The sequence below is a fragment of the Rattus rattus genome, chromosome 1, assembly GCF_011064425.1.
Source record: "Rattus rattus isolate New Zealand chromosome 1, Rrattus_CSIRO_v1, whole genome shotgun sequence".
NCBI lineage: Eukaryota > Metazoa > Chordata > Mammalia > Rodentia > Muridae > Rattus > Rattus rattus.
In genome coordinates this window covers 217,832,548-217,904,636 of record NC_046154.1, presented here as the reverse complement: position 1 = coordinate 217,904,636, position 72,089 = coordinate 217,832,548, and the positions used below count along the sequence as shown (strand labels likewise).

Genomic DNA, 72,089 nt, shown 5'->3' with positions numbered 1-72,089 from the left:
TTTTATTTTTGTCTCTTGTAAGTGCTGGAAAGTGTTCTGCCAGCAATTTATAATAATAATAATAATAATAATAATAATAATAATAATAATAATAACAATAATAATAATAATCAGAAGAAGAAGAAGAAGAAGAAGAAATATATATTTCTTGCTCTTTTTTCTATCTCTGCTAGAAAAATCTGTATATGGAAGCTTTCCTACAACTCACATACAGGACATTATGTTGCTAAGTGTATTCTGAACACTCTGACAGAAGTGAGCTGAATATTTAAGTACTCCCAAAAGTCAATGCATGATTTAGGAAATTATGTATATTAGAATGCTATGCTGCAATGTGATACATTAGGTCCCAGTGAAGCTGCGGTTCCTAATTCAGATGGTATTAGGTTTCTCTGCTTAAATTTTATTACAGTGTAGATCATTGATATCAAGTAAATCAAGCCAACCATGGAACCATTGCTAATAAGAGAAAAATATTTTAATGTATCAAGGAACCACTCTATGAAGTTTTACACAAAACATATTTCTCACTTCAGCGACACTTACTGGAGTTTTTATTAATTTATGTTTTCCAAAGGCTTTTGCAAGCACCATTGTTTCCAGTCTCTGAAGGTTTGTGATAACAGCATCAACCTGAACCTTTCACTACAAAAAATGGTTTAAGGAGAAGGAGACACCACTTTACCACATTAGAATTGAAAGGTGATAATTTGGTTTGCAACCCCTTGTAGAGTACTTTCTACTCTCAAACGAGCCAAGCTATGTCACTGAACCTTTTTGTAAACACTTTTTCTGTTTTCCTCCTAATTAAAAACGCTGCCTCCCATACCTCCAGCTTCTTCCTCAGAGCCAAAAAGAATCAACACCTCCACTCCTCTCAAGCCATTTGTTCTGCTAGTTCTGCTAGAACTCTTTGCTTAAAAGCTTTTCATACTAGGACTTACTATAATTCTTCTCCTGTCGCACAATCTTGGCTTCCTTGTAACACAAAGATTCAGTCCATTGCTTTTTATTAATTGCATTTCTTTGTTGATGATTTCATACCAGCGTCTAACACAGTCTGACTATATTTGCCCATGCCTTTCTTATGCCCTCCTACCCTATCAACTCTTCCTTCCTCCATGCAACTTCTTTCCTCGTGTTTGTGTCTATTTGTTTTTACATTATAAATTACATATTTTTATTTATGGGAGTGAGAAAAAACACACGTTCCCTGAAGACCATATAGAGAGCAGAGGGAAACATGTGGGAGAGAGTTCTCTCCTTCGCCATGTGAATACCCATTGGTAGAACTTGGTGAGCCTTGGCAGCAAGTGCCTTTATGCATGGAGAAATCTCACTAGTCTATAGTTTTGTTTTGTGATCTGCTGGGTTTAACCCAAGTCATTTGTGTAACCATGGGTTTGGAATGATCCAGTGGTTCCTGGTAGGCTCACCAGTGGGTACACAGCCAAAGATAATGACTCTTCCTTCCCAAGAAGTCAGCAGTAGCCAGTATGTCAGTAGGCAAGGATAAGGCCCCATGAGCCCTGCCTCTGTCTGTGACCAACTATCAAAAGGCTATAATGGCTATTCCCAGTTGTTACCCTGACTATATCTGGAATAAACTACATTCCAGATATGGATGGCACATCCGTGACCCAGATCTTCAGGTATGTCATTAATCTGGACCATACCTTCTGCTGGAGGTCTACATAAGGACAATGGAAGAAAGAAGTATTCTTCTTCATCTTACTTGCACTTGCCAGCACATCTATTAGACTCTTATTTTCAGGATTCCAGCTTATACAGAAAACCAGCTGAACCACTTAGCCTCTTAGGACTAAGCAACTTCTAGATTCTTGGATCTCCTGTTCATAGCTGGCCATTATTGGATTAGCTGGACTATAGCCTCTAAGTCATCCCAGTAAGTTAGTTCCATGTGTGTGTGTGTGTGTGTGTGTGTGTGTGTGTGTGTGTGTGTGTGTGTGTGTGTGTGTGTACTCATTATATAAATTCTGTGATTCCCTGGTTACAGTCGCAATGACTATTTCATACCCGGAAGATAGCGTTTCACAGTCCTTCTCCCTAACTGCAAGCCCTTTACATTCTTTCACTGTGTTCCAAGCCCTTAGAAGAGATGGTCCAGATGTCCTGTTTACAGCTATACACTTAACATTCATGCATTCTCAGCACCTTAGCAATCAAGCGTCTCTTCATTTACCACTAGTGGTTCATTGCAAAGAAAAGCATCTCTGATGTATGGTAGATACTCATTATATTCTTAAAGCATATGCCCAAAGGCCTGTAGCCAGTTTTTCACATGCCCCAAATTAGCTATATCTTATCCCTTCTTCCCTCAAACACAATATAGTTAATTAGGGCTAGCCATTCTTATGGTCACTCTAACACACTGTAAGCATACTTTTATCACCTTATATGTCTAATTGGAGGTAACCATATCTATTCATCATGTCATATGAAGTTGAAACTTCTGGGTTCTTCGGAAAGTTAGTTATGTCAAATGATGTTTTGCTGCAGCACATGGATAAAAAGATGTATTGATATAGCAAACAAGTAAAAGGACCCGTGATAAAGAAGTATAAATATGACCCTACAGACAGTGGGAGACAAGCACTGAGCATTGGTTTGGTTTGCTCCATCTCATTACTCTTCTCTAACAACACACAGGCATTGGTTCGCCTTACATAGCATTGTTGGACTCAATTTGTGGTAACACCACCATTGAGAGAAACTCATCTAAGAGCTGTTTGTGAGATTCCTGTGGCACCTTGCTACTTCACCTCAGATTGGTCGGCAAGCCTTGCACAGTTCCTTCAGGACTGAACTCCAGCTGCTGGTTCATGTGAGATGTCGGCCTGCCTTGATGGCTGGACTGCAGCTGCTGAATTGCATTTGGTGTTTGCTACAGGACTGAACTGCTAAGGAAGAAGATCAAGCCTCCCACCCCAAAGAGCAGGTCCACTTCTCCAATATCCTGATAACTTTTCTCTTCTACTACCTCTGCTGAGTGGTGGAGTAGAGGAAAAGTTGAACCCTATCCAGCTCAAGGAGAGGCCCCAAGACCTGACACTATTACTGAGGCTATGGGCCTTTGACAAAAAGAGACCTGTCGTGACTGCCCTCCAAAAGACACAACAAGCAGCTGAAAGAGTCAGATGAAGATATGTGCACACGACCAATGAACAAAAGCCTCTGACCCCTCTGGTTAGAGAAAAGCTGGAGGAAGCTGAGTAGGAGGGCATCCTTGTAGGAGGACCAGCAGAGATCTGGTACCCGAGGTCTCTCAGACACTGGATTATCAACCAGGCAGCATACACCAGCTGAGAAGAGGCCTCCAACACATATACAGCAGAGGACTCCCAGGTCTGGGTTCAGTCAGAGAAGATGCACCTAATCCTCAAGAGACTGGAGGCCCCAGGGAGTTTGGAGGTCTGGTGGGGTGGGTGAGGTGGGGACATTTTTATGGAGACTTGGGGGGGGATATGGGATGTGGAACAATGTGGGGGGGTGGACCGGAAGAGGAATAAAATCTGGAGTATAAAATTAAATAAATAATTAAAAAAATTTTTAAAAGTAGATTGCAAAAAATTTATGTCTACAGTCACGTTTCTTTTCCTAGACGTCATAAAGTTGTTTTAGGCATCTTTTCCCTTTTAATGTAGTTTTAGCCCAGTTGTTGCTCTGACAAGCAGTTGTACAAAACTGTAATGTGACAGGATTTGTTTCCATGACAATAAAGTTTTGTTTTCTTCATTAGGGAATTTTTGCTACAATACTTGTGGGAACTGGCTTAACTATTTTCTAGTTACGTATAAATCTGGAAGTATATAGTTAGCACAATGAGAGACAAGAGAGTCTCCCCTCAGCCACCCTTCAATAAGATAACTCTACAGTATATTTTATATAGCTACTCAAATTGCTCTACACTACAGATCATTCTATGTAATTCAGTGAATATATACTACATTTTTGTATAAAGTTTAGGGCAGAGGTTTTCAACCTTACTAATGCTGTAATTCTTTCTGTTGTCTATCTCATGCTCTCGACAACACATAAAACTATTTCCATTGCTACATCATAATTGTAATTTTACTACTGGTATAAATGATACTGTAAATATCTGTGTCTCCCAATAGTCTTAGGTGACCCCCACTTTTTGGTTTGACTCACCCAACATGCACAAGCTCACAGGTCGGGAACTGCTGGGTATGTTTTTGTTGTGCCCATTTTCACATTGGCAAATGTACATAAATTTTTGAGGCGTTTCAGAAGCAATTTATCAGTTCTCAAATCAGCGTGTATGCTTTCCAGGATATTGGAGCCATTCTATAGTATTTGGACAATTTAAAATAAACATTATTAGAAGACAGATACTAAGAAAACAAATCAAATGTAAAATTGTGTGCACTAGTCTGTTCTGTTCAGGATCTTAACTTAAAGAAATGGGAAAACTTGATTTACTCTTTCAAGTTAAATAGCTTCTCTTTTGGTTTTTAGGAATATATTATGGAAACGAGTCAAAAATTAAATTATCACATTACAAATATAAAACATGAAAAGCCTGGTTTGCTGACATGGTCTTTAAATTTGCCTCAAGATGATTTCCAACTGAAAACACTCCTTTAAATATCGGTAGAAAACCAGAGGTCAGCCAAACGTCTTAACAATGGTAAATTATGCTTTAAATGCAGTCCTGAAATCTCTCATTTTTATCTTCTAATCTTAATTCAGAGAAGATGGAAAACACGAGGTTTCAGTCCCCAAAGAAACATCAACTCTTCACGTGGCTGATTTGGGATAAATGGTCCTGCATGTGTGCCCCACGAGCTGAGTTAATGTCACTGTGAGGACTGAGTTTCACCCCTCTGGTTCGCTCTAATATTTCCAGAGTATTAGTTTAGTATTTTAAAGGAGTGCTGGAAGACAGCTCATGAAACTGTAAGGGCAGAGGGCTGCCATTTGTCTGAAAGGGAAAAAATCCAACATCTGACAACAATTCTCGATCATCTCTTACTTGGATGAGTGATATAACTAGTTATAGCCATGGCTTTTCTTCACACACAAATCGAGTATTTCATAAGAGGCTGACTTGATTCCTTGTTCTTCAAGAAAGTAAAACTTACACTTGATATCTTGATTTGTCTTAAACTCAATAATACATCTGGATTCAGCAACTGAGTCCTTTCTTTAGACACCAGAGTTTCTTTGAAACAAAAAAGGGTTTTCTCTGAGTAACCAAATGTGTTTAATGGTCTGCAGCAGTCCTCTTAGCATTATCCTTTTTATAAGCAGTCTGGTTGTTGTTGTTAATATTGTTGTTGTCATTATCATGTCTTTATGCATGTGTTCACATGTGTGGAAGAGTACTTTCATGCCATGGTATGTTTGTGAAAGTCAGAAGACAATATTTGGGAAATGGCTTTTCCCTTCTACTGTGGAATCCAACTTAGGCCAAGATTTTCTGGTTCGTGTGACAAGTGCTTTTACCTACTAAGCCATCTTGCTGGCCTTTGACCTTATTCTTCTCTCTCAATAATACTATTGGTTGTAGACAAAAGTTTGCTCAAATAATATTCTGTGTGCCACTTTTAAATTATGTTAAAAGAAACAAGTATAATTTAAGATTTATGAGTTTGTCTACATATTCCCTCCTCCTAAAATAACCACAATTTTATTCTCACATGTTTTTAAGAATGGATAATCTTCGTGTTTATTTTTTCCATCACATAACCTAAAATTCATACCAACCAACACTCATCTTCCAAATTTAGCTAAAATTTCATCACCTCCTTGAAGCCTTCCTTTAATTCCGTAACTATCTGCTACACATCTTTCCTCCCAATGCTGTGCAGATTGTACCAATGTATAATGACAAATTTACTTGTCTGAGAAAGCCTGATGTTTAAACACAAACAAAATTGTTTCCATTGCTTACCTTTGTGTATTTAACACTAATATAGGATAGCAGACATCTTTAAAATAAATGAATGTCATTGATACCAGTTTTCTGTATGTATCACAGGTAAAGAATTATGTAGCAAACAATAAAAAGTAATCGTTTTGGCATCCAAACTGTATATTTTATAATATCCAAACTTCTTGTTCTCTGGCTATACAAACTGAATGGTAATAACATCAGTTTCATAATACTATTATAAGAAGCAATAATAACACCCCTGTCATCTAATTCTATAAATATTATTAAAATAGTTATTATTTTCAAATATTCTCATTCACTGCAGCCTACCATAAAGAAGAAAGATGCTAAAAATTTTCACTATAATTCTCATTTAGTAATCCAACAAATGTATTAAATTGTTGGCAATTCCACAATGCTTAAGTAACAACAAACAATTAATAGCAACAGAAATCACTTAACTAATGTAATGGTACACACTAATGTTAAATAAGATAGATTGTGCCTAACTATAGTAACTAACAAATACCAAAACTTCAGATACTAACAGATAAGTTTGTTTCTGACATTTAAAATATGCTCTGGAGACAATGATCATCTTAAAGTCCGTATAGATTCTAAGGACATCTATATGATCCTTAGCTTTCTTCAACACACCAGTCTATTTCCTGCTGCAGATAATGTGGGACCCTAGGTGGTGTGCTTTGGTTATTAAGGTCTGGATTATCTGACACATGACACTTCTGAAACCATTGAAAACAATGAAAACATTGGCTAATGTGCATCATATAGCTCTACCCAACTTCAAGAAAACTACAAAATATTAGGGACCCATGAGGCTATTCTGTAAAAAGTGAATATTCTTCTATAACTAATGAATATGGAGTATTCAAATGGTGATGTGTATGTCTCAGATACTCCAGTCTAGGTTTTTCACATAGAATACAGTAGGCCAAGTTAGTGGGAGCATTATCACACACAGTATTCGTATCACCTTAGAATTAAAAATTGAATAAGTCTTTTTTTAATCTGAAATTGAAACTGATTTTTTAAATTTGCCCACCTTACTCAAAAGCTGTATGGTCAGAAATGACTAAAATCTTTTTGTTAATTTGAGGCAGATTATTATTATCCTCACCTAAGAGCATTTAAAATCATATTTAAAGTTTTCTGGCCAATGTCGGAGGCCCATATCAAATTTGATCTGCACCACCAAACATGTTGTAGAAAGACCTTTGTAACTTATTACCAAGATTGTCTAAATTTCTCCTTTCCATATCCATATGATTAGGTGGTTCCATTTTTAAATGCCAGGGTAGCTTCTTCCTCATAAAATCACCATACGGTGACTCTATTTTGTTACTTCTAAGGTAATATGGCTACACGTTAATGAAAACATGCCATCAATGATCCTTCTAAATGTTCTCTTTCTGAGGATTTTCCCCCAGAAATCTGTAAACTCTGATGATGCTATTGCTTAATCATTCTTAGAAAATGTAGCAATGTGTTCTTGGGTGTATCCTTTTGTGGCAAATGATGTTTTCATCAAGGTAGATTAAGACTTCTAGAACCAAACAAAAGTTTATATTGAGCTAACCAATATACATGGTCAATCTTAAAAAAAAATAAATGAACACTCTGGGCTAAAAATGAAGTGGGTGTTTCCAATAACTGAAATTGATCAACTTTTGAGATTCCCCAGCAACCACTTAAAAGCAGCTTGCTTTAAGAGAGGCGTATCAAAGGTAGTGTTAAACAAAGGTCGTGTACCCAGAACAAGATTATTGCTTCCTTAAAGGATTCATACGCAACTAAACATGTAAATTCTCTATGTTGAAAAGTGACCTTCTATCAAGCAATGGGTGACTCATGGCAATTCATAATAAAGTACTGAAAATACAATTCCACATGATTTATTACTCAAATGCTCTTGAAAATAACTTTTCTCCCAAAGCATGGTTAGCTTTTAGTGAACTTTTCAACTGTGTCTAAGAAAAGAAATATCTAATACTTTGTTTTTCTATCTCCAGCACAAATACATGAGTATGAGATATATGTATATAAATTTATAGCTATATCATGTTATTTGCAAAATGCTTTTAAAAGTCTAAATATTTACACTTAGCATTTTAAAGATTACATGAAACATGAAAATAGAGAAAAGGAATGTTTTAGTAAAAAAATTAGTCAAATCAAATATTATTTCACATTAAAATGCAAAGATTTGTAAAACAATTTACAATTAAAAGTAAGCAGGAATAAATTGGTGCATTTGTCTTAGAGTTTCTACTGCTGTGAAGAAAAACTATGACCACATCAACACGATTAAAGGAGAACATTTCACTGGGGCTGGCTTACAGTTTCAGAGATTCAGTCCATTGTTGTCACAGAGGACAGCATGGTGTCATGCAGGAAGACCTAGTGCTGGAAGAGCTGAGTCTCCTGTATCTGGATCCACAGGCAGCAGGGAAAGACAGAGACATACTTCCTCCAACAAGACCATACTTCCTCATAGTGCTACCTGCTACTGATGAAGCATTCAAACACATGAGCCTAAGGCAGCCATTCCTATTCGAACCACTACAATATTTGAACCAGTCAAGTTCAGCTCTATTTCCAAGCCTAGACAATGTATGAGACACTAAATTGAAGAAAGTAATGGTTAAATTTGGCTCATGCTTTGAGGGTATAGTCCAATATGGCTGGGATGGCACGACAATAAGATGTGAGCCAGGTGGCCACATGGCACCCACGGTCAGAAAGTGAACAGGCATGAATGTTTATCTCCCTTCCGTTTCCCTTTGTTTAAATTGTTGTTATTCTGTGTATATGGGTATTTTGCCTGCATGTATATCTGTGCACCATGTGCACGCCTAGTGCTCATCCAGGCCAGAAGAACACATTGTACGTACAGACCTGGGACTGCAGTTACAGACAGACATTGAGACACCATGTGAGTATTAGTAATTGAAACAGGGTCTTCTAGAAGAGCAGCCACCAGTCATAACCACTGTGTCATCTGTCTAGCCCTTTTTTCTCTTCAGTCTGGAATTCACACTCAGGTACTATGTCTTCTCTCACTCAATTAAGCATCCTGGAAATGCCTTTCTTAATGGTTACAGAGGCATGTTCCCCAGGTAACTCTAAATCTAGGCAGATTATCATCATACATTCCCACTAATCTTGTTCTCTTTCCCCCCAACTCCCAATTTTTCTCTTTTGTTTTTTGTTTTAATTCCCATTTCCTTTTTACTTTATAGAGCACACAGTATTTTTATATGGAAAATATAAATATACACGTAAGAAGACATGTTTAAGAACACCAGAAATTTAAGTTTTAAATACAATCTTTAAACATTTATCTAAAATGTTTAAACTTTACATGCCCTGACTTAATAACTCTAATTTTAACAATTCATCTAAAAAATTGTAGTGGGCCAAACCATGCCCTCCTTCCCCTCATAATGACATGTTTACATCTTAACTTCTAGAAGTTGTACTGTCTTATAAGGTATCAGGGTATTTTAAGATGTAAAGGATCTTGAGATGATCTAATCAAAGTAGATTGTCTAAGACAATCTATTAGGCCTTAAACCCAATAATAAATGCCCTTATGTGCCTGAGGCAGAGGGAGCAGTTATAGTCAGAGGAGGAGGACACTAGGTAAAGGAGAATATAAATGCTGAAGCAATGTGGCCATCAGGCAGAGTATCAACAGCCACCAAGCTTGAAATACAAGATAACCATATATTTCTGTGAGTTCTCAGGTGCAAGTTGCTCTCCCAGACTTTCAGAATTCAGTCTCCAAAACTATGGGGAAACATAGTTCTTTTATTTATATCCATAACATTTTAAGTTCATATTTTACGAAATTCACAGGAAAGTAATGTGGCATTTGCATAAAATCAATAGATATAAGTCCAATTTCACTTATAACAAAAAATCAAAAACAACATGCTTGTAAAAGAGAGATTGTTATCAATTATAACACTATAAAAGGCTATAAATCATACAGCAGGACAAAATATTCAAAATATGTTAAATGAAAATGCATTCTATAAAATACTTAATACTTAATACACACACATATATTAGTGTGCAAGAAATATACAACAAAAATATAACCTGAGTATAAAATGTAGCTGACATGAAATTATCATGACAGTTCTGCAAGAAACAATTAGAATGTAATTGTTTGGTTATTATGCACCCCTGTAATCCCATCACAAGAAAATCTATATGCACCAAGTGCAGCTGGATCAAGACAAAATGTTATTTGTGCTGCAGTCATTAGACCAGGAGATACAAGGCTACCTAAATACTATGGAGGATGAATGATTCCACACCAGTCCCTAATATCTGACAGTGACCTGCAAGACTTGGAGTTTCCAGTCATGCTCAGGTGCAAGCATCCCTTCCTATGCCCCCATTCCTTTATGGAATGTGTACTGTCCTCCATTACCTGTTAAAGTTATGCAACTTGGTTTTTGGTTTTACAGATGCTCACGGAGACCACCTGGAATCTCAGAACAGTGTGGACACTGTTTGAATGAAAAAATGAAGACATGACTCTTTCTAGGTATGGTGGAAGAAAAGGCTTATTGTAAATTTGAGGGAGAAAACAGCCAGAAGCATTTAGAAGGGTCCTCCATGCCATGGGGGATGGGAAGGTTGGCAGGTGGTGAGAGAGGAAGAGAGAGGAACCAGAGACCATGAGGGAGCCAGGAGACCAATAGCACCAACAGGACATGGAGTCTAAATGGTTGAGTTACATAGGGATTGGAAGATGGTTGAAGGGAAGCAGAAGCCCGGTCCCTGGGAGGGAGAAAGTTAGGGCAGGGGTGAGGGAGAGGAGTGCTTGGAAAGCCACAGTATTGAGTGAGACTTGTCCTGGGTTTCTCTGAGAGCTAACACTGCAGCCTTGTGTTGAGAGTAAGGGCTAAGAATAGTACTTCCTGATGAAATTGGGGCATCACTGTCTCTGCCCAGGAAGTCTAGAATGGTGGTCAAAGAAGAGGACGGGAGGAGTGCAGGTTGGAAGACATCAATTTCGATCACTGCCCTGGTGCTGACAGACCCCTTGGGGCTGGAGAACTGCAGGCCACTTTAGAGCCATCTGGCATTTCACAGGCAGCCTTGCAGTAGCCTGCAGTTGAGTGAAATCTAACTACTAATGACTATGGGGGCTTCAGGAATTGGAGTGAGTACATCTGACAACACGACATGGCCACTAGCTGGACAGGAGGCAGGCAGAAGTAGAAATGGTTTGATTTGCCTGTGAACCCTCAACACCCACACTCACTGCTCAGAGGTTCAGAATCTCTTCAGGGATTCAAGGCAGTCTCTTTGCAGTGAGCATCTATAAAACCAAAAACCAAGCTTTGTAACCCCAACATGTAATAGCATATCATTAGCATTATCATTCCAAAACTGGAATGAGCCCCCCCCAAACACAGATGTTTGGCAGATGTGCAGCTTGGTCTTCAAGCAGGTCTTCCAACACTGGAACAGGGGCTGTCCCTGACCCTGCTGCCTGACTGTGGATCCTATCCCCCCAACTCAGCTGCCTTGTCTGGCCTTAGTGACTTGAAGTGTGTGCATGTGAGGGTTGGGAGGATGATACCTAGGAGGGGCCTCTCCCTACGCAGAGGTGAAGAGGAGAACTGCAATCTAAATGTATAGTGAATAAATAAATAAATAAATAAATAAATAAATAAATAAATAGGAAAAGTGAAAAATATAATAAAATCTTAAAAAATAAAAAAAAGTAAAAAAGCAATGAGAGCACAGGAAGGGATGATTTCAACAAAGCATGACTGGAAATTCCAAATCTTCCAGGACTCTGATTGGCATTACAGGTTGATTGAGAAGTCAATAGTTTACATTCGTGTTATATGTTGTTCTTTGGTTGTAATTTCATAGATATTAACCTCCAAGACGTATGAACACTTGGTCACTGGGGTAGTTTAAATGAAAATGGCCCCATAGGTTCCTAGGGACAGGCACTGATGGGAGATCTGGCCTCGTTGGAGGAAGAATGTCACTAGGGAGTAGTGTTTGAGGTCTCAGTATCTCGAAAGAGGCCTATTGGTTCACAGTCTTTTCCTGCATCCTGCCAGTCCATCTGTAAAACTCACAGCTCCTTCTCCAGCACCAAGTCTGCCTGCACACTGCCATGCTTCCCACCATAGCGATAATGAGCTAAAACTATGAAACTGGAAGCCAACCCCAATTACATGTTTCCCTTTGTAAGAGTTGCCTTGGTCATGGTGTCTCTTCACAACAATAGAAACCCTAATTAAGACAGTCCCCCAGTGGTGGTGGTGTTAATGGCATGTTGTGGGACTCTTAGGAGATGGAAGTTCATCAGTGATGGTGGCCTCGACTAACTGCCTGGCTAGCTGTGCCTCCACAGAAGTTCTAATGTTAAGAATAGTGTTTGCCTTGGGGTTTTATTGCCCTGAACAGATACCATGGCCAAGGCAACTCATATAAGGACAACATTTAATTGGGACTGCCTTACAGGTTCAGAAGTTCAGTCCATTATCATCAAGCTGGGAGCATGGCAACATCTCCAGGCAGGCATGGTTCAGGGGAGCTGAGAGTTCTACGTCTTCATCTGAAGGCTGCTAGCAGAAGACTGACCTCCAGACATCTAGGATGAGGGTCTTAAAGACCCTCAGTGACTTTAATGCACCTATTCCAACAAGGCCACACCTCCAAATAGTACCACTCTGTGGGCCAAGCATATTTAAACCATCACAGTGTTGAAAAATAAAAATACTATTCTGTGTATACAAGGAAATGGTTTATTAAACAGGGCTCACAGGAGCTAACAGAGCCTGAAGCTACAAACCCAGACCCTGTATAGGTCTGAGCAAGGCCTTCTGCATCTACTTTCTGTTGGTGTAACTTCATGTTCCTGTGGGATAGCCAATGGTGGGGCAGTCTTTGTCTCTGACTTTTTTTACCTACATTTCAGACCCTTTTCCTCCTACTGGATTGCCTCATTCAGCCTTGATATTAGGGTTTGTGCTTAGTTTTATTGCAAGAAAATGGAAAAGGAGTGGATCTGAGGGAGAGGGAAGATGGTGGAAGGAGTGGGAGGAGGGGAAACTACAGTGGGTATGTAACATATAAAAGAATGAAAGAAAAAATAGTTTATAGTAATAATTTGTAACTGTTTTATGAAAATTATAGTTTGTAAGCCATTCAAATTATTATAGCAATTTAATTCATTATTGGAAACATTTCATATATAATGCAAATATATACAGTTATGAAATAAGTTAGGAGACAACAACAACATTACATGCAATGTTGCAGAAACATTTCATATAGCTGCATTATTGGCTCATTACTTCTGCAACACTGCAAAGAGCTACAGTAGATTTGATGTTGGTCCTGTTATTTCCCCTTGGAAAGAATCAATTCTGGCCTGCTCTATCTCTCATTACTGCGATGACGGCTGTATCCAGATGCTAAACACTCAAGGGGCACTCCATTGCAGCGTTAAAGAATGAACACTTCATCCCCCAAGAATGTAACATTCCGAGAAAAAACAGCCCTCCTTCTGACACTAATAAAATTGTGAAGGTGTGTGATAAATCAAAGATCAAAAGGAAAGGCTTGAAATTGTTAAAGGTATATGGCCCCTCACAGGGAGTCTCTGTTTTTCTCTTTCCAATACATAAAATCACACATAACTGTAATAACGAAGCTTGTAGACACATGAACACAATGTGAAAGTGTTTAAATGGAAATCAAACAATTGTTGTAATGCTCTTACAAACGATTCCTTCCTCCTTCCTCCTTCCTTCCTTCCTTCCTTCCTTTCTTCCTTCCTTCCTTCCTTCCTTCCTTCTTCCTTCCTTCCTTCCTTCGAGAACTGCTCAGGAACAAGCCAAGGGTCTAACATACACTTTTCCATTAAGCTACATTTCTAGCTCCGACAAAGGCACTCTAATTGAAAGCCAAGAAATAAATACCTAGAGTTATATCTACCTAAGGATCACTTATGAAATGCCTTACTCTGGGATGAGCAGAAAAGTTTTGTCCTTTATACAGTGGTCTCGTCTACTTTCTTTTTCCATTGTTTTCTGCTCCCCATCCATTTTTCAGGATTTTTCATGACTTCCTATTCATAAAAGGGAGACTATAGCATTTGACAGTCTTATTTACTCAACTAAACTTTCTTAAAAAAAAAACTAAATACAAAAATCTAAAGACAAACAAACCCAAACTTTACTTATATAAAAGATAAAATAGCCTCCAAATAACTTTCTGTATTCTAATTTTTTTCCACTGAACAATCAGACCAATTTGACCAAAATATGCAAAAATTTCCATGTCCATATTTGCTAACAAAATACGTATTATTATACTTCCATATATATATATTGCCTATCAGTATAAACTAAAATATACTAGATAAATTTACTTATTTTGCTAAAACATGTAATTCCTAACGTTTTTCTTTTTGTTTTAAAGATAAAAGTCAGAGTATGCATACATGTCTGTGTTGAGTGTATGCTACATGTGTGCATGAACTTGTGGAGGCCTGGAAGTGTGACTTCCTGGGGACAGAGAACTGCCTGCCATGTGTAAACCCCTTGGGGCATCAGACCAGCCAAGGACAGGTTCCACCCACAGAACATTCTGACATCCCAAGAGCCAGACTCAGGCCCCAACCCTACAGAGTTAAAAAACCCAAGTTCTGGGCTTGAAATCCCACTAATCCCTACCCTGGAAAGTACTGTCCTCCAAGAAACACTATGAAAACCCTACCTTCTGCTCAGTTCTCTGATGCTTCTCTTGTGTCTCTTACAACCCTCTTATGTGTCTCCCAATAAATCTCTAGTATGAGGTTTATTGTGCAGAGTGACTTAGTGTATTCCTTGGCTCTAGACTGACTGGATACCGTTTGTTCCCTTCAGTGCTGTAACACTTTGGGAAAATTTTCCCATCTAGAGCAGACTTACAACACTTGAGGTGGGGAAACCTTTTCCCTCTGAGCTGTAACACTTTAAGGGAAACTTTCCCCTCAGAGCTGTAGTTCAATGTGGATGAGGGAATTGAACCCGCCTCACGAGACCAGATGAATCTTGATCACGTATTCTTAACTGCTGAGCTAATGACATCTCTCCAGCCCCTTCTTTTTACGTTTCGATGAGGTATATCTGTCATAAAGTAAACAAGTGTATATTTTCCTTTGCTTGTTCTTTGAGATCAGATCTTCCTACATAGTGCAGACTGATCTTGAACTTGCCTTGTCTGAGCCTCTTGACTGCTAGGCCAATAGACATTTACCATCATGTCCAGCCCTAAGTATCACATCTCGATGATTTTTTTTTTAAACAGATTTGTAACCTTCAAACACAGTTGCAATATAGAAATCTTCATGACCATGTAAAAGACTCCCTTGAGTTGTTTTTAAACATGTGGACACCTAGACTACATTCCAAGCTCAATAATGAGTCTGTAATAGGCCCTGAGATGTGTAGCACTTAGGAAGCACCTCCATAGAGAATCTCTGCCCTAAAAATGCCTAACTTGACTCCTGGCTCCAAATGTCCATTAATCTCCACTTTAAAAATAACATTAGAAACTTTAGGTACTTTTCCACTGAACACTGATGTATATGAAATTTAATGTTTTTGCACAATGTTATGTTTTATGTTTTTTTTTCTTTCTTGAAGCCAGTCTTTCAAATGAAGTTTCCAACAATCCATAGAAAGTGCAAATTGAAAAGATCATACTGAGTTATTTATAAGTAAATGCACTTTAAAGCATTGGCCTTTATTTTGAGATATTTATTTATAAAATAATTCTACGTTTGGAGGTTGGTCTGGTGCTATTTATACAAATGCTAAACTTTGAACCCCAAAATCTGGTTGCCCTCTAGACGAGTGCATTCTTTTTTTTTTAATCTGTATTAACTTGAGTATTTTTTATTTACATTTCGATTGTTATTCCCTTTCCCGGTTTCCAGGCCAACATCCCCCTAGCCCCTCCCCCTCCCCTTCTCAATGGGTGTTCCCCTCCCCATCCTCCCCCCATTACCGCCCTCCCCCCAACAATCACGTTCACTGGGGGTTCAGTCTTGGCAGGACCAAGGGCTTCAGACAAGTGCATTATTATGTACACCGCTTTTGTTGTGTAAACCTTGCCTCCCAATTTAAAGCTGATTTTTTTTTTAAGGCTAGAGCCTGTGATTGGGCAGTAGAGAGGAAGGTGGGACTTGGGGATCGGTGAGGGGTTTCAGGAGAGACCATGGGGAAGACACAGAAGAGGGAGATGGAAAAGGAAGAAAGAAGAGGAGGCTGCCACGAGACCAGATGAATCCTGAGCACGTGTGCAGGAGAAATGCAACCTGAGGACAGACGGATGGAGCGAAAGCAGCCGGGACAAGATTCAAACGGCAAATAGCAAGAGGCACATAGTTTGGATATAGGTAAGAATAGCACAGAACCTGCCCAGTCAAGGCTTACAGTTTATGAATAAAATACCAGGCTTTTGGGTCTTTTAAATGGGCTAGCTAGAATAGATAATGTATTTATATTCTGTCAATGAAAATTAATTCTAATTTAGAAACATTTAAAATTTTAATGCCATACAAATTTTCGAAGTTCAAACCATGATGTCTGGTTCTGACTTGAACTGATGCCAGTGGGGAGCTGTATAGTGATATGGATTCGTTATTTAAACCAATGGCCTTTTTTTTCTTTTCCTTCTTCCTTCCTTCCTTCCTCCTCCCTCCTCCCTCCTCCCTCCTCTCTCTCTCTCTCTCTCTCTCTCTCTCTTCTTTCTTTCTTTTTTTCTTTTTTTCTGACAGAGTGACTACACATTTTCTACTATTCCAAAAGGGAACATCAGTGAGTATGTAATATTCATGTCCTTTGGGTCTGGGTTACCTCACTCAATATTTTCTAGTTCCATCCGTTTGATATTTGCGGTGTCTTTGGTTTTAATAGCTGTGTAGCATTCCAATGTGTAAATGAACCATATTTTCTTTATCCATCTTTCAGCTGAGAGATGTCTGGGTTGTTTCCAGTTCATGGCTATTATAAATATAGCTGCTATGAACGTAGTTGAGCAGGTGCCTTTTTGGTATGATGGAGAATCTTTCGGGCGTATGCCAGGAGTGATATAGCTGCATCTTCAGGTAGAACTATTTTCAACTTTCTGAGGAATCTCCAGGCTGATTTGCAGAGTGGTTGTACAAGTGTGCAATCCGTCAGCAATGGAGGAGTGTTCCACTCTCTATATCCACACTAGCATGTGCTGTCACTTGAGTTTTTGATCTTAGCCATTCTGATGGGTGTAAGGTGAAATCTCAGGGTCATATTGATTTGCATTTCTCTGATGACTCAGGACTTTGGACATTTCTTTAAGTGTTTCTTGGCCATTAAAAATTCCTCTGTTGGTGTCTGTACTCCATTTTTAATTGGGTTATTTGTGTTTTGGGTGTCTAGCTTATTGAGTTCTTTATATAGTTCAAATATTATCCCTCCGTCAGCTGTAGGGTAGGTGAAGATCTTTTCCCAATGGCTGTCATTTTGTTCTATTAGCGGTATCTTTTGCCCTACAGAAACATTTTAGTTTCATGAGGTCTCATTTATCATTGTTGACTTTAGTGCCTGAGCTCTGGGTGTACTGTTCAGGAAGTTATCTCTGTAGACACAGGTTATAAAGGCTAGCCCCCAGTTTCTCTTCTATTAGATTTACCGTATCCAGTTTTGGATTGAAATCTTTGATCCACCTGGACTCGAGTTTTATGCAGAGTTTTATGCATAAATATGGATCTATTTGCAAATTTCTACATGCAGACATCCAGTTAGACCAGCACTATTTGTTGAAGATATTTACCCTTTTCCATTGTATGGTTTTGACTCCTTTGTCAAAAAACAAGTGTCCTTATGTGTGTGGGTTTGTTTTTGGTCGATTTCATTGATAAAAAACTGTCTGTTTCTGTGCACATTATATGCAGTTTTATTATTGTCGATCTATAGTACAGTTTGAAGTACCTCCAGAAATTCTTTTATTGGGCAGGATTGTTTTAGCTTTCTTGGGGTTTTTTGGTTTTTGTTTTTGTTTTTGTTTTTTTTATATGAAGCTAAGATTTGCTCTATCGTGGTCTGTAAAGAGTTGTATTGGAATTTCGATGGCAATTGTATTGAATCTATAGATCACATTTAGTAAGCTGACCATTTAATCCTAGCAATACATTAGCATAGTAGATCTTTCCATTTTCTGACATCTTCAAATTCTTTCTTCAGAAACTTTAACTTCTTGTTATACAGATTTTTCATTTGGTATTGTCTTCCTAATTTCTTTCTCAGCCTATCACTTATACAAAGGAGAACTACTGATTTGAGTTAATTTTGTATCCAGCCACTTTGCTAAAGGTGTTTATCTGTAGAAGTTCTCTGTAGAATTTTTGGGGTCGCTATGTATACTGTCTTACTATCTGCAAATAGCAATAGTTTGAGCTCTTCCTTTGCAATGTGTATCCTCTTGTTCTCCTTTAGTTGTCGTATTACTCTAGCTAGGATTTCAAGTACAATATTGACTACATATGGAGAGAATGGACAGGTTTCTCTTGTCCCTGATTTTAGTGACATTATTTTAAGTTTCCTTCCATTTAATTTGATGTTGGCTATTAGCTGGATGTATATTGCCTTTATTGTGTTTAGGTATGCACCTTATCCTTGATCTCTCTAAGACTTTTAACATGAAGGGGTGTTGGATTTTGTCAAAGGCTTTTTCAACATCTAACAAGATGATCATGTGGGTTTTTTCTTTCAGTTTATTTATATGGTGGATTACATTGATGGAGTCTTGTATATTGAACTACCCCTGAATCCCCAGGATAAAACCTACTTGATCATGATAAATGATGTCTTTGATGTGTTCTTGATTCAGTTTGTGAATATTAACTACTTTTCTCTCTTTTTACTTTTTTGTCCAGAAAGCTTTACAAAAACAAAGGAAAATATCCTATCAAACCTACCAAACTGTTTCTAACATCTATTCTTTCTAGTCTTTGTCTATGTAGACAGAGTCAAAAATGAAATACACATACACATGCAACCATAACCATATGACATTTTTTAGTACTCTCTGTGGGTGCTAAAGCTCTTCTCAAGGTGATTTTCTCATATGTTATAAATGTATTAAAATGTACTATAACAGACTGTAAATTTAGACAGACATGGGGGTTATTTCCACTTTACAAATGCAAATAACACTGTCTGTGCTGCTTGACAAAAACAACTCACGAGAGGACCGGTCTATTTTGGCTCACACACCAGTCCATGAAAAGGCATGGTAGAATTCATGTCAGAGCAATGTGTCAGAGCAGAGACTCACTGTGTCGTGGAGAATCAAGATGGCGAGAGTAGGACTAGAAGTAAGGTAGAACTTAACCCTCGAGTCACATTTGGATTAGGGGGGATTGTTATAGACATCTTTGGATCAAATTGAGAGTGCCATTTTGCTTTTTGACGGGGTGGCTAGAATCAGACCCAAGGCCTTGTGCAGTTCAGACAAGCACCCTGACAACAGGCTACAATCCTACAGTCTTTTGTCCCATGTTATTATCCTATGAAACATCAATTTATTTTAAAAATAGTTTAAACACATTTTAATTATATTTTCATGAAGTAAAAGTGGCAGGTCATAACGATATAACTGCCACACACACTCTCAGTAGTTGTGGTTGTAGTTTGGATCTTAAATGTTGCTCAATGACCATAGACTGAAGGTTTAGTAACTGAGAGATGGCAGTACCTTAGGAAGTGAAACCTTGTGAAAGAAATTAAGCATGTTTTTGTAGGAGATTTTGAACCCTACCATGCTTTTCTTTCTTGGTCTCTGTCTATCTTTGTCTCTCCCTGTCTCTCTGTTTCTCCATCTCTTTCTGTTTCTTTATCTCTGTTTCTATTTTTCTGTCTGTCTCTGCCCCTGACTCTGTCTTTGTGTCCCTCTCTTCATCTCCCTACCCTCGGCCCCTGGCTGCCTTTATGCAAGCCAGTCTATTCTGTCATGTGTTCTTTACCATGATATTCCTATCCCATAGCCAAAGCTGTCTTCTCTCCTTGTTAATTTCAAGTATTTTGTCATAGTGATAGAAAGTTGACAAATACAACATAATCTTGAGTGTTTAGTTTTTAATTAGTCATGATTCTCTAGAAAAACATAACAAGTCTAAGAAAAGAGATATTAATATTTGGTTTATAAGGTTTATCAGTTTGGCTCAAACAGTTGGAAACTGACTAGTATGATGACAGCTCTCTTCATGGTCTGGAGCCAGAGAAGCTGAGAGAAGCCCAGGCAAAGAAGCGAGAAGCCTCGGAATAAGTGAGGCCCATGATGGAGCTCAGTCTGAGGCTGAGGATGTGAAAGTCTCTGGACAGCCCATGATGTGATTCCACACTGAAAAAGAGAAGAAGCTGTTGTATGGAATCTACAGGCAGTGGTGATGTCAATCATTACACCTACTCGAAGCCATATTGCATAGCTTTCTCTTTCTTTTAATGTCCTCTTTCATCCAGAATCCTAGCTTAATGGACAGTGCTGCCCACATTCAGGGTTGATCTTTCCACTCAGCTTCTATGCTAGTGTTTCTAAGAAATACCTTCATAGATCTACTCATAGGTTATTCTCAGTTATTTCTCAATCTAATTAAACGGACAATCAAACTAACCAACCTATTGGTAAGAAACAATTGGTATTCGTGCACATATACTGTGAAAAATGTCTGTATGTATAGAGGGGAGTATAAGCATTGGAAAGTTGATTAAAAACATCACTTATAGTTTATTCTAGCCCTAAACTGAAAACCCCAAATTTCATCAACTCTGTAGAAGACTGTGAATTGTATGCTATTTTATACAAACATAAACACACTACATACTCAATAACATAGGCAAATACTTTAAACATAATGTTTAACATAAAATATAAGTCATCTAAGGATGCCATGTGATTCCAGTTACATTTAGCTTAAAAACAAACAAAAACTAAAACCATGGTGTTTAGTTGTGTGCGTAGAAGTAATGTGCCTATAAAGAAAAGAAAGCAGATGTGCAGACATACTGGTTCACCCACAAGGGTGAGACAGAAAGAATGATACAAATTTCGGGCCACCCTGGGCTATGGTGAGAGTAGCTTCAAGAAAAAGAAAAGAAAATTAAAACAAACAGGAGAATTAATAAAACGAGAAAAAAATACGACATTAACGTTAGAGTGGGTGAGCTGGTGCAGTGTCTCAGCCTAGAAAGTGTTTTCTATACAAGCACGAGTACCCAGGTTTGTATCCCCAGCACCTACACTTAAAAAATAAAAATCAAAGCAAATGCTGGGCCTGCTGCCATGCATCTGTAAGTCAAATGCTGGGTCAGGAAGACCTTGCGTCTTGTTAACCAATTAGTATATACTCTAACCAGCCAACTACAAGTTCAATAAGAAGTTCTGCCACAAAAAATAAATAAATGAATGAATGAATGAATGAATAAACAAATAAATATATCTCGGAAAAAATCTATTTTCAAGAAAAGAAAAATTGAGGGTGGGGGGTAACAAACAAGTGGAAGAACAATCAAGGAAGATGTTGGCATCTGAGCTATACACGCACGCATGCACACCAGGGTACTGAGGTCAAAGTGATAAAGGGACTGGGTGACAGGAAAGAACAAGTTGAATCTGAGGAGTTCAGCAGGAGCAATAGGAAAAAAGGGAAAACAGGCCATTCCAGGTCCACTTGAGGATTTTTTTCGTGCTAAGAACGACAAAAAGCTATTGACAATTTTAAGCTGAGAACTCTCAGGGTTTTATTTTCAAAGTGTCAAGAGTGGATTCAAGATTATAACTAAAAACAGTAGAGATTCCGGTGAGATACAAGCTGTATATTACGTAGGCATCAAAGTGAATACTGGAACTAAGAAGATAGCTCAGTGAACAAGGTTTGCTGTGCAAAAATGAAGACCAGAGCCCAAGGCTCTAGCACCCACTCAAAAAGTCATTTGTGGTGGTGTTTATCTAACCTAAGCACTGGGGAGGCAAAGGCAAATAGATCCTGGAGGCCTTGCTGGCCAGCCAGTCTCGACAAAGGTCAGTTCTGGGGTCAGTAAAAGTTGCTACCTTGAAGAAGAAAAAGAAAGAAGAGGAGAAGGGGAGGAGGAGAAAACATTCGCTACTGACCTCTGGCCTCTACATTTGTACTTATGGGTGCACATATGTATATATAACACACAGACACACACACACACATGACTCCATGCCACGCCATATGCACACACATTCCTCCACCAACAAATGGCAAGATAAAATTAAGTACAAAAAGTTAGGTGAATCTCAGAGATGGGCGATTAATTCTGGAATTTCAAGCGTTGGCCAGAGGAAGGGAAAGGGAAAGAAATTCCAGATGGATAAAAAGCACCATGGTTTGAAAGCATCTTAAATACCTGCATGACACCCACAAGTACAATGAATACCCTGGGGTTAAAGGTTAAAAGGAAGGAGAAAGTTCACAGTTGCAGGGGCTCTAACAGACTCTGTCACAGGGGTCAGAACTGGCTCCATGGACTAACAGGAGATGGGGTAATGTCTGCACACTAGATGATCTATATTAGGTTTGAAGTGAGTGGGTAAAGCAGAACACAGCAGCCTTGGTTAGCAAAGAATCGGGAGACTAAACAGGAAGTAGCGATAGAGATAAAAAAACAAAGATATTTGCACCTGACAGATATTTAGGTGACTCTTTAATGCACTTGTCTAGAAAGTACTATATATGACTAAACTTATCCCAGCTTTAAGTGGTGTTAATGTACACGGGATATAGATGAAAAACTACACTGCATTCCTGATCGAATAGAACTGACTATATACCTATGGTAGCACCATATTCTGCCTGTATATAAGTTTCCTATCACAGTGGTCAGGCAGGCAGTATTTATTTATACTATTAGAAGCTTTCAAGACAGGTAACACAGACGTGGCATATTTTATAAAAGACACAGAAATAGAAATACTTAACAGATACAGAGGTATTCTGAATTGGTTAATGGTTTTTTTTAGATTACCAATTATTATAGACTCTTCACAGCTCTCACATTCCTCTGAGATACTCCAAGTACTGTGGATTACTACTTTCCTCCCAAATAATGGATTAGTTACATTCCAGGTCCTAGTGTTGGGGACAGATGAGGAAGAACAGTGACAGTTCCTCCCATTTCTTTACAACCTTCTAGTCACATATTGGAGGGCCACAGAACTTGAAGGGAATTAGATGTCAATCTTAGCTTTATATGAGGTGATAAGTGAAGAGAATGGGTTAAAGTCCTCCAAAGGCACATCTTCTCTGTGTGATTCTTTAGTGAAGATGACAGCAGGACTGTGAGGCTTCTGGAAATTCTCACATAGGCATTAGGTGTAATCAGTACGTAAAGAGTTCCAGAACAGTCCCTCCAGAGCAAGAGAATGAGGTCAAGAAAAAGTCATCTTCCAAAGATAATATAAGAAATAGTGATTATTTTGCCTTACAAATCAAACAAATAAAACTTACATGTTAGCTGTGTGTATACTTTCAGTCTAATTAAGCCACTGTGTAGAAATGCTCGTATATATATTATATAGATATAATTGCTCATATCAGTGCAATGTAATTCCTGCTTTATATCTCTCTCTTTCTGCTCTGCTATGAATTCTCTTTCAGGGAAACAGTATTTCAGTGGTTTTATCTTATGAATCTAGTAGTCTGGCATGGATTAAGAACTAAAAATGCATTGACTAGATTTTCCAAGTTTGAGCTGCTCCATAACCCCTTCAGTCCTGAAGCTTTCGTGTTATCCACACCATGAAGACAATTCTTACATGATGTTCAGCTGTCAACAGAAGATGCAGCTTGTTCCCCTAACTGATGAAATGCTCTCAGAAGATTTAACCTCAATGAGCTGGTCTCTTAATCATAGCTAATTTTTCCATATTAAGTTAACCATCAATTTTCCCACTAAAAGTTTTCATTTCAGGAACTCTAGTCTCTTGATATTCACAGCCAATTCTTCATTTTCAAATAACTAGGGATCACAGATTCTTAACTAAAAGTATCTCATGAAAGTCCTGATAGAGTCTTTGAAAGACTCTCAAACATCCATCATTCTGAATTACTCTCAACATGGTTTTCCAAGTTCCTATAAAACTCAATAAGCTCTGGACACACAGGGCCTTTTCATCACAAGTCTCCAAAATTCTTTACAATCTTCCAATAACAACATGATCAGGGCTATCACGGCAACAGCCAACTCTCTGGTGCCAATATTTGTTTTAGTTTCCTTGCTGTTGTTGTGATAAACAGCATGACCAACGCAACTTCAGGAGCAAAAGGTTCATTTTACCTTAACAGGTGACAATTTACCAGGAAAAGAAGTCAAGACTGGAGGAAGTCAAGAAAAGGAAACTGGAGGCAGGGATTTCACTGGAGGCCTTGGAGAAATGTTGCTTATTGGATTGCTTTTCATTGCTTTCCTACTCTGCTTTCCTGACAACTCAGGGCCAACTGACAAGTGATGGCACAGCCCACAGTAGGCTGAGCCTTCCCAAATCAACCATCAACCAAGAAAAGAACACACAGACTGGCCAGCAGGCTACTCTGATGGAGGCATTTTTTCAGTTCAGGTTCCCTCTTCCCAAGTGAAACTTGCTTGTGTCAAGTTGAAAAATTACTAAATGTGCTAGAATGTAGTCTAATAGCAGCAAACAATGCTTGTGTATTGGCTAAAATATTAGAGGCTCTGAAATAAAATTTCATTTTCAAAAGAAAGTGTTAGAAAAGATTATTTCACGTCTGTTTTGCACAGGCAAGAATACAGAATGAAGAAGGCAATGTTTTGTCTGAGTCTTCAAAAGATTACATCATAGGGTGAGAGGGGAGAGAAGACTATTTTAAGTTTTACTGAAGAAACAGCAACACTGGAAGTTTGAGCAGAGATTATTGTGGAAGGGATGTAAGATTCTGAAGAGAGGCTGTCATTGTGGAAAGTGTTAAGGATGTTAAAAGTGTGCAGGCAAAGGTCTGGAACCAGAAAATATCATCCTGAGTGAGGTATACCAGACCCAAAAGGACATGCGTGCATGGTATGTAATCAATAAAGAGTGTATATTAGCCATAGAGTAGAAGGTTCTCACATTATACTCTACAGACACAAAGAAGCTACACAAGAAAGAAGGCCCAAGAATGGATGCTTGAATATTACTTAAAAGGGGGAATAAAATAGTCATAGGAGACAGAAGGAAGGGAGGGGACTGGTTGAGAGGGGGATAGAGAGAGGAATGGCAGGGTTTCAGGATCAGGTAAGAGGAGAGACAGTAGAGAGTGCTAGAGGGCCAAGAGAGTAAATGGAAATTGGTGGGTGGCAGGGATGGGGGTGGGACGCGGGGAGTTAGGGGCATCTCTTGAATGTTCCAGAGACCAGGAGACACAACAAAAATTCCATTGAACTGGAAGCTCAGACTTCCCCCTGATCATTTTGGGTGTCTAGTGCCCTTAAACCATCAGGCTAAGAAAGTAATAACAGTGTTAGGAGGGGTGATAGATCCAGATTACCATGGGGAAATTGGATTGCCTCTCCACAATGGAGGTAAGAAGGATTACATCTGTAGTGCAAAAGATTCCTTTGGACATCTCTTAGTACTACAATGTCCTGTGATTAAAGTCAATGGGAAAATACAACAGCCTAATCCAAGCAGGGTGACAAAGGACGCAGACCCATCAGGAATGAAGGTATGGGTCACTCCTCCAGGAAAAGAGTCAAGACCTGCTGAGGTGATTGCGGAGGGTGGAGGAAATACAGAATGGGTAGCAGAGGAAGGTAGTTATAAATACCAGCTATGGCCATGTAACCAGTTGCAGAAACAAGGACTATAAAGTAATATGAATGCTTCTGTTCTATTTTGTTAAAAGCCCATTTGTCTTTCTCCCAATTTCTTTAATGTCAATTGGTATTTAAGTTGAGATACTAAAAGAATGTTCCCAAAGAAGGACATTGTCCCATTGCAAATTTACAAGTGTATTTGGGATTGTACAAGGAATAGTTATATCATGTTAGGGATATTCATGACCTTGTTAATGTTTCATGTGGACATGAGATTTAATTTGTGTCAAGTTGTTAAGGGGTGGATTATAATGATTGTTCCTGGTTGTTAACTGCCTATATCTGGAATGAACTACAATCCAGAATTGGAAGGCTCACCTGAGATCCTGATCTTGAAGCTGGGAGATACAATTTTCTGACCTGGATCTTGGCATGACAAACTTGAGGCATAATGGCTATGAATCCTAGGAGACTAAGGCAAAAAGGTCTCTGAGTTCAAGGTCATCTAGGACAAAGCAAGTCCCAGATTCAGGTGTTGTTGTTCACACCTTTAATCTGGGCCACACCTTCTGCTGGAGACCTACACAAGGACATTGGAAGAAGGAAGAGTCTCCTTTGCCTGCTTGCCTTGTGGGACTGAGCAGCTGCTAGATCCTTTGACTTCCATTCACAGCTGCTGTTGGTGATTGTTGGGGAATTTGACTACAGACTGTAGATCATTAGAAAATTACCTAACTATATAGAGTGCCCATAAGTTTGTGACTCTAGAGAACCCTGACTAATACAATGCCCAAGAATCAATGGTGATTAGATGTGACTCACTACATTGGAGATGTGGAACTTGAAGAGGCCACTTCGTGTAGCCAAGCAGGAACCCCAATAAAGCAATATAGACACCAATCCACCCACAAAACTAAATTTGTCCTATCTACAAGAAATGCAGGAATAGGGCATGGAGCAGAGACTGAGGGAATGGCTAAACTATAACTGGCCCAATTTAAGATCCATTCCATGGGCAAGCACCAATCCCTGACACTATTAATGATACACTGATGTGCTTGCAGACAGGAGCCTAGGCTCCACCCAGCAGCTAACTGTAATAGATGCAGAGACCCACAACCAAACATTGGCTGAAATTCAAGGAGTCTTGTGGAAGAGTTGGGGGAGAGATAGAGGACCCCAAGGGGATGGGAGCTCCACAGGAAGAACAACAGAAGCAACTAACCTGGACTCTCCAGAGCTCTCAGGGACTAAACCACCAACCAAAGTGGATCGAGGACCCCTGCACATATGTAGCAGATATGGAGCTGTACCTTTATATGGCTCCCCAGTAACTGAAGTGGGAGCTGCCCCTAAAGCTGCCTGTTGCCTATCTGTGGATTCTTTTCCCCTAACTTGGCTGCCTTGTCTGCCTCAGTGAAAGAGGTTTCATCTAGACCTGCAAAGATTTGATGTGTCAGGGTTAGGGAATACCCAGGGGGGACCTCCATCCTCTCAGAGGAGAATGGAAGAGAGGATGGGGAAGGGAGTATGGTAGAGAACAGAAGGAGGGTGGGCAGTGATCTGGATGTAAAGTAATTTTTTTAAAAAGAATGTTAAAAGTGTATATAAAACAGGAAATGACTTGGTATATTGGTTAGAGAGCCATGTCAAATCATCACAGATTGCATGGTTCATTCAACAGACATTTCTTTTGTTTCTGAAGGCTAAAATACCCAATATTAATATGCTATAGATTCTCTTTCATAAAGCTTCCCTCTCTTCTTATAGATATATATCATCTTTCCACAATACATATCTTGCCCTAATCTCTGTTTTCTATGTGGACTCTACTTATAATGAATCTGAACCCCCTCTAATAACCTGGTTTTGACTTAATTATTTTTCAAAATGTTATCTCCAAATACAGTCACATGCTGAGGTACTAGGTCTAGGATATCAGCCTGTCTACCTGGAGAGAGCATAATTCAGTTCATGAACAGGATTGTACCTGATTCAAATCATTGTTTGTGCTACTGTAACAGAGTATCATAGACTAGGTAATTTGAACTAAACCAAAATCCTGGTTCTGATGGCTGGGAGTACAAGATCATTATGCTGTATTGGCCCATGTAGAAAGACAAAAAAAATCATAAAAGTGAGCTAAAAAGAGTTAAACCTGTAAAACATCATGACAGAGAAGCAAGTTGGGCCAGAAGTAGTTTATTCAGCTTATACTTCCACATTGCTGTTCATCACCAAAGGAAGTCAGGACAGGAACTCACACAGAGCAAGAATTTGAAAGGAAGACCTGATGCAGAAGCCATGAAGCGGTGCTGCTTACTGGCTTGCTTCCCTCTTGCTTGCTCAGCTTGTTTTCTTATAGAATCCAGGACCATCAGCCCAGGAATGGCACCATCAACAATGGGCCCTCCCACCCATGATCACTAATTGAGAAAATGCCTTACAGCTATATCTTATGAAGGCATTTCCTCAAGGGAGGCTCCTTTCTCTAAAACTCCAGCTTGTGTCAAGTTGACACCCAAAACCAGCCAGTACACTCCACTATGGCCCATTAATCACATTAGATTTCATCTCTGAACAATGAATGTCACATTAGGGCCATTCACTGAAAATGTGAACATCAGGGAACAAGTTTCTGATATATGAATTTGGCAACCATTCAGACATTGTGGTAGATAGGCTCAGGTGAGAGACACATTTGGATGAACATTATAGTGGTCTATGCAAATATGGTCAGACTCCTAGGAGACAAAAGGGGACATGGCAAAAAAAAAAAAAAGATGTCATGAGAATCAACAGAAAAATCAATGTTAGGAATCACTCTCTTGACCCATTATACTAAAAATGTACAGTCCAATGAAAGGAACCCATCTACCACCTCAGCACATAGGTTCTAAAATTGGAGTCCAGCCTATACTTCACAGCAAAACCCCACATCAAAAAATCTACAGTTTGGGGATGTAGTTCAGTGGCAAAGAATGTGCCTACCATTTGCTAAGCCCTGAGCTCTATCCTTGGAAGTACATTAAATAAATAATTATTCTGCAGCATAGAACTCAATTCAACAGCATATTCATGGCCTTAGGACAACTTAGCCATGATGCCCTGATATGGACTCATGTCTGACCAGTAGATATATGATCCATGTTCTTCCTGCCATTAAGAATTTTTCAAAGTCTCCATCCATACTATGCTTCTTCTTAAATGTGTATGCCTTCCAAAAATCTATATGTACAGACAGAGGTAGTCTAATGCTAACTTCCCCAGGAAGCTCTTACTCTCTCTGGCAGTGAGTGATTTCCCCTGCCAAGCCCCAGGAACACTGCACAAGAGTATCCTCACATGATGTTATGATTGGCTTATGCTTTGCATAATTGCCACCCCTTTGAAACTCATGCTTGTGGGCTAGAATTATTTTTTTTCCTTTGTCCCTCAAGAGCTCAATATGGTGATCATTCAATATCCATCAATGATTCATTAAACATTCATTAAATATTCATTAAACATCTGGTGAGTTTGTTAGCAAACTTACACCAGAGTAGATCAGGTGAGGCTCCTCTTGTGTTTTCTCTGTAATATCTCTTTTCTGAAAACACTAGAAGAGACTACATCAATAAAATTAGATTTTATTTTATATTTTATTTTGTATACGTAAAGAAAAAAGGCATTTTTAATTAACCGACAAGGAAAATTCCAGAGGAAAAGCCAGGCAAATAAAGAGTTTCCAATCGGTCACAACTTTAATCATAATAAATCAAATCCAGTTTAATTTTAAGGGACAAAAGAAAAATCACTGACTTCATGTCTTTTTCAATTTCAAAACTTAATAAATGGTTCTCATTGCCTATGCGGTCAAATCAAGGCTTCCCAGTCTAGCTTGAAGGCCTTTATAGACTCCCCACATATCACTCATGCAACCCACTAGCCGCACAACTGTTAGAATTAACCTTCGTGAAATAAAGGACTATTCTCTTTCACACTCAAAAATTCTTTAAGGCTCCTCGGGACTTAAGCTCAATTTCGAATTGTTCTCAACTATAATTGACCCTTGTCCTTTTTTTATTTTTCCTGCGACCACATCCACAGACGCTAGTCTTCAGCTAAACTTCCAAGTTCATTTCCTCAGGTTACTCTTTCATTTTCCATTCTCTGTGTCTCTCCGGTATGCAAGTGGTTCCTGAATCACTTTCAGTGCTCTATTCTCTGTCTATTAGAAGATTCAGCACACCCAATCAGCCAGGCTTCATCCTCCGTATTCCACTGATAATCTACTGGGCATCAGCCTGATTGGTACTCTCTGTGCTTCTCATACTCCAGTTGGCCTCTCACGATACTCTATTCTTCCATTAGTTATTTAGATCAGTATTGTACCTAGTACTACCAGCATCCAAACCCCATTCTTTACATACTGCCTGCATCCTGTATCTACTAGAAGATCTTTCTAGTAAAGATCTCCAAAGTTCATTTATCTATGCTGCAGCAATCTTTCTTCTTTCATCTTTCTGCGTTCATTATGAGCAGATTTATCATCCACAACTGATTAAAAGGGCCCATGTTAAGATCATCAATAGAATGGAATGTGCCTTTAGACAGGAGCAATTCTGGGTTAACATTTTTAAGATGGGTGGGTGGCCTCACCCCTCAACCTGGGGCCATGCCTAAGCTCTGGATAAGGTCTCTGCAGGTTCTCTGTCCCTTGTTCAGTGTTTGAGTTAATGTCATCCCTGTTACATCCTAGGAGCTGCTTGCTTTCCTGAATCTGGGACTTTCTGGGGCTAACACCAATTTCCCATCCCCCCTTCCTACACATCTCTGTTCAATTTCCTGACCCTCTGTCCATCTCCACCCCCTGTCTCCTCCCACACTTGATCCTGTCTCTCCCCACCCCCTTCTTCCTTCCAAGTTCCTCCCACCCTTTACCTCCTGGTGATCATTTAGTCTCTGCTTCTAAGAAGTATCCACACTTTGGTCTTTCTTCTTCTTGAGTTTCATATGGTCTGTGAGTTGTATCCTGGGTATTCTGAGAGCTTTTTAGAAATATCCACTTTCCAGTAAGTACATACCATTGCTATTCTTTTGTGACTGGGTTACCTCACTCAGGATATTTTCTAGTTCCATCTGTTTATCTGTGAAGTTCATGAAGTCATTATTTTTAATAGCTGAGTAGTTTCCATTGTGTAAGTGTACTACATTTTCTGTGTCCATCCCTCTGTTAAGGGACATCTGGATTCTTTCCAGCTTCTGGCTATTATAAATAAGACAGCTATGAACATAATTGCTCCTATCTAAAGGAAGTACAGGGGCAAAGAGTGGAGCAGAGACTGAAGAAAAGGCCATCTAGAGACTGCCCCACCTGGGGATCCATCCCATATGCAGTCACCAAACCCAGACAGGATTGCTAATGCCAAGAAGTGCTTTCTGCTAGCAGCCTGCTATAGCTGTCCCCTGAGAGGCTCTGCCAGAGCCTGACCAATAAAGATGCAGATGCTTGCAGCCAACCATTGGACTAAGCACAGGGACCCCAGTAGGGGAGTTAGGGGAAGGACTGAAGAAACTGAAGGGGCTTGCAAACCCATAGGAAGAACAACAATATCTACCAACCAGATACCCCAGAGCTCCTAGGGACTAAACCACCAACCAAAGAGTACATACACATGGAGAAACCCATAGTTCCAGCTGCATATGTAGCAGAGGATGGCCTTATCTGGCATCAATGGGAGAGAAGCTCCCTTGGTCCTGTGAAGGCTTGGTGCCCCAGTGTAGGGTAATGCTAGGGCAGTGAGGCAGGAGTGGGGAACTGGGGGCAGGGGAGAGGAACGCCCTCATAGAAGCAGGGTGGAGGGGGACAGGACAGGGGATTTAGGGGGTTTGTGGAGGGGAAACTGGGAACAGTTTGAAATGTAAATAAAGAAAATAACCAAAACAGGGGAGGGGGATAGAATGTGTCAAGAAAAAATAACCAGAGTCAAATATTAACCGAAGAAAAATTGTTGTGGATAGTTTAAATAAAGTTAAATAAATGAATTGTTGTGAACAATTTAAACGTGAATGTAGGCTATTGCCATAAACTATCAGGGCTACTTCACTTAATTAACTGGTACTTGGAGCCTCAGGCTCTTCTCTCCTCCAACTATGTTATATTAGTTAGGGCTTTCTAGAGAGACAGACTGATGGAATGATTGTGTGTGTGTGTGTGTGTGTGTGTGTGTGTGTGTGTGTGTGTAAATAGGTTTTTTTTTTTTTAATGGGTAATAGGTTATGGTCTATTCCAAAAATGGCTGTCTCCCACTGTAAAGTCCAAGAGTATAGTAGCTGTTCAATTCAGGTTGGATGTCTCAGGAAGTCTTCAGTCGATGCCGGAATCCAGAAGAACTAGGTTTAATGCCAGTGAAGGAATGAACTTGCTAAGGAGAGCAACGGTAAGCTGGCAAAGAGCATAATCATCTCTCTTTCTCTTTACTTAGGCTTCACAAAGAGGCAGATTAAACGTGGGTCTTCTGATCTCAGTGATATGGATTTAAGAATGATGTTATTTAAGATAAGACCTCGTTGTAGTTTCAAACTAATAATCACTCCAATCTCTCAAGCAGGACAGATTTCATCAATTTATGTGTAAAACTAAACTCTTGGTTTCCTTCCTAAACTAGCATTACTTTATTGGTACAAGAAGGCTTTCTAGAAAGAGACAGAACTTGGAAACAGGAGAAATTTTGTTCAAGGCTTGAGCCCTACCCAGAAGGCGTGGAGAGGGAGAGAGGGGGAAGGTGGGAGGGAGAGGCAGGAGTGGTTGGGAGGGCCCACAAGGCGCACGCGCGGCCATTGTCATCAGCCCGCCCCGGCGGGACCACGAGTGCACATGCGCAGTGCGCGGCCTGTCCGCCTCTCTGCGCTGTCAATAAAGTTTTAGCGAACAAGCTCTCCTTTCCCCCGGCAAGATGGCGGAGTACGACTTGACTACTCGCATCGCGCACTTTCTGGATCGACACCTGGTCTTTCCGCTTCTTGAGTTTCTCTCTGTGAAAGAGGTGAGGAGGCTTTGAGAAGGAGGACGGCGTAGGAACGAGAGAGGCGCCTGGAGAAGCAGGGAGGTGGCGGCAGGGCCTACACACGTGCGAGCCGGAAGCCGGCTTGAGCCGCCCTGACACCAGCTGGGCCCGGCAACTTCCCGCTTACTGTATCGCAGTTGGGGTGCTCAGGGCGGTGGGACTCAACTGTGCCTTCGGAGGGGTGAGGTGATAGCGCAGGGTTCTGGCGATCCCGAGGTATTTACTTCCTGGCCTGAGGTGCAGGATCCTGCTGTCGGCCTGGTCTGTACTCGCCTGAAGCTGCGGTGGCTGTGCCGGAAGAGCGCTGGAGCTTTGGGCTCGTCATGGATCCTGTTGGAAGTTTCATTTTTCTTTTTAGAAACTGAGTCAGTGTCTTTGGATTAGGGTTGTGCTCAGAATCCCATAACAAGATTCTCTTACACTTAAAAAGTAGTATCTGGCACTCTAATTTCCATGAAATTGAGGATGCTTTGCTGTGAATTTCCGGGACTTTGATATTTACTTCGTAGAAATGGAGCGTACGTTGTCAGATGAGGGTGAAGACGAAGAATAACCCACAGTCCCACGAGCTGCAATGTAAACTTTGTTTCCTAGTGTTGATGTTTAGACTTAACGTAGTGTGATTCAGTCGTTAATGTTCTATGAGATAGCCTCACTAAGTATGTAGTTTTGGGACTTAATACGTTTCAACTCTAAATTTAGGACATTGGGGGTTCTGAGAAATATTGAATTAGAAATATTAGGCCTAACTATATAGTGACTTTACGGGGAAATTGATGCATTTTACTAATTACAGTAAGTAAAATTTAAGGCTAGAATTTTGTCTAGAAGAGTTAATGAATTCTGTTTTCTGGACACAGATTATAACTAGAGAACTGTAGATTCAGGGAACAGATATTTTTGTGTCGCTGGCAGTTTTCTAAAAAGTCTGGTAAAACTGTTTTGATGACATATATAAGCTTCCAGATAGCTATGGTTTATATGATAGGTATAATATTTATATTCATAAGAAACTTTCTAAACAAGCGTATTGTCACTAGGGAAGAGCGGAATTAATTTTAAGTAAGTGCTGAAAAATGCCTTGACAGGTGAGACTTGAGCTTGATGGATATATTCTTTTTGCACTGAATTTTTCAGTCTATACACTAGAGATAAAAGTTCTGTCTGTCTTTTGTTTCATTTTTTGGTAAACCAGGGTCCTTTAGCAAAGGTACATGAGAAATATATATATTGAAATCCCTCGCCTTGCTAGTATAGCAGATATTTTGAATCTGCCTGAACTTCATATTCTTGTGGGGTTTTTTTTTTTAATGCATTTATGTTTTTAAGGCAAACAGGGAGGAATGTGTAAGTGTAGATTGTTTATTCATAGGCAAATTATAACTGATACTTAGTGGAAACACCAGGTAGGATGTTATTAAGATGTCTTCAATACTTCAAGAGGAAGATGGTTCCTAAATATCCAAGCTAAAACTCCGTCATCTCACTTTTTTCGTATGATGTGTCTGTAAGGTAACAGTGGTACATATGAGACAAGTATTGACCAAGTACTGTTAAAATCCAAGAATTTCTTTTATCTTTAATGGGCAAAAAGGACTTTGGGAAGGGGGATTGAGTCCTGAATGCCAGGCAACTGGGACAGAGGCAGGGATCATATGTTTGCCAATAGGTACACATTTGTAATCTACTGGAGGATATGAGTTCCAGGAGAGTAACAGCTGGCTTCTAACCTAGGTGCTCCTTAAAAAGGCTTTTGACATTCATGGAATAGATGAATGAATTACGTATTTGCATGCCACAGTTTATTATGTGAAGTGTCAGGTTAGATGGTGCCAAGATAAGAATTTGAATTTGGACATGGGTTAAGGTCCTTGCCCTGTCTTAATTCCTCTGTACTTCAGAAGGTTTGTTTTGTTTTGTTTTTGTTTTTCTATTTTTCTGTTTTAACCAGCTTCTTAGTCATTCTGCCTCTCAGTGTAAGCTCTGTTCATGTGATAGATTTCTTTGACTTTTGTGAAGGTTGTTTTTCTTTTAAGATAAGATCTTGCTTGCCGGGCTTTGAACTACTTACCAGCCTGTCAGTCTCCCAATTGCTAAATTTACAAAAGTATATCACCATATCCAACTTCTTTTTTCTTCATAGAAATTTGCCAATAGGAATGTATACTTGCTTAATGCTAGGGATTGAATCCCAGTCCCTTCATGTAACTGACAGGCTGTCTTCCACTGTGATCTATGTTCTAAGCTCTGTTTTTAGAAACAGTTTCCCTGTGTAGCCCTAGCTGGTCTAGAACTCCCAACTCCAGAGGTCCTCCTGAGTGTTGGTATTATAAGTATATACCAGTGCCCCTGGCTTCATGAACTAATTCATGTCATCTTGCCCTCATACTGCTCTGTGAAAGTCACTCACCTTAATGGCAGTTTATTCAGTGCTGATGGTATTGTACCAGTTTGTCCATCCATTCTAGTATTAAACAACTGTGTATAAACATTTTTAGGAATATACTTTTATACTTTAATATAAGCACTTTTAGGAATATACTTTTAAATAGATGTAATCTTGTTCTGATATTTTGCACAGTTTGTGAGTCAAAGCATGATGACTTCAGGAGATAGAAATATTTTTTCTTAAGCGACTATTCTTGCCAGTAGGATTTGAATATTCCATTTAGTCTGCATTCACATTAATACTGATACTCTCAGGCTTTTTGTTTTGTTTTTATCATAGTTTTTATATGCACTTCCTTTTGATTAATGAAGTTGAGATTTTTTTGTTCATTTGATTATCTTGTTCTGTTAGTGACTATTAAGGTGTTTTAGCCATTTCAGTTAGATTAATTGTTCTTTATTACTGTTTTGTTGGAGTTTTGTACACATTTTGAAACATTCACTTTTGATTCTGTGTTACATAGTTGTGAATTCTTCCGAGATCTTTCCTTTGCAAGATTAAACTCAGAAAATGAGTCTTTGACTAAGTATCTCTCAGATTCCTTACATATTCTCAGTAGCCTTTATGTTTGTGTAAGTCTGTATGTATAATTTATTTCTTGTGAGTTAATATGTGTTTCCAGAATCCTTTGCAAAGCAAAAACTTGTCATGAGGTTGTTGACTTAAAAAATTGGTGCTAGTTTAAACTTAGAGGTACAGATGGGGAAGCATTTAAACAATTGCAACTCTTAAATGAGAAGTAAAGATAAAGGTGTGGTCACATCAAGGAGTGGTGGGTAGCCGTCATGGGGATGCAAAGGACAGTAAAAAGGTAAAACATTTAAGAGCCTATCCCTGATTACCTGGACATGGAGAAGAAGCAAGGACGCTTGCTTTGTAGTGGAGAAGCTATGGAGACTTTTGTATATTGCGTAACTTTTCTAGAATGAATAAAAGATTGCTTGATAAAACAGTAATTGAGATCAGAAGTCAGTGGGAATGAAGTACATTTCCAAATCTTTGGGGAGACAGGATATTTTGTGTGAATTCGGTGCTTCCTCTATTGGTTGCTTTTCTTTTTACAAAATGTTTAGCGTGCGAGCATGCCTGTGTGCCTGTCTGTCTGTCTGTGAGTGTGTCTGTATATGGACAAACTCACACAGGTTATACTAGTGGTGACTCTGACTTTATATACACTAAGCCAGGATTCTGCTACTGACCTGTATATCTAGCCCTATGATGCCTTTTTAAGTAAAAATTGTGAGAGGTGGGGGCTCTAGGGTGCACTAGCTCCACAGCACACATGTGTGGAGGTCAGAGAACAAAGGATAACTTTATGAAGTCATTTCTCTTCATCTTTGTGTGACGTTCAGGGATTGAAAACTGCTCTCCTGACTTACTTGCTCAGCAAGTTCTTTACCTGCTGAACCAACTCACCAACCCATATACAAACACATTTTCAAATTAGTTGCATGAAGTATGTTTTTTTAATAAACTGAAGAACTTAAATATAACGTTAAAATTAGGGTTTTTTTCCTTGCAGATTTATAATGAGAAAGAATTATTACAAGGAAAATTGGATCTTCTTAGTGATACCAATATGGTGGACTTTGCTATGGATGTTTACAAAAACCTTTATTCCGATGATATTCCTCATGGTAAGTTTTAATGTTACAACTAAAGCTTGACAATAGCTGAAAATGTATGTTTTATGATACATGAGAGAACTATAGCCAAAAAGTTTAATGATCGAGTTCTTCAAGTCGTTGGGTGAAAAGGAATAGGAAGATTACAAGGATGCTAAGGGGTGGTTTCTCCTAGTGAAAGATGTGAATCTACTTTAAACATGTTGATCAAATACCTTCAGATCATAGTGTGTGCCATCAAAGTTGTACTTTATATAAAAGTTGTATTAAAGCTGTACTCTGTGTAACAGTTGTATTAAACTATCAAAGTTGTATTCTATAGGTACTTAAGATTTTCTCATGCTGCTGCAGTTCTTTGGTCTTGAGACTTCTCAGGGTGTGGTCTCTAAGACTAGCATCACCAGTTCCCTTGGAAGAATTCCTTAAAAACTTGGATTTTACATACAATCCAGAAGTGTTTGATTAGAAACTGCTGAGGCCCTACAGTGAAGTTAGGGAACTATTAAGAGAATGGTTTCCAAACTGGTTCAGTACAGTAGATAATTCTTGACGATGAAAAGAACAGAAAAGGTTGGGGATTTAGCTCAGTGGTAGAGCGCTTGCCTAGCAAGCGCAAGGCCCTGGGTTCGGTCCTCAGCTCCGGAAAAAAAAAAAAAAACAAAAAAAACAAAAAACGAAAAGAACAGAAAAATGGTCCCTTAAGTGTTACGGGCCGAACATTGTGGTATACACCTCTAATCCCAATACCCTAGAGGCATAGGCAGGTGATTTTCTGTAAGTTTAAAGGTAGCCTGGTCTATATAGCAAGTTCCAAACCTACCACAGTTATGTAGTACCATGCCTCAAAAAATACTGTAGCTCACCCCTACCCCATCCCCACCAATCCCCCTTCCCTCCCCTTCCCCTGTGCCTGGAACAAATTCTGGCTACAGCAGAGTGTTCTGTGTTTAAAATTGCTGTTTTTCAGATTTTGATAGCAGGTTCTCCCACCCACCAACCCCCCTTTTTTTGGACATGAACTTGGAAGAGTTGTTTTGTTTTGTTTTTGATTATTAACATATGTCTTAAGCACAGAGGTGGCTCATAGAGTAAAGCATTTATGACCTGAATTTGCTCCCTGGAACCTACAGTAGAAGAGAGAAACAACCCTATCTGCTCACACAGATAATCCCCATCATTCACACAGAAATAACTATATTTAAAGTAAAATTTGGAATAAAAATAGTATCTGTATGTGGAGACGGAAGCACTGCTCTAGAATGGGAGGGTGATATGAAGCAGACATTGTTAAAGTCAGTATAGCTTTTTTGAATTTGTAGGCAGCAACTATTAACATTGGTTTGTGATGCAAGTAAAAGGTTTTTTCCTACATTTTTCTATTATGTGTATGAATGTTGGCATGCCCATGTGTGTGCCTGGTGCCCTGGAAGGTCAGAAGAGGGCTTTGCATTGCCTGCCACTGAGTTGTTCTGGGAACTACCGTGAGCTCCTGTGCAGGCGTAGCAAGTGCTTTAACTGCTGAGCCATCTCCAGTCTCGCTGTGTCTACTTCTATCTCCGCTTCCTAAGTAGCTAGAAGTGTAAGTGCGTACTACCTCAAGGACAGTGACTATTAGTCACTGACAGTCAACCTGAGACATTTTGCAAATAGATTATGTATGTGTTTTATCTTTATTTTGGTGGTGGTATAGTAAGCAGAATCTATGGAATTTGGTTTGTGAAATTGCAGTTGAAACACAGTAAAAACAAAAGATCCCTGACTAGATTCAAATTACAGTCTACCTACCTATTAATACCTAGTAATAACATATAAACCCCTCAGCATAGTGACTGTTCAAAAGTCCTAGCCTATGAGTCAGTCAATAATTAAATAGTAACAAGTAGAATACTTGAAATGAAAGCCTAGAAAGCCAGATGACAAGTGACATTTCCTGCCTGCGTTCAGCACCACCCACCCCTGCTCTTCATAGTATGTATCCAGTTTTCCTCCCCACAGTAGGTGGATGAGTCCCTTTTCTTTTATGTGCTTTTGTGGCTCTAGCAAAAGGAAGTTGTGAATTTGAGGAAGTTGTTGATGTGGTGGTTACTGGCATGTGAATTGAAAGTATGAGGAATAAATAAGTATATACTTTGAGTTAACGGAAACTTCTCTAGACAGTCTCCTGGAATGGTGTGGTTTAACTTTCTAGTACTCATGTTTTTCATTAGCTCTGAGAGAAAAAAGAACCACAGTTGTTGCACAGCTGAAACAACTCCAGGCAGAAACAGAGCCAATTGTGAAGATGTTTGAAGATCCAGAAACTACAAGGCAGATGCAGTCAACCAGGTAACCTGCTAATTTGAAGTCTAGTTTCCTTTGCTGGGCTAATGTAACAGTTAAACTCATATCTTAGAGTAAAACTCATGACATTAAGTGATGGCTTCATTCATTTATTCTCACTTATCTTTAGAGTTGTAGGATTTTTCTAACAATGCATGTTAATATTTACTTTTTTATGTGGATGAGTGTTTTGTTTATGTGCACGCATACAAGTCTGTTTTACTTGGAGTCCAGAAGACAGGGTCAGATCCCTTGGTACTGGAGGTACAGGTAGTTGTGAACCACCAAATAGGTGGTCTTAGCAGCTGAGCCAGCTCTCTACTAAAACAGCGTTACTGTTGTGATGTCTTAGGTACCCGACTGATGCATTCACTTCAGAATTGTTATTATCCTGCCATGCTGTTAGTTTCTAGAATACATATTCATACCAAAATTGTAAGACACTGTGACTTGGGAAAGCATTTCCTGGTATCACTAGAAAAGCCGCAGGCCTGGCCCACGTATTCTGCCACGTTATAATATGCTCCGTACCTACATGCTGTGGTGGTTTGAATAGAAACGGCCCAATAGACTCTTGTGTTTGAATGCTTGGCTCACAGAGGGTGGCACTATTAGGAGTGTGGCCCTGTTGAAGGAAATGTGTCACTGGGGATTGGTTGTGAGGTCTTGTATGCTCAAGCTGGTCTGTGGCATTCACTTTTGCCTGTGGGTCAAAATGTAGAACTCTCAGCTCCTTCTCTAGCACTGTGTCTGCCATATTTCCTACCATAGTGATAGTGTGCTAAATCTCTGAAACTACAATCCAGGCCCAGTTAAATGTTTATAAGCGCTGTATGGTCGTGGTGTCTCTTCAGCAATAAAACTATAACTAAGGTATGTGCCACATTACACTGTATGCCTGTGCACAGTACAGCTGTAGATAAAAGGCTGTGTTCAAAGGAGAAAGCTCCACCTTCCTGTGTGACTGTGCATATGTGTCCACTAGATTGTTTACTTATAGTAGTACAAAGACTAGTTAGAGCCCTTCAGGCCTCATATCAGTATGGAGAACGTGAAAGTTGAAGGAATCCAGATGTTAGACTAGAACAGACATTTTAAGACATAGTAGGCACTAAAAGATTTGGAGTGGGACTGGAGGTGCCTTAGTGGTAAAGACCATTTGTTGCTGCAGAGGGGAGCCTTAGTGGTAGAGACCATTTGTTGCTGCAGAGGAGGTGCCTTAGTGGTAGAGACCATTTGTTGGTGCAGAGGGCTGGAGTTTGGTTTCCAGCCCAATTCAGGTGACTCACCTGCTCATGAGTCCAGCTGTAGGGGGCCTATGCCCCGGCCTCTGAAAGCACCTGCAGCTGTGTGCACAGTACCCACACAGGAACATAGACACAGAGTTAAAAATAATAAAAATAAATCTTACAAGATTGGAGATGATGGAATTAGTAAGAGGCACATGTGGTATGTTCACCATAGAGTAGAGGAGTGCCGTTCATAGGGTAGCAGGTGCTGTCCTGATTGTTTGTCAACCTGACACAAGCCAGACCAGTCTGGAAGGTGAACTTCAGGAATTGCTTCCATCCAGTTGGCCTTAGGCAAGTTTGTGAGGCATTTTCTTGATTGGTGATTTCTGTGGGAGGGCCCAGCCCAAGTGGGAGAGAGGAGCAGGCAGTGTCAGCCCTGGGCAGGTTGTCCTGAGTTGTATAAGAAAGCAAACTGTATGAGTAAGGCCTTGGGGACCAAGCCAGTAAGTGGCATTTTCAATGGCCTCAGGTTCTTGTCTATAATTCCTGCCCTGACTCCCCTCACTGTAATTGGGAAGTACAAGTCAAGTGAACCCTTTCCTTCACGGGTGAGAATGTTTAATCACATCACTAGAAAAAAACTAAGGCAGGAACTACATTGAAAACAAATGAAGGGATCCAACTGTTGCAAAGTCATAAAACTACTTATTTTCACACGAATGATTTTTTTCTGCCAATCTCCTTACATTTTCAACATAGAGTATTTGAACTCTATTTGAACATATAGTATTTGCATTTTATATACATTCTGAGAAACAACCAGAAGACAGTGAAAGTTTGAACTTTGTGTACATTTAGTATTGTTTTCAGTAATTTAATGTTTGGGGCCCCTTCCAGTAAATCTCCCAAACCATGCTACAGGCCATTGCATATTCCCACATGAAGACACCTAAGAAACCCTTTCCTTTTCAAGAATGTGAAGATAAGCATCTTGACTTTTTAGTCTTCTCCCTCAGTGTTCTTGTTAAACTTGTTTTTTACTGGTTTGTTAATGCAAAACTAACTTACGAAAGCAAAGCTGGGCTATTCAATAGCTTAATATGACTCATAATTGTGTGGAGTTTGTAAACATAGGCCATCTTCTAAGTTTGGTCTTCAGTCAAAGCTTAGAAAATCTGAAAGAAAACTTCAAGTTTGTGTTTATAAATCCTTATATCAAAATTTGACATGTGCTATTTTATTCTCAAAGTTATGTTTCTGCTTAAGTATTAAGGGATTGAAAGTGACTTAGGATGATAACTTAGAAGAGAGAGCTGCATATTTTGTGTGCTACAGTGAATAAAGCATAACACTACTCACTTTTCCAATGTTAAGGGATGGCCGGATGTTGTTTGACTACCTGGCAGACAAGCACGGGGTAAGTTTTTTTTTAATATTAAAGAACGGTTATGTTCTGAAAAGTTCATTATAGACTAATGCTGTGCACAGATAGTTTGGCATAAGAATATAATTGTTAGATTAATTTAAGTACAACTAGTGTTTTTTTAATGTAGTTTTTAAAAAAGCTCAGCAGTGATAGTGTATAGTTGTCTTCTGATAATAACTCTTCACAATGCTTGTCTTTCTGAGAATCATTTAATAGTAACTCATGTTAGTGTCAACAGAAAACTAAAACCTAGAGAGGATGGAGCTCTCTCCTTTTTGTTTCTCCTCTTCCTGAGCCCCCGGGGACTCGGATTTTTGAGAACAGGATATTGCTTTGTAGGCCAAACTGTCTGCAAATTTCTGGTGATCCTTCTGCCTGTTTTTCTGGATCTAGAATTACATGCATGTGTCTAACTCAGGATTTTTTTTTCCTTGTGGTGTTTACTTATAAATAAGTGAAGGCAGAACTAGAGTTGAGTTAAATTTCTTTTTCCAGTAGAGAACATTTTGGCTACCTTAGGGAATGCAGTAGCTCCTGACATTTTCATGGCCTTCATTAATTTACAAATTTATAAGTAGGTGTTATTTATTTTTTGTGGACATCTTTGATTTCTCTTTTGTTAGTGTAGAGAATTTCATATTGTATATAATCAAATTTAACTTTCAAGTTTTAGCTCCCATTTAATAATTACATAGATGGCTTGCTGACTACCACATAATACTCTCTGTGGTTTGCTACAGAATATTTAGTAGTTTGTTGTTTGAAGTCTTTAGTTCTTTTAGATTTTTTTCAGTTTTATTTATTTTCATGTTAATTCTCAAAGATGATGTAATTTTGAGGCTAATTTTCAGAGAAGAAAGGTTTGCTGTCTTTGTTCTTTGTGTAAGACCACAAAAAACCCTTGGAGGTGTACGTGTGTGGTAGTTGACTAGATAAGTCAACATGGTAGACTACAGCAGCTTTCACTTAGAGTCCAAGTTTGTTCTGCAGTCAGATTACTATCAGCACACTTCAGAACTCTTTTGAGATCAAAACATTGAATTGACAGTTCCATGTATGTATGTGTACACATACACAGGCATACATACATACATACAATAACATGTTTTTCTGGTTATGGTATTATTGGTGGTAATTGTAGGGAGACTTTAAAAGAATTGACTTACTTGCTCATCTAAAAGAGTTAAATGAACAGAATTATGTAACTTAACTATGAAAGGTTTTTCTCCTCTTAGTTTAGGCAAGAGTACTTAGATACGCTCTACAGATACGCAAAATTCCAATATGAGTGTGGAAATTACTCTGGAGCAGCAGAGTATCTTTACTTCTTTAGAGTTTTGGTAAGTACCCTTTTGTTGTTTATTTGTTTTCCTTTTCCTTTTACCTCTACTTCCAGAACTTTGATTTGAGTCTATTAATTTTTACAATAGTCATTGAAAAAGGAGAATGGTAATTTAGGTTTAGAAATACAGGGTGGGGGTGGCTTCACAACAAAAGCCAAATAGAAAACCTTGTTAGGGTCCTCAACTTACAGAGAGGGCTGTGAGATGGAACAGAATCACACGCTTGTGCAGTACAAACCTGGCAACCAGCGTTTGATCCCCAGAAGCCACATCAGGGTGCAGAGAGAACCAACTTTACAAAGTCGTCTTCTGACTTCTACACTTAGGCTATGACAGCCTGCATCCATGCACAAAAATGTTTTTTAATACAACTTAAAAATAAATTTAAAAGGATTTTAATTTGACCTCGAAATCCAAAAATAGGATACTATTAGCTTATAACTTGTACGGATTTTTGTATTAGCAGAATTCTGTCTAATAGTGGATTTTTGTGGTACTATAAAGTTTAGAGCATGTTACCTAATCTTTTCCTTGTTCTGAACAACTGTGATCATGTATGTTTTAAGATGTTATGTTTTAATACTGACCTAATTTCTATTTACCCATATTCCCATTAATAGAAAGTGAGAGAAGTGAGGTATGGAGACACGCTCTAGCAGTGTTGCTGACTGGCATTGGAGTCTGTTGGGTCACTGCCTAAATTTGGGGCTTTTGCAGAAGGGAGAGAAAGTTGTATGAGGCCTGATTAAAACTCAGGCCTTCAACTTAACAGGTTTTTCCATTCTGTCTCCTATTTAGACAATTACAGTAATAGGTACTTTCTAAAGTAATCAAAATGTCTTATCTAGCCTTTGATCTGAGAAGTTATAATTTGTTACTCACTGTGGATTAATGAGCAAATTACCAAAGCCAGTGGTCTGTCTAGTTTATCCTAGAACTTAAAAGTCTCGTTAAGACAGGGACTTTTTGTCTTCCAGTCTTAGATTTTGTTATTTTTCTGTTGCTTTTTTTCCTTTAGCTTTATATGTCACAAAGAAAAACATTTGGACCGTGTTGTCTTTGGTGCCTTCAATGAAATTCAAGTTTAGTGTTTGGGGGTAGTTCAAGGGGTAGATCAGTGTTACTCATTCAGATATCTCCTACACTAAAATAGTACAGGGAACTTTAGTTTTTAATACTACCTCCATCCTTCCTTCAAGGAAACAAATGTTTTCCGTTTGTTTCTAAGCCAGATTTAAAATATTCTTTTTCTCTTTCCCTCATTTGCAATGAGTGCTTCATTTACGGATAAGCTGTGATTTGCCTGCCAGTGCACTGAAAGTAATCATTGATGTTAAACTTGGAGTGACTTATCAGAAAATTCCATCACTTTTACCTTGAATGTTACCAGAGATTTAGGAGAGCAAAAGTTGATTACTTTGAGAATATAAACAGCTTAAGCTAGGACTGTAGAGCCAGAAGCCTGGTATGATTACAGGTACATGAAAAGAGCCGGTTATTCATATCATTCGTTACTGCTGGGAGTGAATTTTGAGAATGAAGATTTAGTGTCATGTTAGAGTTCCAGCACAGTAAATTTATTGTTGCTGGTCAGTGAGTGAACGTGCCATTTTCCTAAGACATGGAAACTTAAGGTAACTGCTGGAATCCAGATATTGAAACTTCTAGTATATCCACGCTGGAAAGCAGGTTGCTGTGAAGGGCCAACTGTAATGACATGGAGTTGAGCCAGGGCAGTGCACGTGAACCCTTTGGGGGTCACAGACCTTCCTAAGCTTGTACAAAAAGCTTTTATCCCACCACGTATAGCATATTTTAGCTTTAGGAGTGTCATGGTTATGTAGCGTGGCTTTATAATTAGTCTAAGAATCTCTACAATAAATAGGTGTGTGCTTTATAACTGGGAGTTTTAAGACTTACTTTGAAAAGTTATGACATGTATTACTCTGTCTTTAAGAAACATTCAACTCTATGCTGTTTCATTATTCCTAAAATATACTATATTGGAATTCAAGTAATAAAATTTCTTAAAATTTATGTAGTAGTCACTAAAAAAATTATCTCATTTTATAGCATAAAAGATTTGAGCTAGGTAGAAGCTGTTTTCTCTTGGCATATTGTTACTTAGTGCAAAGAAAGGAAGACTAGACGTTAATTATATTTTCTTGATTTAGATATGGCCATTAAAAATCTTAGGTGTTTGAAAGTTTAGTAGCAAAAATGACAATCTTGGTTTTGATTTTGATGAAAATTCATGTTTTAGTTTAGTTATTTTTTTTTTGTTAGTTTTTTCCATTTCTAGATTTTTTTCCCTGGTCATTGGTTTCTCTTTTAAATCTATGGTTTAGGAAACATAAGCTATGAAAGAGCCATTGTAACTATGGGCAGAGATTAGAATTTGACTCTCCAAATGACCTATTGTAGGTCAGTGTTTATAAATTAAAGCTGTGTGACCCTAGATTTATTTTTTAAAGAGTTGGTGGCTTTTCGAATATGTTGGGGAATGTTCGTTTGAATGTGAGACTTCTTTGCACTTTGCTCCAAAAGTGTGCTGATTAAAATGAAATCAGGAAAGTTGCTAGAAATGTTTGAAAATTAATTTGTTTTAAGAGTTCTACTGAATTTTCATTAAAGATCTGTCCTCACTGTGGAGCCCTTGGTTTACCTCAGAAATGTGACCATTAAGGAACTATTGTGGTAAACGTGATTTTAAAATACATTTCTTATTATATTTTTAGAGTTTTTCCCCCTCCCAGTTAGAATTGAAGATGTATTGACTGTCAGTGGCATATCAGATCATTTACCAGTACTTTCCATGATGCCCAGACACCTTGGGTAGTGGTGGCTTGAGCCACAGTTTTGGCTCTGATGTGCCTATTGGCTGTCAGCTTAAAGGGTATCTATTTATACTGATTCCCAGGCATGGCTTATTCTTCCCTGTCTCTAATTGTAATATATATTTGGATTTTAGTTTTAGATAGACAAAGCGTATTAAATTTGATAGCATATTAGACATGATGAAATTGTGTATCAAGTGGGATAGGTACTTGCACTCAGGATTGGTGCATGTGTGGGCAGAGTAATGTTGGATGCCACCTACCACTATGCATTATTCCTTTGAGACAGTCTTCAGCTGTGCCTGGTGTTAGACTAACACGCAGTCCCCACTCCCAGCACTGTGGTTATAGGCAATTTTGCATATTTATGTATGAATCATATTATAGGTATACTTCATGATGAAAATTAGAACAGGTGGCTTCTTGCTCATGTTTCAAATTTTAATTTATAGATATTTCTATTATTTGACTGCTCTGAGAGTTAAATGTTTTCAAGAACATTTGTGAAAATTATTACAAATGGTAATAACAATTATGTCAAAGTCTATAAATTACTCATCTCAATAAGCTCACATTTCCTGGACTCTTAGCATGTGTTAGGCAGTATATTTTCTGTTGAAGCTGCATACCAACTGAGAAAGGTTCTCTTTCATCCTCAGAGGATACAGGTAGCCGTGGCAGAGCTGACCACTTGGCCGACTTTCTAATCACACTGTGTAGTTGTATTTTAATTTATGATACACATTACAGGCACATTCTGTTGTGTAAATGCTTTGGTGAAGAGTGAGTTCAAAATTTCATCTTCCCGAATACCCTCCCTTGCTTTTGCCGCTTTAACACATGATGTAGTTCAGATTCATTTTATGTGTTCCCATTGATGTGCTGTAAGGGAATATTGTTTAGCAATTTTTATCATTAGTTTGGTAGTTACTTACATCTCTGAATGTAATTCATCTGTAGCTTCTTTTATAAACCAGTAGGCCTGTATTTTACATTTTATTTTCTGCCATATTTTTGTTTTATTTCTTTTCTTGAGTCAAGGTCTGTTAAGTGGTCCACACTGTCCTCAAGCTTGTGATCCTCCTGCCTCAGCTGTCCTAATGCTGAGATAACAATGTGCTACTGTACTCTCTTTGAAACATTTTTAGTATTTGTTTTATTTCTTATATTGCAAATGAGATTCAGGAGCTTTGTTTCTTATATCTTTAATTCATTGACATTAGCTTCCTTTGACTCTAACATGATTTACAGTAGTCGTAGGTATACGGAATTCTATTGCCTATGTGTTATCTGAAGTGGATTATGCTAAGGTGATGCTGCTGTTTCTGAACTTTAAAACCACCTTTTATTTTACAATAACGGCCTGATATTAAAAGCCTAAGTTTTTTACATAAATTATTTTAAGTAGTTTACTATTGTGTTTGAGTAACGCCTTGAAGATACTGAGTTTGCGGTGGAGATAATGTGGATCTGTCTGCAGGTGGACTAGATGGATGGATTGGGTAGAAAATGTACCTTTGCTCTTGCTATATAATATTGAGGCTCTAACTAATTATTCATATAGGTTCCAGCAACAGATAGAAATGCTTTAAGTTCACTCTGGGGAAAACTGGCCTCTGAAATATTAATGCAGAATTGGGATGCAGCCATGGAAGACCTTACTCGATTAAAAGAGACCATAGACAATAATGTAAGTCACATGTTTTGGATTGATTCTCTGAAATTACTTTGCACTTGTTATGTTTTCTGATATGGAACAACACTGCACATTCTAAGAAGGAAAAAAGAAATAAAAAACCTTCATATTTTGTTTTGATTTGTTTGTTTGTTTGTGGTTTTGCCTTGACTGAATACTCACTTAGTGGATAAGTTCCCTTAACCTTGAAAATGGTCGCACTTGATGTGATGGCCTCACCTGCCAGGCCACTGAAAAACGATACCGCCCTGTCAGCGTCTCCTACGGTAGAAAGTTCTTGCAGAAGATGAGTTTCACTCACAGTTAATGTCACCCTCTCACCCGCTAATTAAGGACCGCTTGCTTCTGTCCTTGGTTTTAAAACATCTTTGGAAGTAATCATAAGAGTGTAATAATTTGAAACATCAAAGATCATGGAAAAGGCATGAGGTCAGCTATGTTTGATCATGAAGCATAGTTAGGATAGCTTGGAATAGAGCCTGGTTGTAGTTACACTTCTGAAATCATGTGTTTATTGCATGTCTGTTTTTCATGTACTTATATTTCCTCTATGTACGTTTCTTAATCTTTCAGTCCGTGAGTTCTCCACTCCAGTCTCTTCAGCAGCGAACGTGGCTCATTCACTGGTCTCTGTTTGTTTTTTTCAACCATCCAAAAGGCCGTGATAATATTATTGATCTCTTCCTTTACCAACCACAGTAAGTTACACCGCTGTTAATTTTACTTTTGATATATGATTTGATCTAAAGATTGATTGATTGATTGATTGATTGATTATAAGTACACTGAAGCTGTCTTCAGACACACCAGAAGAGGGCATTGCAGATGATTATGAGCCACCATGTGGTTGCTGGGATTTGGACTCAGGACCTCTGGAAGAGCACTCAGTGCTCTTGAAACCACTGAGCCGACTCTCCAGCCCCTTGATAAATGATTTTTATGTGATTGTGTGGTGCGCGCGTACATGTGTATGTGCACGCCCTTTTTAATTGGAAAGCTTCACGTGTAGCTGTTATTGTAGGTTCTTCAGAATTGTTCTTAAAGAATGATCTCTGAACTAACAATACAGATAGCATGTAGACTCAGGGCTTACCCTAAAGGATTAAGTCAGTTTCATTGTCCTCGGTTTTCTAGTGTACAGCCAGTCTCCATCTCTGGGTTACATGTTTGTAACCACATGAGAAGAAAAATTCCATCATTACTGAATATGTAGATATTTTGTTCTTAGAATCATTCTGTAAATAATGCAGCAGTAACTACAAACAGAAATCTATATATTGCATATTACAGGTAATTAGAGATTAAGTTATACAGGAGTGTATGCAAACATTAGCTTATATTTTTATAAGGGACTTTGACATCCATAGATTTTGACACACAATTACATTTGAAACTAATCACCTGTTAATACAGAGGGGTGAGTGTATATTCAAGTGTGACGAGTAAAGGCCTATGCTAAATTATTGGAATGGAAAAACGGTGAGGTGGTTAGTTATATTTTGGGAGAATCCTTTTTGTATTGGTTTGCTGTGTCCAGCTTTCGGTTTGTTTTTGGGTCTATAATAAATGGGCACACTGCTCAGTGAATTTTGTGAAAGATGCTATTCTGTTGGCCAGAAGTAATTTTATTTTTCATTTACTTTTTAAAAGTTCTCCCTGTTTTACTGAGGTTTTTTTTTTTTTTTTTCTGTACCTCATTCTTACCTAAATTTGACCATCTTTCTTCAAATCATGGATATACCACCACACCAGATATTAGGATAAGAGTGTGTGTGTGTGTGTGTGTGTGTGTGTGTGTGTGTGTGTGTGTGTGTGTGTGTGTCTGTATCACATGCATACACACTCATGCTACAACAAATAGTTGGATTGTGTCTTTAAGGCCCAATGGGAATGAATTGATTTAAAATGTGTAACATTGAATTGGTAATATGGCTATGCTAGTGGGTATATCTTCATCCCAGACTATAACCACTGAATTACAGTAGTCTCAACTGACAGCAGAGCACCTAGAAGAAGAAAATTAAGAAATTTATATTTTATTCCAGCAGAATTTGCTCACAAAGACTAATGGAAATGATGTTCAACAAAGTTTCTGTCATTTACCAGCAGGGATTCAGTTTGTTTTGTTGTGTTGTGTTTTTTGTTTGTTTTTTTAATTATTCAGCAGCAAAGATACACAACCAGAACAAATGAACCATTTAACACTGGAATGGTTGCTCAGGCAAGGGCTCTGCTGATTTGCTCAGGAGAAGGTGGATGTTTTCTGAGTTATGGCTGTCCTTGGGCTGCTGTCGGCACATGCTGCTTGATACTAAGATGCACTTCTGCAATTTCAAAGTGGAACAGTGCTTTCATGTAAAATTTATGTTTCAGTAAAGTCATTTAGATGACAGCATGGTATCGATCAGAACTTTCAGCTTTGTACATTTTACCTTATGTCAAAAGTTAAAACAAGAAGCAGACCTTCCTAGCTGCAGTTAAGTCACATTACAGTTCTAGAATGTTGCAGCCCTCACTGCAAGCACAAAAGAAAGTCCCCTGCCTCTAAACTCATTCAGCCAAATTACGTTGGAAGTGATACTGTAATGTAGTCACATGCTAAGAAGCAATATCGAGACCATTTAACTGAATTATGTTAGCAATAAAGTGCTCCCGTATGACAGTGTTTAGTTAAGAGAGTCTGTGCCCAAAAAAAAAAAAAAAAATGTATTTAAGAAACTGATTATCATAACTGGGACTGCAGGTTAGTGGTAGAGCTTGCATTGCTTCTGTAAGGCCCTGAATTTGAGCCACAGCATTACAGAAAAACCAAAAATGACTAAATACTAAATATTTGAAAGTCTTACTGTAGGTCAGTGTTAACCAATAAACATTTAAGAAATGTATGATGAAATGATGAAATTTCAAATTTTTTATTCACTAATTTTTTTTTCAAGGTGGTCTCATGGAACCTAACGTGAATTTGAAGACTTGAATATTTGATTTTTCTGCATCCTACTCCCAAGTGCAAAAATAACTTGTCTGTGCTGTCATGCCTAGTTCCTTTGCCTACAGTTTTTATAAGTACTTCTAAATTCAAACCAGTTAGTGTAGATAATGAAGAAATTTATTGTCTCATAACTTGTATTTTTGAAACAAACTTAAATAATATATATGTCAAATATTTTAGAAATTTGACTTCTCTTTATGTAAATACCTGCATAATCCCAATTTTAACAAAAGTTTTGTCAGTTTCTGGCATATATTTTCAGAAACATGGTTTCTAAAGGGTATGACTCACTAGGAATATGAAAACATACAGTAAACAAAGTTTACAATAAGGAAAAAGAGTACAAGTTTAGCATCATGTATGATAAATTTGCAGATTTTGGATAAATGTTAAGCAAATTCCATAAATGCCTACTAAAATGAACTGTTTCAAACCTGATAAAAAGGCAGATTATCAAGTAAACTATTGTTTTACATGAATATTGCAATTTGCTGCTTAAAATAGGACTCAGTTTTTTTTCAGAAGATATAGCTGTTAGCTGCTACATTTCAGTTCTCTACTTTGAAGTTTTATTCTTTTATACCTTAGTCGGGGCATTTAAGCAAGAAGGCGGAACTAAATAGTATTAGATACTAATTCTGAAGTCTTCTAAAGAATTTAGTAGCAATCTATAACATAATGATGTATGTGCTTGAGTGTGTGTGTGTGTGTGAGAGAGAGAGAGAAAGAGAGAGAGAGACTGACAGACACATTTTAGTCAAGGAGAGCTTGGGAGTTTAAATATTAAAAGATGGCTGGGAATTCATCTTCTAAGAAGTATATAATTGGGGGAGCAATTTCTGAGTCAGCTTATTAATGGGAGCTGAGTTGGTGGTTTAGACCTTATCTGTACATGTATATATAGATGTGTGTGCATGTATATATGTATGTATCTTTGAGATACGGTTTTTACAGACAGATAGTTCTGAACTCAGTATAGTATCTGAGTTAGAGCCTTGTCCACTGTCAAAACAGTAACATGATCTGGTAAATAATTGCTAAAGCCCCATTGACTTTCATCTTTTATTTGACTTACTCCTATTTTCCATTACTGCCACTGCTACTGATTCAGTCTAGGCCATATAATACTGCAATAATATCCTCTCTGTACTTGTACATCAGAAAATCACTAGGTTTGTTTAAGTGTCCAGTTTTCTGACTATGAGAAATACTTTGCACTTACACTTTTCCTAAGTGTTTTCAAAGTCTTGGAATCAACTAGTAGTGCATCTAAAGACTTTCCTTCCAACATCTATTGAGCAATGATAAGTGACTTCCTAGACTCCTGGATGAGTTTTTCAGCTCACTCTTAATTGGTGATAGTGATATTCCTATTGAGTTTCTCATCATCGGATTCTGCTGATTTTACAGGTGGTTATTCTCTTGTAATACTTAAATATAATTCTTGAATGCTTGCAGTCTTAGACTAAATGGTGTTAGATGTTTTCTTTAGTTCACACTGAATGATAGACTTGAAAAATTGTGAGAATTTGGTGAATATTAAGTAATTGTTGTATTTTTACCTTAGGTACCTTAATGCAATTCAGACAATGTGTCCACATATTCTCCGCTATTTGACCACTGCCGTCATAACCAACAAAGATGTGCGGAAACGCCGGCAGGTGCTGAAAGACCTAGTGAAAGTTATTCAACAGGTAAAACTAAACTTCAAGTGGTAAGACAGTAGGTGTAATCTCTAGACACTGGGGTCTTAGGTGAAAATGTATAAGGTAAGAGGGAAGTCTACATGAAATTAGAAGAGAGGCAAGCCCTAAGTTTACTTTTGCAAATTCACAGGTATCTTTATGATAAATATGGGATGGGTGATTAGCTTGGTGGAGTTGCTTGGTGATGGTTCATGAAATTGTTGCTGTTCCAGATGGTGACCTATTAAATAGACTATTGTAGTAATAGTTCTTAATGTCAGCAGAAGCCCCTGCTGTTCAATTTATATGGAGCTTCTGGGGGTGGGGGACAGAACACCAAAAAAGCCAAAGAAACCTGATATAATCTAAGAGTGCATTTACACAAAGAAGTGATTGTTATTGTACGGAATATCTTCATAGCTGGAAAAGAACATCATTGTTTATTGACTAGAGGAGACTAGATATTAGAATTGAAAATTTGTGAAATAATTCTAAGATGAGAGTTAGAAATTTTTAATTTGGACATGTGGCACACTTACTGTATTATTTGCGGTAAGAGTTAGAATGGGTACTTTGAGATGACATTGGATTATTAGTTGTGAATTGGGATATTTTATTGGCACTATGTTAAATAGTGTTGAACAAGATCTAACTGGATATTTGACTTAATTTGTAGGAGTCTTACACATATAAAGACCCAATTACAGAATTTGTTGAATGCCTATATGTTAACTTTGATTTTGATGGAGCTCAGAAAAAGCTAAGAGAATGTGAATCAGTAAGTATGAATTTTTACTAAGAAATTTACATTCTTAAATTTCAAATGTGATAAAGTATTGAAGTAATTGAATAAGAAAAAATAAACTAAATGGCATATTATTGATAGAATTTAGTCACCTAATTGACATTGTCTTCTTTTGGTTAGCAAAATTAAAACATTAACTGTCTGAATTAATCTGAGTCCCCTTAATTCTATGTTTTTCTAACCTGGTTCACATGTACATGCATATCATAACTGTGATCCCTTTATTTATAGATGGAGTTACATTCCATGATCTTTGGTGTTTCAAAAGATTAAATTTAACATTTCCTATAAACTAGACAGTTTATTTCAGTTATGAGTTTTATACCTAATTTTTTCTATTGTTTAGTTGAAAATAAAGTTCTTTCAGAGCAAATCTGGACCTTGATATGTAAACCAAACGGTCAGTGTGGATTTACAGAGATCCATCCACCTGCTCTGCTGGCAATGAAGGCCTGCACCATCATGCTCTTTTGCTGTTTTTTGTGGTTTGTTTATATTTTAAAGAGGCTTCCCTTTTTTAGTGCATGTGGGCTCACATGTGGAAGTCAGAGGACAACTTTGTGGAGCCTCTTTTGTTGTTTTCCTATTGGTTCCAGATGTTTAATTCTGGTGTTAGGCTTGCATGCCTTGCGCTTTACCCACTGAGCCATCTTTGGCCTCGCCACATCTACTTGTCTGTTTATTCGCTCATATTCGCAACATATTTGGGATTAGGTGAGGTGAGTACACAGTTCGCTACTTAGCTTAAGGCGACCTTAGGCTCATAATCTTTGTACGTTAGTTTTCTGAGTGCTGGGGTTATAGGTGTGCAACTCCATCCTCAGATAGTTTTGTCTTTTAAAATCAAATTAGGGGAACAGAATTCTCAGTTTCTAAGGGAAAAAAATATAAATATGCATTGTGATAAGTTTGAATATTAGTCAAAATGGAAAACAAAAATCTTGCTTGATAGTTTGTCACTGTAACCATGTGAGCATTACACATTACTTGTACATTCCTGTTGAAATTAGCTTTTTTAATTGTTACTCTCTTTGAAATAGGAGCTATTCATTGCAATGTTTCCTAATCGTCTTGTTGTAGAAAGTTCATTCTCTTAGTTCATTCTTTATTTTTAAGTAGCTAGAGCGTGTTGTATACAACAATATGTATCAAGGAAGTTGCTCTGTTGCTCTGTAACCTCAAATCATCAAAAAAACAAGGAGATGTTTGGGCTACTTGGAGAGGTGGTTTTTTTTTTTTTTTTTTCGTCATTCTTTGTTTAAATTATTAAGGATTTGGACATAACATTCTAAAAAGTGCTATGCAGTGGGATTTTTTTTAGATACTAAATGAAGCAATGAAGTAGACAAAGTGAGTCAGGTTTTTAAAAACAGTTGTGAGCATGATTAATTTTTAAATATATTTTCTGTATCTAGGTGCTTGTGAATGACTTCTTCCTGGTAGCCTGTCTTGAGGACTTCATTGAGAATGCCCGTCTCTTCATATTTGAGACTTTCTGTCGTATCCACCAGTGTATCAGCATTAAGTAAGAGCGCACAGAGTGCATATACGTTTCCTACCTTTAATCTCTGGAAATTGCCAGTTATTATAATATTAAATATAGTGAGATTTCAGTTAATTCCATGTTTATTTCTCTTTTCTTTTTAAGAGAAAAGGTAATATGCTAATTATGAAAAATTTAACATGTTTGAATTTTGAGAAATGTTTAGTCTTTATGTGACTGGCAGAATACAGTTTTCTGAAAGTGACAGGTTGAAGACTTTCAGCTTACTTTCAGTTACCTTGTTGTTCCGTTATGAAGGGATAGGTAAGATGGTTTAAACAGTGGGTCAAAGGACTTAGCCCTTAGCAAATTGAAAATGTTGTTGAAAGACCGCTACATTTGGTAATAATTTCTGTTAATTTAGTTTGTTTATTAAATTACATATTTAAATTCTCATATAGTAAGCTTCTGTGACATCCTAAAATGTTGAAACATGGAAAGCTTGTGGTGAATTTTAGTTGAAAGTTTCTCTGTTGTGCGAGAAAATAATTAGGAAAATTGTGAAATGTGCATGAGCTATTAGAAACTAATTTCATGTATTAGGGTTTCAAAAATTATTAGTGTCTTTTGGCCACAGATGAAGTCAAATATAAAACATAAAAACTTGGTACTTTTAATCTTTGCCTCAGAGGAATTGTATGTAGACCAGATTCTGTTTCTTAATGCCATTTGGTTTTGGTAGTCGATCCATCCATACTTGCCTAATTTTAGTGAATTGTCCTTGAAGTGGTTGTCAGAGTTAGAAGTGTAATGTGATCGCTGGCTTTTCTTATGGGAATTAGGACTTTGTTGTAGTTTGCAGGCATTCTTTTTAAAATTGATTCTCTTCCTATTCTTTATATGCAGTTGATTGTGTGATTTTTAAAAAGGCGGGCACATAGTGTATGAGATTAGTGGACAGTGGTACCTGGTCTTGCTTGTTCTTTGGGTTTAATTCTTGTCAGTGAGAGAGGAATGTTGAGTATTTGGTTTTCTTTTTGTGGTTTTCTCCATTTCCTCATAGGCTATGGTCACTTGTGTGTTTGGGGTTATGTGTTCTGTTTGACCAGAACTTTTTTATGTGCTCCTCTGTTTGAAAGCAAATTTAATCTTTGTAAATAATAATAATGTATTCTGAACTTGTTAAGTCACAAGGCTTCTTTTTATTTGACTTCTAAGGTACCATGGGTAAGGAGTTGTGCTGGTTCTAGCTCTTTACCTTTATAAACTGGTACTTGTTCATTATTGTGTTTCTTCAAGTTGAGCTTTCTGTGTCAGTAAAGTAGACTAACTATCATGTCTACTCTTGTAAACCATGTAGTTGGTAAAGGTGAAGGTTGATGGTAAAGGTATTAACCTGTGTTTGCTTGGCTTGCTTTTGGTACTAACCAGGATCCATCCACACTAGGGCCGCCTCATAATTAATTAATGCTAGGCAGGCACCTAACCACTGACCTATGTACAAAGCTGTCCAGTTTACCGTCTGTATGTTTACTTTTTCTTGGATCTCTTCAGTTTTCTGCTAGTCTGTTTCTAAAGCATCTTAAACTAAATTTCTAGGGGGGTTCCAAAGCCCTGGATAGATAATTTTCCTTTTGAAAATAGTAAATGAGATCAAGCACATTCAGGCTGTTGTGGGGGCTATAAGTGTTTTCAGATTAACTTGAGCTTCAAGGACTCATAGGAAAAACTTCTTCTAATCATATACTGCACATCTATAGAAAAATTTATTTTAGTCTTCTCAGTAGAATAAGTCTAGGAAAATGTAGAACTTTCTGTGGTGGTGGACATGTTCTGTATCTTCGTTGTGTATCCTGGGGCACTGGGAACATGACATGCATTTCAAGTTCTAGAACCACAGCCTTCAAATGGTGCATGTGTGTGCTGACCTGCGTGTGAATGGTTTGGCAACTACCACATGCAGTCTTACTTAATGTAAAGGTTTGTATGCGTGCAAGTAGATTAAATTGGGCCTTTCTCCAGCTGTTATCTAACATTTTTTCTCTGACACTGGAGACTTGTAGAAATATTGACTCCATGAACTCTTGTTACTTAGCTGGAAAACTTAAGGTTTGGTGTCATCGTGGATTACCAGATTTAGGCTGATAATCCTCTCATACCTTGTAGTGTTCCTCATGAGGAATTGTTTTGTTGGGAACAGTTTACATTTTTAGACATAATCTTTGTATAAATTGATTATTTAGCTGAAGAGTAAACATGAAAGCTTTGTCAGCTGGTAACTATATCACAAAAATTCTAGTTTTCTTTGACACACACTTTGTGATGTGTAACAGCTGCTATGCCGTACCTCGAGGGTTGGTTATTCCAAAGCATGGCCAAAATTGAAAAAAAAATCACACCCCATCACTTAATTTTTTTATCCATGTAAGTTATAACTCTTTAGAGTAATGAAGTGATAGACCAGTAACATTCTATCTTTAGTATATTGAATATAGAAAGCTTTTTCATGTGTTAAGCTGTTTTACTGGATTAGAATGATAGCAACTGAAAGTAATATGATATATTTATAGTAAGATTTTGCAAATGCAGCAGATCTCTTAATTCAGACTCCAATGATTTCTAATCCATTTAAATGAACAACAGAAGTAACCTGTATCTTTAGACAGTACACAGGGGAAAAAGTACTTATTCTCTGATCTAGTTTTCAAGCCCTGCTGTATATTGAATTAATCATGAGAAGTTACATATCAGTTTAAATAGAACTGATTTTTTTTCTCTGGCTTCACCCAAACCTTTTGAATCAAAACAGAACCAGCAATATAGCTTTTCAAACAAGTAGTGCCAGTGTTAGCCAGACACTGAGGATCAAGTAGTGACTGTCCTCAAAGGAATTAAAGTGTGGAAGAAGCAGATACTAAGTGGATAAGTACATTCAGATTTAAAAGTTATCCCTGATGTCTTAGTTTTACTTTTCTTTTGCTGTGAAGAGACACTGTGGTCCAGACAATTTATAAAAGAAAGCATTTGCTTGCATACAGTTTCAGAGAATGAGTGCATGACCATCCTGGTGGGGACCATGGGAGTAGGCAGACAGGCATAGTGCTTAAGCAGTAGCTAAGAGCGTCCATCTTACCACAGGTGTGAGGCAGGGCAAGCTAAACTGGGCCTGCTGCTTTGCCATTTGAAACCTCAAAGCCCACCCCTAGTGACAGGCATTCTCCAACAAGGCCACACCTCCTAATCCTTCCTGAAGAGTCCACAGACTAGGAACCTAACTCTCAAGTATAAACTGTGGGGCCATTCTCATTTAAACTACCTCATAGATATTTTGAAGAACAATACAGAGTGACAGGAAAAATTACATGAATATATATTGTGTGTTAAGAAGCCCAAAGAAGTAATCCAGATGGAAGTTTTGCTCAATCCTAAATTCTTTGCACCTGAAACTAGACTTTCTGTAAATGTTTAGTGTGCCACATTATCTTGTTCTGTTCTCTACTCCATGCTGGCCTGTTTTGACCTCTAATTTTAGTATATGTTCATATTCTAATTTCTTTCTCTTTTTTTCTTTTGTGGGTTGGGAAGGTGTATGCATCTCTGGCCTCTTTTTCCTTGAAAAGGACCCATTTAAGTTGCTGAATGCAGTAGTTTTATAAGGCTCATTGCTTATTAAACAACGTTATACTTGTGATTTAAAACATACTATTAATATACTGTCTAATATAAATTATGTAGTATCTGCCAGAAAAGATAGTATGGTGGGATCTAATTTAGTATATAGCTCACTAGTTTATTAGATAAATGTGTCTGACATTTAAAAGGTGTTGTAAAATAATTCTTGGACTAGTTTTCAACAGGAGATAAAACAAAGAATAGAAGCAATATTTTGAATGCATATGATAAACATGTTGTATTATGCACTAATATGATTTCTCTGGGGGATTTGGTATTTCCAACTATTCTTGCGTTTCTAGCATTACAAGTCAGTCTGCTTCGTTGATTAAGTGAAATTAGACCATAACATTTTCCTTCAAGTTATTACCACATAAGGATTTATGTTTAAAATCACATTTGTTGCAAATAAAAAAATATAGTTGATAGTAGTTTTAGAGGCCACTATTATCTCATTTCTGTGTTAGTTTTAATATAAGGTTGTACGTTTCAGCTGTTACATTCAGCATTTTGTGTTTCTGAGCTTGCTATGTCTGCCTGCCCTTACAGTTAACAACAGCTTCTACTTAGATCCCTTTAGTTAGCTCTTAAAGCATACTCTTACAGATACACAGGCCTTCTCTTTCGATATATTGGCTGCAGTCTTCAGTGAAAACCAGACCACATGTTCCTGTATCGTAACTCTTGGTAACATTTGAAATAAATTGTTCTTGTCAACTAAAATTTGGAAAAGCGAGTTATGAGATAGTTATTAATATCACATGTGAAATCCTGGACTCCAAATCTGCACTAAGATGGATAGATAGTGAGCGACTGGGGGGCTCAGTGAAGAGAGAGAGACCATCCTCAAGACCTGGTATTGATGACTTGATAGATAATCAATGTGGAATCAATAAAGTACTATTTAAGCCCCTAGATCAAGCTTTATATCTAAGGCTTGTAAGTGGGGCCACCAGTATTGATCAATTCAAAGAAATGGAAAAAAGGACCTGGTTTTGTGCTGGCAGCATGAAAAATCTGATTTAAAGCAACTGGATTGAGGGTAGAGTGTTTGTCTTTGTTTAGCGTTCTTGTTACATTTTCATGTTTGTAGAACAGGTGAACTAGTCAACTTAAACATGTGTGAAATAATTTCAGAGAAAATATTAAGGTCATTTTGAGATGCTTCCAACACAGTTAAGATTTTTAATAATATATGAATCTATAATCTGTTTCTGTTTAGAGTAGAACTAGCTTGGATCTTTTTTCCTCAGACATTCTGTGCTTTGATTCATTTTACAGCATTTTCTAGGGTGGCCTAAGTCACTTTTATCTTTTAAGCTTTCATTAGTACGTTTGTTTTGTTCCTTTGATTTTGTTTTTTGAATCTTTAGTATTTTGTATGAATTTATTAGTATAGATATTCTTTTAAAATATTTTTACATTTATTATTCTCCTCAAGAGTGAATGAGATAGAGCAGCGTGTGTGCATATAAGGTAAAAGGGACTTTGTGAATCAGAACTTCCCTTCCACTTGTTTGGGTTCATGGATTGAACTCTGGTTGTCAGGTTTGACAGCAAGGACCTTTATACAGGCCTTTTTACATTCTTTAATTTTGTTCTTACAGTGATTGGTAGCTAGGATAACAAGGTGCCATCAAATAATGTGCTAATGCTCTTAGAACTTATTTCAGGTTTATTTTGACTCCATTAAGTAAAGAATCAAGAAACAGTGGAGACAGTGTGACTGTTAAAACTCAGCCCACAGATGTGTATGCAACTCTGTTGTGCATAATGCTAAGTCACTGTAGCCGTGTTAGAATGTGCATTTCAAGAGAAGGAGGATGTTGATTCTAGTTAGAGTTAACTGTGTAGAGTGTAATTTTCTTTTAAAATCTCAAATCAGGTGTTTCCTTATGTCAACTCTAGGCTAGGATTGTTAACCCTGTTGGATTTCTCAGGTGATAATAGTGATGGAGGAGGAGGTGGTAGTGGCCATGGTGATGGTGGTGGTTGATTATATATGGGGATTATGTGAAACCCACTCCCTAAATCTTTGCGCTCTTGAGAGTTACTCTTTGCTATAAGCATCAAAGCCAGTTCATGTTTCATTGGAATAGTGATAGTGAAGGAAGAGAGTTGATTTGCTATGGCTGTTGTTATATGGTAATCATGAGGGAGGATAGTGGGAAGCTAAAAAACTTCTATTGTAGCCAAAATGGAGGAACCCATACCTGGATAGTTAAGTTTGAATGCTTTTGCTTTGTGTGTGTGTGTGTGTGTGTGTGTGTGTGTGTGTGTGTGTGTGAGAGAGAGAGAGAGAGAGAGAGAGAGAGAGAGAGAGACCTAGGAAATAAGCTGATCGAAGGATTTTAGGGTGGAACAGGTATGTAAAATAGATTAAGGGCTCAAGATAGATTATTTGGATAACTGGAAAACATTAACGGAGCCTGAATCAGTTCCTGGCTTGAATAGGAAGAAATCAGACAATTAAGTCTTGGTTGCCTCCTTTGTGATATATATGACACTCTTCTGCATGCATAGGAAATAAGCCATCTGAAAAAGGTAGATATTATTTGGTTTGATAAACTGCGTGCCTTGGAGGCACGTAGTCAGCAAAACTAAGTGACTAAGAGTAGGTTAGTTATAAAAACGTCATCATTGGAAGACTTTTCAGGGTCCTTTTCTACTTGAGAACCATGTAAGAGACAGGTCAGTAAGTGAGAAAGAGGGCACATGGAGGGACAGCCTGTGCAAAGACCCTAGAGATGGGTGTGTTTGAAGAACATGTAGTATGGCAGCTGACGAAAGGGCCTTTCATGATGAGAAGAGCTTGGTAAGGGACTTTTGGTGAGAAGCTATGGTTTAAAAAGAAACTGAAGGACTTAATAACCTTGGTTTTAAACTGTTTTATTTACATAGCTTATAAACAGTTTGCCTTATAATTTAAATTTTTAATGGTGCCAACTACATAATTGTCTGAAAATTGGGATCTCTGCTTTTAAGTAGCATACTATGGCCAGATATAGTGACACATGTTTGTAATCTCAGCACTTGGGTGGGATAGACAGAGGAAGAAGGCTCACCAGCTAGAGCTAAACAGCAAAATCCAGCCTTCAAAAATATTAAGTAAATAAGTATATACTTACTGATATAGATATAGAGAAGATTGACTGCCAACCAATCCAATTTTAATAAATATTGTTTCAGTTATGCTGAATGAGATAGTATTTTTTTTTAACTTGCTCCTTGAGTAACAGCTTCTTCAGATATTTGTTTACTTAGTACAAAGGAGGTGAATTTACATTTCAGGAAACATACTAGTAGAAAATAGAGGGATTAACTGTGAAGTTACAGGAAAGATTATTTGCAGGATTTTCCCATTTTTGAAAACAGTGCCTTTTAACTGGGGCGTGGGGGATGTCTCTGGCATAGGCCTCTAATCCCAAAGACTCAAGGTAGGGTGGAAGGTTGCACATTCAGGCCCTCCTTGAACTAAAGAATAAGCAATGGCAATTGAATCATTTCAGAAAGTACCAAACAGGTTAGGAATATAGCACTCACTGTCTTAGCGTTAACTGCTGTGAACAGATACTATGACCTAATAAGGACAACATTTAGTTGGGGCTGGCTTATAACTTCAGAGGTTCAGTCCATTATCATCAAGGCAGGAGCATGGCAGCATCCAGGCAGGGATGATGCAGGAGAAACCAAGAGTTCTACATCTTCATCTGAAGGCTGCTAGCATGAGGGTCTTAAAGTACACCTCCACAGTGACACATACTTCCTCCAACAAGGCCACACTACTCCAACAATGCCATCCTCCTAATGGTACCATTCCCTAAGCCAAGAATATTCAAACCTCCATATTCACAAATGTAGACAGTACTTACCAAATTTATGCAAGGCCCATTTTCAATCCTGTTGTGGACTGTTTTATTGATAGACTTGAGAGTTTTTGCATTTTCCACAAATTTTTCTCTTTAAACAACGAAATAGGGGTATGGTAGAGATTATGTTATTTCCCAAAAGGTATCTTTGATTAATTGAATTGGTTACATTTGGGTGAAAGCCTTATCACTATATAGTCACTTGTATAGCTGCTAAATGACTTAAGTACATTTAAAGATGGGCATGCTGTTATATCCAGAATTTCTGTCTACTGTATTCCAAGGAGCTGTTTTGTCAAGTGTGGTATGTTAGCTAACATAGCTGACTTCCAATCTTGTTGAAAATATTCAAAATCTCTAAACCAAATCAGTGATAAAATAATAATGAACGGTGTATAATAGTTCAGGTGAAGATAAAGGGCATTTAATAATAGCGTGCACACACTACTGCATTCAAGTGTAGTGTGTTCTTATTGTCATGTGCATATGTACTTTTTGTCAGTTGGCTGATGGACAAGTAGCTGCTCAAGTACAAGGCCTTTTACCACCTGATTGTACGTGGGGAAAATAAAGGATGCAGATCCAGTGTCAAAGGGCATTTTAGCATGTCTCCATGGTGTCAGCTGGTTTGTCTCTGCATCCCTTTCACTAGCGTTGTCGGTTTCGTGCATAACTGTGAGCAGTCCCCCAGAGCTCTATCACGGTCATAAATAGCAGCCTTAAGCATTAACTCTTCATAGTGGGTGTATTTAGTGTCATAAAACTCTGCTTCTTTTGATAGCCACTGTGGAGCACTCAAGATCATGTTTTCAATACCACAAGTTTTGTAAGTGCAGAATACAGTATTTTTTTTATCAAAGATGTTTATACTCCAGCTGGTATTATGAAGGTAATATAAGATAGGCATAAACAGGGATGGTATATATGGTTAAGGGTCATGTATATAAGAGTACATGATCCAGAAGTATTTGAAGTCTGTGCAAAGTATGAGTCACACTGTGTGCAAAAGCCTAAGCTTTTATGTCTCTCATTAGTATGTTAGCAGATAAACTGAATATGACTCCAGAAGAAGCTGAAAGATGGATTGTGAATTTGATTAGAAATGCAAGGTTGGATGCCAAGATTGATTCTAAACTAGTAAGTATTATATTAGGTGTGGTACATGCTGTTTCATAGTTGCTGACTACTTTTATAATTCAGGAGATTGTTTAATTAGAAATTTTATTCTATAAACCTTGTGTTTTGATACAGGATCCCACTGTACTAGAATATTCTGGCCAGTTGCCTCCTACGCTGGGTTTATGGGCATGGACACCACAGTACTTGCCTATGAATCTTTGTTAGGCTGAGCCTACTGGTGCAGGCCTGTTATCTCCCTACTTCAGGTTCTAAGGCAGGAGGATTGAATGTTCAAGGGCATCCTGGGGAAATTAACAAAATACTGTCTCAAACTGGAAAAGTAAAGCCAAGACGTGACTGTAGCTTGTTCTGTGTCAGGCCCCATTCCTGATATTCTATTCCCCACCAAAAAATAGATGGGTGACGGTTGTTCGAATATGAGTGAATAAATGTTATCATATCAATACAGTGTATAGGTGGGAAACAAGTTATGTGGTATTGTGTTGTACTCAATAATTGACTGACACACTCCAGTCACTGACGCTACGAATAATTTCTCCCTTTTATTTCAGGGTCATGTGGTAATGGGCAACAATGCAGTCTCACCCTACCAGCAAGTGATTGAAAAGACTAAAAGTCTTTCTTTTAGAAGCCAAATGTTGGCCATGAATATCGAAAAGAAACTTAATCAGAACAGTAGATCAGAGGTAAGAAGTAGACATTGTCTGTTCTGTCTGGGATTTAGCAGTAATGTAACTACTATTATTACATGAACTTTGGGAACATCATCATTATTAGCATTACTTTTATATTTCTGTTTACGCTTACAAACAGTGTTCAAAATTACTAAATTGAAACTGTTTGTTTTAGATATACTTAGTAGCAAAGAAAATAAAAAAGTATATTCTTATTTATAGCTGGGTTTCTTTTACTCTTTTGTGACTTTATTAACTCACTTGCTCAGGCTCTCGACACATTTTGATTCTGATAGATAACTTTATATGTGCTTGAAATGTGTGTTTTCTTTCTAAATCTAAAGAATTAGTCATATAAAAAGTACTTTTTTCCTGCTGAGCATACATCAATTTTAATTTTATCTTTTATCTGTTGTTTATAACTGTCCAACACTATGCCCTTCCCTTCTAGTAGATGTTCCTCATCTTTGATGTTGGAAAAAACTTGAACCTTGTAACCTCAAAGTTCCATGTTTTCTTTAATTCTCCTTAGACACTAACTACATAGAACTGAGAGTAGAAAGGAGTTGTTGGTAACTGGAGTACCAAAGGACTCCATTGAATTAAGGTTTGAAAAATAGGTTAAATTAAATGGAATTTCAATTATATTTTTCCAAGTCTAGTAGAGCTGAGTCTTGAAAGTATTTCATGTAAATGTGCCTTTTTTTCTATAGATTCAGAATAAATTTGTTGATTAACTTTCCCATGTTTATTGATTATTGTTATGGTTTATCACTCTCCAAAAGCTATCAGTGATAAGATGCTTGTACCACTTCCTTTTCTGTTGGTGTTTTCAGATTTCATCTCTTGATTTCTTTCTGCATGTGTTTTAGGCTCCCAACTGGGCAACCCAAGATTCTGGCTTCTATTAAAGGATTATAAAGAAGAAAAGGGAATCAGTGGAAGACACAGTAACCATTATGTATAAAAGACAACATACATTTTTAGAAGCAATTAACATGTTTGCTAAAAATTTTGGAAAATTTGAATAAAATTGGCTATGATTCATTTTTTTTTATCTTGCTTGAATTTTCTTGTGTGCAAGTGTTTTTTATTAACTTTATTTTAAAACAATTATATATCCCCAGGAAGTTGCTAAAGTGGTACAGAGAAGTCCATATGTAAACCCTATTTCCTCGATACTGTAGAACATTACAAGCCAGGGCTTTGACAGTGGCACAGCATATATAAATGATTCTTTTTAATATGTGTGGATTGTGTAACTCGTGGGTTGAGGTACAGAACTATCATTAGCTCACCTTCTGTCAGGTGTACATATAATGTAATCTCACTAGTTCTAACTCCTGGCAGCCCCTCATCTCTGAGAATTTTATCAGAAATGGAATTTGAGTTAGCCTATCATGTTGACAGGCTTTATATCTGCAGTTGTATAGAATAAAAATATTAAGACAAAAAATAGATCTGTATTGAATTTAACATAATAATGAACAAAACGTCATATAGGTGAGTAGTATATTCCTTTTATTACAAAATAGAATTCCTTTTGTTTGTTTACCATATTGCATCATAATTTGGGTTGTTTCCAGTCTGGTACTATTACAAGTAAAGCATTTTAAATTTTTTATTAGTCTTTCTAGTTACAGAAACTATACACTCCCAAAATGTTTCACACACACAAGTTTAACAGAAGTCTATGTTGTCTTAGAACTGGATTAGCATGTTTGTCTTTGCTGTTGAGCTGCCATAGCATTGGTAGTGTTTCTTTCTCCTCCCATGCTAATGGTATAAAAAGGAAGGTCTTTTTTTTCTTGTTTTACCATTTGTCAGACCACTGTTAAAGTCAGTTGGTGAGATTCTGACATAATTACATTGTATATCCCACTTTAAAAGCATGGAGAACCAGCAAGAGCAGGATGTACAAGCTTTCTCTAACAATGCTGTATAATAACTTCTTAGGCCCAGGAGTCCTTATGTTCTGTTAGAACTGTTCAATTGTCATATAGAACAAAAGCATTGCTTGATTAAATGATTGCTTATTATAATACAATTGTAATACAATTTTATTTTTAAAAATAGCTGAGTGCCAGGCCTGAAGTTTCTGGCTCTTACCTTGATATTGGTATTCCTAAATAGGAGTGCAGATGTGCTGAAGTTAGGGTAAGCCAGTTGCTGAGTGCTTTATTGTCCAGTATGAAAGTACTCAATGTTGTCCTAAGAAAGTAAAGGAATATTTGAACAACAAAATTAGCAGTTTATGGAGAACGTTCCAGAAAGTGATCTTTTGTCAGAAGTTCTTATCAGCAACAAAGCCATGGTTCATTATAAAGCAGAATAGCATACACTACTTAGATGTCAAGTTTGATCAGTAGCTTCCCCAGGACACATTAATAGCAAATACTTTTTTCCAATTACTCAGTCTAGCAATTAAAGAGCTTATCAAGATGTGTCCTAAATGGATTAGCAAAAGTTCAGGGAAGATACAGTTACTATGAAATATCTTTCTCTACTGGGCTCAAAACCCTCAGGGAAAGAAAGCTAACATTTGAACACCTTACGCAAGCCCAGAAATGTGGAAATGCCTGCAGCAGTTATATATTCGTGACAAAGCATGGTCGGCCCAGTGTATGTTAAGATGTAGAGCAGAGAATAACTCTAAGTTCTGTCAGGTTGTGTCCTATATCAGTGGTTCTTAACCTGTAGGTTGTCACCTCTTTGGGGACAGAAGGGTTCACAAGGGTTATACATCAGATAATTATTTACATTAAAATTCACAACAGTAGCAAAATTAGTTATAAAGTAGCGGGTCACCATAATATGAGGAATTGCATTATAGGGTCACAGCATTAGGAAGACTGAGAACCACTCCCACATTTCCATTTCTGTTTGCTGAAGGTTAACCTCTTGTGGTTTATTAGAACCCTGGTCAAGGAAAGATGTTTCACGTGAGCACAAAGGATTCTATGTTCAGTTCCACCAGTGGGATTTCTGGCTACTAGTACACATTCTGTTTTTCTTGAAACATGCCATTATTAATATCACTTGGAAAACATAATTAATGGTCATTTTCGCACATTAAGAGCATCTGTTCGTTATTAAAATATATTTTTGGCATGCAAGGATATAACTGTATAAAAGTTACTTGGCTGTGGATATAACCTTAAACCTAAACAAAAAGTAAAGTCTTCCGGTAAGAGACCAAGTCAAAATAAATTTTAGTCTTCATGTCTGTACCCTGCACTTTATTCTGCATTCTATGCATTTGCAGCTTTTTTGCAGACAAATCAAGGATCCACATAGGCATAACCTGGTTTTGTATTTACATTGTTTTCTACTTAAAAACAAATGAGTCTGCTATTTAAAAAATTAAGTATATAAATGTATATATAATGTGTATCAGTGTGTGTGTGGATACATACACATACAGGTCATCTGTTCAGAGAAGCCAACATCTATCTAATCACCACTTTCAGCTGTTTTACTTAAGGTATAAAAGTCTTGTTACCTAAAGAGTTACTTTTTCTTCACCCCTGAGCAGTAAGCACTGACTGCCATGACACTTATATAAATAAGTGATTGTTTATATCTGTAATTGTATCTTGATTATTTCAGTAATAAAGTTTGGTTTTCAGTGCTTCCAGTCTTAAGTTGAAATTACATTTGCTACTTCTGTAGCTTGCTTCATTCAGCAGATTATTGCATTCAGCTTTAGTTCATAGCTTTTCACTGCCTTTGATACCTGTTTCCTCAGAGATTCCATCCTGTAAGAAGCTCTAATCAGGAAGGTAAACAACTCAAAATAGTTTCAGGGAAGTCCCTGAGACTGAGCAGATTCACTAGGTCCCTCTCTGCCAGCATAAGCAATAGACTGAGAGTCCCATTCAAATGGAAGGAATCTGAACTGAACTGCAGAGAAGTGTCTGAGAGCAGACCAGCTGCAGGTTTAGAACAACCAAGCCTCCTGAATGGATGTTCCAACCTGTTGAGCTGCCTGCAGGCTGTATATTTCAGGTTCACAGCTTGTGTGCTGTCATCCACGCTAGGGTGGGCTTTGGTGATTCAGATGCATTTGAGTTGTTTCTGCTTCTGTTAGTAACACATTCCTGTAAGTAACCATAAAAACTCATTGGTTCACCCAGTGAACTTCGATGGTATTCACATTTTGGTTTGTCTTGGGATCCCTATGTCAGGTGAGTAAACGAGTGTTGTATCTTCCCGGAAAAAGTTTTGTCACACAAGTGTTGATAAACACACTTCCAACTTCTTGGTTACGTAGAGGTTTTTGAACAAAGTTTGAATGTTGTTTGTAGACCAGTGGAAACTGTATTGTGATTATTGCTTATAGAAGTGACTATCCTTTGATAACATCTCCTTTGGCCTTTTTTCTTTTACTTCTGGCCTTTTAGTTTGTTCTCTGCAGTTCCATTATTTCCCTTGCACTACAGCCCAGTGCTGCATTTCTGTTCTTAGAATGATTATCCTAGAAAGTTTGACATGCATGTATTAACTTGTAAATTAAAATTCTCCACACTATCCAAATACATGGAATGTTTTATTGGAATGAACCGCCCGTCTTAAAACTCGAGACACCCAAATGACATTGTTCTGCAACCCTTTAGGACTTCTTTAATGGACACTTTGGTTCATTGCAATGTCTGTATGTGAAATTTTTAGTTAAAGTGGTTGGGGTTAGTTGCGATTACCAATTAGAAGAAAACTTTCGTACTGTTCTCTTAATAGAAAGATGGTCTTTGGATATTTAGCCCCTAAGTTTCTGAGGTTTGTTTCCTCAAATTATTTGGTGAGGGCAGGGTAGTGTCACATGTTTGGAAAGTCTTATTGTATACAGGTAGATGAAGCTAGTCGTTGAAATGCTGTTGTCTTAAACGCATATTAGAATATGCAGTTAGAATAACCATTCTCAGCTACCACATTTACCTTAGGCTTATACTTTTACTCTCAATTATATTTGTATGCATTCACCCACTGTAGACACATGCACATGTACAAAAAATAATTAGAACTACAGAAGAGTAAAAATGTACATTGTTTAAGTCTTATATTTTGTGTGCTGAATATATTCTGCTACCTTCCTTGCCCAAGCTGTCACCAGTTACTTCCATGAATGTCCCATTTTATTTTTCTAGATTGGAGTCTGGGTTCCTATGTCAGCTCTAAGCCTCCTGTTTTCAAATTATTGATGAGTGTACATTAAGAAAGCATTTTAAATCATCCCGGTTTCACTCTGTATGTAGGTGTGCTATGTGCATACTGGAATTGTGCCCCTAAACTTTTTATAACCTGCTGTTAGAATTGACCTACCTTACAGAAGCACTTGCCATTTCTGAGTTAAGTACCACTCCTCTGGGAATCAGTTTTGTCCCTCTACAGCCTCACTAGCCATGTACACACTTCTAATTTACATTTTACTTTTTCTCTGGAACTCAGGTATCAAAGAAAAATTTCCTTACAAATCTGGTAAAGGCTGTCTTGTGTTATCATACTTGCATTATACTATTTTTGTTACTAGTTGTTTGTTCCAGAATATCACCTTGACTGAGTTTCTATTTAGGCTTCAGTAAATTGTAGAATAAAAAATTTTTTATTAGAAAACTAAGTCAAAAATTGGTTTTCTTGGTGTGTAATCTTGTGATATGGCTACTACTCTGCCTTAAGTACCAACATGAGTAAATAGTTGAGCCTCAATAATCAGAAGGGATAGGGATATAGGCAACTGTTGAAGTCCTAACAGCATATATGCAGGGCCCCAAACTCAAACCTCAAGACTGCAAACTATATATCTACTTATAGATAAAGGTATAGAGATAGATGTTAGACCCTGCTTTCTACACCGTAAATAAACTGAAAGCATCCTTTAGACTTATGAAATATTGCTGTTTTGTTTTTCTGGGGCAGAGGTAGGAGGCTATTACATGGAGACTTAATGACATTTTAGTTTAAGAAAAGTTTTAAAACATCTTTATTTTGATCTTTTCTCTTGGTAATGGTAAAAGTAGGATAGGGAAGGTCTTCAAAGTTCTCTTTCCTGTTATCTTCCCAGTGTCAGTGAAATAGCTAGACAGTGCACTCAACTACTTAGCTTCAAAATTGAGGGTACGTGGATGTATCTGGTACTTCCTGGCCTCCTACTGATCTGCAAGCATGCTCACTGTTGTGCTTCCCAACTGTAGATATGGGAACAGGGAAAGTGCACTGCTACCGTTAGATACCTTCCCTGTTTGCTTTGAAGAGAGAGTTCACGGGGAAGTAAACCTGCATGCTACTGTGCCACTAACACAAGAGACATTCAGAGCTCTATCAAGGCAGCAGTAAAGGCCAGTAGTAAAAATGAACTGTAAAGGCGAGCACTAAGAAAAATAACTAAGGTCAGGGCCAAATTGTCAGAGTGAAATGTTGAAAGCCTCCAGTGAGACTTTAATCACTCTTAAAAATCAGCTGACTGTTAAACTGTTTTTGTATTTCCCATGCATAAACTCTGATGCATTTTAAATTCTGAGATCAAGGAACCTCTGGAAAAAAGCTCTAACTTATTGGAGAAGGAGCACAAACACTGTTCTGCCCATTTTTCATTTTCAGTAATAAACTGTTTAACTTAGAATCTGCACAAAAGAATATTAATGCATCTCCTATTTTGGTTCTAAAACTGACTCTTATACTGCCTTCCATTTAATCTGGTGCAATTGGGAGAGTGCAGGGGGTGGGGAGTTGTTGAGTTCTGCGTGTGTGTGTGTGTGTGTGTGTGTGTGTGTGTGTGTGTGTGTGTGTCCATCCATCCATCCATTCGTCTGTCCATCCATCTGTCATATGGATTGGTGTTAGAAGAGATTCAAGGCCAGAGGTGTGGCAAATGCGCAAAATGTAATAGGATCACACACACACACACACACACACACACACACACACACACACAAATCACCCTTATTTCATCATGATTTACAGTGTGGAAGTTCTGCAGGAATAAAATATTGAGATGCATTATTTTAGTGACATTATTATTAAGTATTACTTCTACATTGCCCTTTTGGTAAAGGAACTATAATTCATTTATAGACTCTTGTTAGGTGTTTACTTGTTTACCATAAACAGGTTATTGAGAACATTAAAGCAGTCTGACATAAAAGTGTCATTCTCTGGTTTTGTCTACTGACACTTTGAGTTTCTCATTTTTCTTTAATGACAAGTGATCCACAGAAAAGAAGCACCTCCTTAACTCTGTCTTTATCTAGTTGCTTAGTCAGGTCAGAGCAGTTGGTCTGTCTAAGCCATTCGGTGGCTTTTCCTCCCCCACCAGTCTTGCACTTTGAATCTTTACCTAAGTGCTTGTGTGGGTCCACGGAGACTTGAACAGATTCCAAATAGATTAGCTTTAAACCACTACTTTTTAAAAACAAGAAAGCATAAAGGACAAACTATTTAATGACCAGTCATTGTGCATTTAGAGTTCAACACATTGGTATCACTTGTGCTGCTTTCCAGATGGATGGATGGATGGATGGATGGATGGATGGATGGATGGATGGATGGATGGATGGATAGATGCATGGATGGACGCATGGATAGATGCATGGATAGATGCATGGATGGATGCATGGATAGATGGACAGGTGTGTGTGGGTTGGGGGGGGGTGTTAAGATGCTCTGGATTGAAACCAGTGCATGCTAAGTTGCCCTCAAGTTAGTCATAAACTTTAGTCCTCTGACCACAGCCTCCCTAGTAAGTGCATTCATGCACTGCTAATTAGAGCAATATATTTTCTGATGGACCTCAAAATTGGGGTTTTTCTTTTTCACATGCTACCCTGGAACTTTGTGTAGGAAGACCTTGAACTGTGTAGGCTAACCTTTTGTCTCAGCCACTGCAGTCCTGGATCACAGATGAGTAGCTATGCATAGTAGTATTGGAATTGCTAATTTACATTGTTAGTTTGAGCATGTGCATGTGTGTGCCTGCACTTAAGTGTACATGTGTATAGGTGTACCAGAGTGG

General features: G+C 38.0%; 1 protein-coding gene across 1 annotated transcript; it reads left to right on the top strand.

Annotated features, from left to right (window-relative positions):
• Window positions 1–32,692: 32,692 nt before the first annotated feature.
• Window positions 32,693–65,152, top strand: Eif3e (eukaryotic translation initiation factor 3 subunit E). Its single transcript, XM_032914952.1, has 13 exons — window positions 32,693–32,819; window positions 36,812–36,926; window positions 39,122–39,239; window positions 41,840–41,882; window positions 43,127–43,231; window positions 47,636–47,761; window positions 48,341–48,465; window positions 52,324–52,450; window positions 53,118–53,219; window positions 54,662–54,771; window positions 63,305–63,407; window positions 63,962–64,096; window positions 64,957–65,152. Exons 1-13 carry the CDS (start codon window positions 32,730–32,732, stop codon window positions 64,993–64,995), a joined length of 1,338 nt encoding a protein of 445 aa, XP_032770843.1. The 5' UTR covers window positions 32,693–32,729; the 3' UTR covers window positions 64,996–65,152.
• Window positions 65,153–72,089: the final 6,937 nt, after the last annotated feature.

Bases quoted from the DNA above. Each gene is read 5' to 3' on its own strand.
- Eif3e (XM_032914952.1), top strand. From the start codon at position 32,730: ATGGCGGAGTACGACTTGACTACTCGCATCGCGCACTTTCTGGATCGA. The intron at 32,820-36,811 runs GTGAGGAGGCTT...TTTTCCTTGCAG, and splicing joins AGTTTCTCTCTGTGAAAGAG to ATTTATAATGAGAAAGAATT. The intron at 48,466-52,323 runs GTAAGTTACACC...TTTTTACCTTAG, and splicing joins CTCTTCCTTTACCAACCACA to GTACCTTAATGCAATTCAGA.